The 72,089-nt window shown below is 34.1% G+C and overlaps 4 protein-coding genes across 5 annotated transcripts; all 4 read right to left on the bottom strand.

Moving 5' to 3' along the window:
• Positions 1-8,124: 8,124 nt before the first annotated feature.
• On the bottom strand, positions 8,125-10,297 carry LOC127810342 (cytochrome P450 CYP749A22-like). The gene is made up of 4 exons (XM_052349772.1): positions 9,950-10,297; positions 9,395-9,851; positions 8,910-9,297; positions 8,125-8,761 (listed from the first exon to the last, which is right to left on the bottom strand). Exons 1-4 carry the CDS (start codon positions 10,215-10,217, stop codon positions 8,333-8,335), a joined length of 1,542 nt encoding a protein of 513 aa, XP_052205732.1. The 5' UTR covers positions 10,218-10,297; the 3' UTR covers positions 8,125-8,332.
• Positions 10,298-32,594: 22,297 nt separating this feature from the next.
• On the bottom strand, positions 32,595-33,679 carry LOC127810075 (HMG-Y-related protein B-like). The gene is made up of 2 exons (XM_052349315.1): positions 33,499-33,679; positions 32,595-33,408 (listed from the first exon to the last, which is right to left on the bottom strand). The coding sequence occupies exons 1-2, from the start codon at positions 33,583-33,585 to the stop codon at positions 32,911-32,913; spliced, it is 585 nt and encodes a 194-aa protein (XP_052205275.1). The 5' UTR covers positions 33,586-33,679; the 3' UTR covers positions 32,595-32,910.
• Positions 33,680-47,292: 13,613 nt separating this feature from the next.
• Positions 47,293-48,730, bottom strand: LOC127809232 (secreted RxLR effector protein 161-like). Its single transcript, XM_052347997.1, has 2 exons — positions 48,594-48,730; positions 47,293-47,668 (listed from the first exon to the last, which is right to left on the bottom strand). The coding sequence occupies exons 1-2, from the start codon at positions 48,728-48,730 to the stop codon at positions 47,293-47,295; spliced, it is 513 nt and encodes a 170-aa protein (XP_052203957.1).
• Positions 48,731-53,354: 4,624 nt separating this feature from the next.
• On the bottom strand, positions 53,355-59,650 carry LOC127810641 (cysteine-rich receptor-like protein kinase 43). Of its 2 annotated transcripts, XM_052350212.1 has the most exons (7): positions 59,477-59,650; positions 59,218-59,357; positions 58,383-58,593; positions 54,892-55,126; positions 54,620-54,770; positions 53,679-54,057; positions 53,355-53,569 (listed from the first exon to the last, which is right to left on the bottom strand). In XM_052350212.1, the coding sequence occupies exons 1-7, from the start codon at positions 59,532-59,534 to the stop codon at positions 53,487-53,489; spliced, it is 1,257 nt and encodes a 418-aa protein (XP_052206172.1). In that variant the 5' UTR covers positions 59,535-59,650; the 3' UTR covers positions 53,355-53,486. The 2 variants fall into 2 exon arrangements, with proteins under 2 accessions (XP_052206172.1, XP_052206174.1); XM_052350214.1 differs by having other exon boundaries at positions 53,355-54,057; positions 59,477-59,648.
• Positions 59,651-72,089: the final 12,439 nt, after the last annotated feature.

The following is a 72,089-nucleotide window of genomic DNA, read 5'->3' on the forward strand; positions in this document are numbered from 1 at the left end:
CTCGGCCCGACCGTTCTCTTCCCAACTCCGACGAAGCTCGAAACACCATCAAACCTTCACCAAAATGCTTCTAACTTCCCAGAAACCATCCTTAGGCTATGGGCAACAAAAGCCCTTTATTCTCCTTACCCAATTTGTTCGTTAAAGCCCTCAATTTGAAGCTTCATTTCTTGAATTTTTTTGCTTTCATGTACTCCTATTTATAGGGATCTTCGATGCTTCAAATGCCCGATATCAGCAAATCCATGAGCCTTAGAGCATATACCTGCCCTAGATCGACCTTCAAGCGGCCTTAACTGACCAAAAATCCCACTTGTAGGTGCGTGACAAACCGACCAATTTTTTGGTCAGATTTTTCTTCAAATCCGACCACCCTGGTGGCCGTTGTCGGTCATGATTTGACCCAAATGAGTCTCTGGCCATTGCTCATGGGTTCCCCATGGCCAATTTGGCCAAGTGGAATGGCTGGTCAGCCATTGCTGCTTTGGAAGTTTTTTAAAATTACACTTTGGCCTCTCAAACTTTAATTTTCTCACTTTGGCCCTTTTCACTTAGCCCCTTAATTTTGCATTATTGCACTTAATACCCTCAAGTCCTAAAACATTCATTTGACCCCCAAAAATTCCAAAAAAACATCATTTCAACCTCCCTCCAGCAATTTCAAAAAACTGCACTTAGGCCCGATTCTTCGTTTTGGCCTCAAACCCTTTCATTTCTTCCTAAAACCACTGAAGGGTTGTTTCTTATGAAAAACAGAAGCCCCCTCAAGTTTCCATTGACTTCTCGGAAGTCCCCTATAACAATTCGGTTTTGCAGCCTAAATGGTAGCTGCATTTTAGCTATACCGAAAATTGTTCCGAATCCAATTTCTTTCAATACCATAAATCATGCCTCAAAATGCTCGACAAAATCGCATCATTTTCCTTACATATCTCGGCTCTAGGGCACTCCTTATAGTCGATTCGGTACTTATAACTGTTGTCAAATCAAATTTTCGGTATTCTAAACTTACTTAAATTACGTGGTAACCTCATGAAAATATGAGTTCTTACATTATTACCCAGAGGAACTCATACCATTTTAGGTCCATAGTATGATTTCCTTTTTATAGGACAATTATATGCCATGTGACCTAATTTATAACAATAATTACATTTCTTATGAAAAGAATTATGATTTCAAGAAATGTCTTTTTTGTCTTTTTTTTTTTTTTTAGAATTTTCTTTTAAAACAAAATGTTCATGAGCCAATTTTTTAAAGGAATTTAATTGAACATCATGAAACTCTTTTTGTAAAAATGCTTTGTTGGAAGCTGCTAAAGATTTATTTTCATTTTTAAGACTTCCAACTCTTTTGTTAGTGTGTGCAACTGATTTTGAAAGACTTTTTTTTTTTCAAAGAAATATTTTCAAATTTAGCATTTAGCTCATTGAAAGCATTTAGCAATTTTTCATATGACAATGAATCATGGGATTCAATATTATTATTCAATGTACTATCCTCATGATCACTGCTAATAATGAGAATAAGTGTAAAAGTAGAGTTTACCTCATATTCTTCACTTTCTTTAAGCACGTATTGGAGTCCGTGCTTTCACAAGAGTTGTCTTCCATTTCCTTCGTTTGTTGATGATTTGAATGATCTTTCACATTTCAAGCTTTCATCAACACTTTTTCAAATTTTGTTAGAAAGATATATTAAATCAAAAATATTCAATATATTCTTAGCATTTAAACATTTAGAAATTTGACATAAATGTTTTCATGTAAAGCATGTTAGTGGTAGTGCCTTAATTTTAGATTTAGATGACATCTAGTATGTACCGAAACTAAATCATAATCTTGCAAACTAATTAAATGGTCATATCTTCATTCATAACTCTTCAATTGTATATGAATGAGTTTTTAGATATCCTGCTGATCTTATTCTTAAACTGTTAAGAATATGTGACAAAGATCTATAACACAATATTTTTTAAAGTGATTCATAATTTTAAAATTTCTCAAAATTGGACTATGACTAATCGATTATGGATTAACACATGAACTATTACTTTTGATTGGTATGAAATACTAATGATAAAAGATGGTAAGTCACATGCCATATTGCATATGTGGTCTCTTAACACTACAAGAAAAATCAGTTTTAGTGACGGAAAAATTCGTCACTAAAAACATAAAAATCGTCACAAAATTTTTCTGTGATGGGTTTAGTGACGGGATAACGAACCGTCATAAAAAGGGGCGTGACAGAATTTTAGTGATGGAGTAAGGGTAACCCGTCGCAAATTTGTGACGGGAGAGCAATTTCGTCATAGATTTGTGACGGGACACCCATCACAAATCTGTGACGGGGTAGTACTGTCCGTCACAGATCTATGACGGCCAACACTTCCGTCACAAATTTTTTTAAATAAAAAAAATTAATATTAAAAAAATAATTTTATTTAAAATAATATTAAATAAATAATTTTATTTAAAAATAATAAAACTAAAACGAACAATCTGCGACGGGCTCTGTGATGGTAGTACCCCGTCACAGATCTGTGACGGGCACTACCTCGTCACAAATTTTCTTAAATAAAAAAAAATATTAAATAAATAATTTTTAATATTAAAAAAATATTAAATAAATAATTTTTAATATTAAAAAAATATTAAATAAATAATTTTCAATATTAAAAAAATATTAAATAAATAAAATTAATACGGCCAATCTGCCTGTCCCGACGTAGATATTTTTAAATAAAAAAATAATTTAAAAAAAAATATTAAAATTAATATTAATATTTTAAATCAATAATATATTTTTACGAAATTAATATATTTTTAATTTCAAAAAATATATTTTTAATTTTTAAATTTATAAAATTAATATTTATTAAAATTAAAATTAAAATTAATATTTTCTTTTATAAGAATAAAAAAATTTAAACTAACAAGAATTTTTTTTTAAAATTTAAATAAAATATTAAAAGAAAATTAATATTACCCACATTCACATTAAAAATAAAACAAATTTAACATTAAAAAGAAAATTAATATTAATATTACCCACGTTTACATAAAAAATATTACTCATTAGTGTACTTATGTGAAATTTTAAATAAAAATATTAAAATCCATTAGTGTACTTATTTTATTTTATAACAATAAATTATATTACTCATTAATAGTATTTTATTTTTAATATTGTATTTCTTATATATTTGAATTTAAATATTTATCTAATTTATTTCTCATGTAATTTTTAATTTTTAGTGTTTTATTTTAAATAAAAAAATTAAAATTTATACCTTTTTAAATTCTATTTTAATTTTTAAAATAATTATCTAATTTATTTCATACATTATTTTAAATATTCTAATTTTACAAATTTACTATTTTTAATGTTTTAAATAGGAATTTTTTAATTTTTAATGTCTATATTTAATCTTATGGCAATAAAATATATGTTTTCATAAATATTGTATTTACTTTTAGTATTTTATTTTTTACGTATTTTATTTAAAATTACAGTATTTTAAATTATAAATCTGTTTTAAATTAAAAATAAAAAATAAATGTTATTAATACCATTACAAAACAAAATAACTAAAGAAATAATTTATAAACAATTAATAAAGTTCACATTTTAATTTCTAAACATTACAAATAATATAAACAATTAAAATACACCTAAACTAATTAAAATAAAATAATCATTAAACTCAACATACATACTAAACACAAAAATAAATTAATTATTAAACTAAACTAACGCAATTTAAACTTTTATTTCCTTTACTACTTAAACAATTATTCAAATTTTGATTTGTTACATTTTTTATTTTATTTTCATCAAGTTATTAAAAATATTATGGTTAAATTTATTATTATAAAAACTAATATATTTTTCACGATAAATTATACTATTAAACTAACACAACTAAATTATACTATTAAACTAAACTAACACAAATAACTACAACTAAAATAACATAAAATAATTAAAATTAAAACAAACTAAAAACTACAAAATAATTACTTATCTTCACTGATGAGCACCGCAAAGAGAGAAAACTGAAAGAGTGAGAGAGATGAGGTGAAATGGGAGAGACGGCTCGTTCGGAGTGCGGAAGAAGGGGGGGCATTTTAAAGAAAAATCTGTGACGGGGTTGACATGTCCCGTCGTAGTTTTGCGACGGGACATGTCAGCCCCGTCACAGTTTTACAACGGGACTGACAGTCCAGTCACAAAACTGCAACGGGACTGTCAGCCCCGTCACAGTTTTGCGACAGGGTGTCAGTCCCGTCACAGAACTACGACGGGACTGACATGTCCCGTCGTAGTTCTGTGACAAGACAGCTTGGACCCGTCGCAGAAATGCGACGGGACAATGTATCCCGTTGCTGATTTGCAATGGGATACGCCATCCCGTCATTGATTTGAGACGGAAATAGCTATCTCGTCGCAATTTTGTGACGGTAATTTCAAACCGTCACTAAACCTCTTTAGTGATGGCTTTCCATCACTGAATCTGTCACAAATTAGTGACGGGAGCATCCCCGTCACAAAATCCGTCACTAAAACTGATTTTTCTTATAGTGTAAGGAGTTTAATGCAAGACAAGAAGAGGGTCGTAGCCTATTGACAAGCAAAAGAACAGCCATTGATCGTCAAAAACAAGAAGGGGAAAAGGTAACATCAAAACGGGGGAGTCTAAGGGGAAATTAAATAATGCTTTTGGGAGGTAATTAATCAATTATATTGTTGCAGTTGTTTAAATCCAATTGTAAGGCCCAACTTTTGGGCCTTATGTTAAGAAGGCCCAAGAAGAGCCAACCAGGCCCATATGGCTATATAAAAGCCTTAGGATTCCCATTTCTTCCCCCATCTTCTTCTTTGTTATTTCAATCACTTTCTCTCTCTCTCTCTCTCTCTCTCACACACACACACACACACATTTTCTCTTCTAAAAAGTTTTGTAAATCACCGATCTTGCAAATCGGACCGTTGGATCTTGAATTTGACCACATTATCACAGTGAAATCAACCCAAATCTACAACAAGGTAAGCTTTTTAGTTTTATTAGCTTTACTTTTAACATAGATTCATAAGAGGTGTATGTATATATGCGTGGGTTGGGTTGGTCGAGACTTTAAACTTAGATCTACAAAGATCTAATTATTAGATCTTGTTGGTTTTTGGGTGTGTTGGTCAATGGGGTTAAGGGTGTTGAGTGGTCACCTCGGATAGTTGGAAAATTCTTGTTGTAGTGGTTGGCGGCAACTGATAGTGTGTTTCTTAAATCTGGCCAAAAATTTAAAAGCTAGATCTACGAAAATTCAGCTGTTAGATTTAGCCCATTTTTGGATATATTAACCCTCTTGGCTAGGAGTTTCAAATGGTAGATTTTGATCTTCAGAATCATAGACCGGTGGTGGTCACCTGCGACCGCAACAACGAGACTGATTTAGGCTATTTTATTTTGGGATCTTGGGCCCGTTGTGGCAACCCATGGATTAGTCTAATCTTGGGTAACGTGATTTTCGTATTTATTTAATTCTCACGTAATTTGATGATTTTATTAGGCGACATTGATGTGCCCGAACCAAGAGGCGTTTGAGGGAATCCTGCATCTTCCATATTACTGTAAGTGGGTAAATCGTATTATGGTGGTATTTGTTGCATTCATATCGCTTAGTATTATAGTATTTTATACATACTATTCATGATTTCGTTCGTAAATTACATACGGGAAAATTGGAATCCATATTGTTCTATCTTGCGTATATTGACACCTGTGGTTGATTGCATGACTATTAATGTGGATTATCACTACAAAAAAATTGTTTTTTTGCGACGGTTTACAAAATTACTGTAAAACATGGTATTTTGCGGTCATTTTTTTTACATTTTGAAAATCGTCACAAAATTAAGAAAATAATTAAATAATTAAAAAATTAAATTAAATTTCGTGCTGCTAAATTTAAAAATAATTAAATAATTAAAATTAAAATAACATTTGCAACGATTTTTTAAAACCGTCGCAAAATTTATTAAAAATTTGAATTTAGCAGCAATTTTTGAGAAACCACCGCTAAATTCAAAGAATAATTAAATAATTCAAAATTAAAATTAAATCAATATTCTCGACAGTTTTGAAAAATCGTCGCTAAATTTATTAAAAAATTGAATTTAGCGGCGGTTTTTGAGAAATCGCAGCTAAATTTAAAAATAATTAAAATTAAAAGAATAAAATTAAAAAATTAAAATTAAATCGATATTTACGGCGATTTTGAAAAATCGCCGCTAAATTCAAAGAATAACTAAATAATTTAATATTAAAATTAAATTAACATTTGTTGCATAATTCATTAAAAAATTAAAAATTCCTTAAGAAAATAATTAAAAATTAAATTAATAAAAAATATAAAATCTTAAAAATAAATTTAAATTTAATCACAAAATTCATTAAAAAATTTAATTTAAAAAAAAAAGAAATTTAACATAATTTTAATAATTTTTAAAAAATATATAAAATCTTCTTTTTATTTTTTAATGAATTAATTTGTTTAATTTAACTCAATTAATTTATTTTAATTTATTCCTTTATTATTTTAAAAAATAATCAATCAATTAATGTTTTTTAATTTATATTAAAATATATAAAATATAATTATATAAAATAATGATTGTATTAGTATATAAATTATATGTGCGCATATAATACAAGGAGGCTTCGCAGATCAAGCGGTTTGTGCACGCGCGCGCATAGGGGAGGTCTGGGGATCGAAACTTGGGGTAGGGAAATGTTGGAATTAATTTCTAGCAACGCCACATGGCGCGCGCAAGCCAGCGCACGTGCGAGGAGGGCTCGGACGGCCAGGCGCGCGGCTGAGCCAGCTAAAATTAAAAAAGCGACAATTTTGAAATCGTCGCTAAAATTAAAAAAATATATTTTTTTATTTTTGTAGCGGTTTTGAAACCGCCACTAAATCACATATTTTGCGGCAGTTCTTAAACCGCCGCAAAAAATGTTACTTAGCAGTGGTTATTTCGGCAGTTGCTGAAAATCGCTGTTAAATGCTCCGCGACGGCTAGTTTAGCAGCGATTTTCAAAATCGTGCTAAATTACTTAGCGACTGTTAAAAATCGCTGCTAAAAGCCATTTTTTTTGTAGTATATGGATGGTAATACTCATATGTGAAATGTTGCATCCGACACTTGTTTATAAGCTAAAAGATGGTATAAGATGTGTATTTAAATGGAGTAACTATTAGAATCCTGTGTAGCTAACCATAGTAAGAGTTAGTTGTTGGTGCACCACGTCTATGTTAGGGTGTAAGATAGTCTATTCTAGATGGATATGAGATAGTCTGTCATCCATGTTTATGTACGTGTGAGATAGTCCACTTAAGTGGATCTTGGTGACGTAGAGATAGTCTCTATACTAAGGAAGTGAAATATGTAAATTTTGATTCTAAATTGTTTACTCCCAATGTGCATATTTATTCATCATCTCCTATTTGATATCATATATTACTTGGAATATCATGGCATGACGATCTATATTTGCTACATTGATTCTATATACAATGGAATCGTATACCATGACTCTTACTATTCAAAAATTTATGTCAACCTCATTCCACGAGGTTGTGCATAGAAAGGTTTAAAATTCTTTCTTATTGTGAATTGGCTATTGTAAGTAACGAGGAATTTTGGGCCGAAGGCACTTTGATTTTTGTGTATAAATGATGGTAGTATTTCTATAAATGATTTGAAATGTTTATATGTTATAGGAATATGGGTATTGCAAGTTTGCTATTCCCTATTGGGGCCTTCAGCTTCTTATAGATAGTGCCAATCACGATTGTCGGATTTGGATCGTGACACCAATGCAAGTAAAAGATGCACAACTTTGACCACTATTTTTCTATTCTAGAATCAGATTCCAGATCTGGATGTTAAGGGTTTGAAATTGGCTTTAGAATAATGATATTGCTGCTGAAATAGACTGGAATTAAAATATCAACTTTAATTGCTTAAGAGATCCATAATAATGGTATATATGCATGCGCGCCACCACAGTTTTGCAAATTTGCATTCCCATTTAACTTACTGAGGAGATCTTAACAGTACACTTAATACAGGATCATATTTCAAACAAGATCAAGCCCAATTTATATATACTAGAAATATAGAATTATATTATGCTGGAACGAATATAATGGTCAAAACACATTAAACATCCTTGCTGCCTTTCTCCCTTCCTCCAGCCAGCAGTGAGCCCTCTGATTGCTGATTATGAATTCGATTATTATACATAATAATAATAATGTTGTAGTCACAGTGCCTGGAGGATGACTGGAACTCCGTGTTGAGGCCGAACGGTGAGGACCTTAAGCGGCGAGTGAAGGTAGGACGGCGAGAGGGTGAACTTGTAACGCTGCAGAATCATAGAGAGGGCGATCTTCGCTTCCGTGGTGGCGAAGTTCATCCCCACGCAGAACCGAGGCCCGTAGCCGAATGGAAGAAACGTCATGGCATTGCCATTGGTGGCTTTGGCCACTCCCTCTGCGAATCTCTCCGGCTTGAATAGATGCACGTCCTCTCCCCATATCTTGGGATTGTGGTGCAGCGCTAGGGGTGGAATCAGCAAGTCAACGTTGGGTGGAAGAAGCAATTTCCCCAGTCTAACTTCCCTTTTCACTCTTCTTGCCACGTTCACAACAGGGGTATAAAGTCTCAAGGTCTCATTGATGATCATGCCCATCTATATGCATGCATAGAAGATCAAAGTTAAAGGTAGGTTGTGAAAAACACAAGCGATTAATTTGATTTGAATTTTGAAGCTGAGCTATATATATATATATATATATATATATGATGATGATGATGATGATGATGATGGATAGGCGTACTGTTTTCAATCTTGCAACGCCTTCCGGGGTCGGATTTTCCCGGCTGCCAAACGACTCGAGAACCTCCGTCCTGGCTTTGTCTTGCCAGTCGGTGTGGATTGCGAGGAGGAGAGCGGTCCAAGAAAGCAAGCTCGTGGTGGTGTCTTGTCCGCTGTTGTAGAATGTCTTACATTCGTCGATGATTTCCTGTTCGGTGACCCTCTTCTTCTGGTCCGGGTCGTGGCTGGCCCTTATAAGTGATCCTAGAAAATCACTTCCCGATTTGTTTTCATCATCTTCTCCAGGCTTCATCTGCTCTTCTCTTTTCTTTATGATATCTCTGATGGAGTCTTGAATTGCCTTGTCCAGTTTGTCCGCTTCAATGTCGTCCTCCGATTTCATGAATCTCCTGCGTTCCGAAATTAAAGTAAACAAAACAGAGTTATAGATCAACATAATGTATGCAATATCTTCTCTTGATTTCTTTGTGTGATTCGATTGTATACCCGATTAGCGGGAGGCCAACTTGAAACTGTTTGCGGGAAATAAGTTCCGCCAGCGTCTTCAACATGTCGAATATGTTCTCCCCTTCCTTGTAACTGCTTCCAAATGCCGTCCTCGAAATCACTTCGGACGTCAGAACTCTGAATTCTTCGTACATCTCTACCTGCTTCCCGTCCTGGTGTCGCCATCTCTGCAGCATAGCTTCGACGCTTGCAGTCATGGCGGGGATCATATGCTTCAAGCTCTCCGTGTAGAAGGCATGGTTGGCCAGCTTCCGCAGCTTCAGCCATTTTTCCCCTTTGCTCGACAGAATCCCCTCTCCGATCAGCTTCTTCACGTAGCTCGGAATATCGCCTCTCGGGTAGGCTCCCTCTTTGTCTGTCAGTATCTCCTTGATCAGCTCCGGCTCCGTCACAACCAGCTGCGGCTGAGGCCCAAACCAGTTGAGAAAATTGTTTCCTGCATCGCATGTTCCAATCCGATAATTAGCACATAATCATCATTAATTATGAATGCAGTTTAATTAATTAATCACATATATATGTAGTCTGACTGACCATAAAGCTTGATCCAAGTGTAGATGTGAGGCTGCATTCTGGGGAGTATGTCGTGAGACAGATCCATGGGCTTGTTCATGGCTTCCTTGGTCATGGCGATCATCTCTTTGGTGGTTCCGTAGAGGAGCTTATAGGAAGGCCCCTTCACTCCCTGCGATCTCAGCGCTTTCTCTACGCGCATTGGAGTCCACCATATCTTGTGCAGGAACCTGGCCACAGGGAAGAGAAGGCACAAGCAGCTCAGGCCAAGGACGACGATGAAGATCATGGCTGGCTGGCTTTATTTTATTTGCTCGTCCTTAATCCTTACAATTTCCTAGATATGGTGGAAAGAACCTGCAACTCTGCCTGCTGTATTTATAGTTGAGTTTAGACAACCGGAAAACAAAATCCTAATTTTATGCGATGTATTTAATTAGATGCTGGGATATGTCTGCTTGCGTTAATAAGCAAGTTTTGGAATATTGACTACGTACGATGACTAAGAAAGTTGCTCGGTAATTTAGATTCTGTGTAATTTAGATGCCCAGGCTTGGCTTATATATATATATATATATATATATGATAATGACAGGTTATATATGCTTATTCTGGTTGTTAATTATATGGACAAGGAAAGCAATTAAGAATTGAATATTTATTTATATTGAATTAATTAATTGCCAATCTGGTCATTTTGGTCGTATCGTCAACAACGAGAGAATAATCAAATGTTTTGATGTATTTCAAATTCTCGTAGGCATTGGTAGTTCAACTAATATCTTACTTTTCAAAAGTTGCGACCAGTTGAATTTAAACCCGAAACAACTATACCCCATGGGATCACTCATCAAATTATCACCCTACCCCTCACTGTGGGAGCTAAGCCTCAACAGAGGACTATCATGGAAGGTTTTATAATAGTTTGGGTCCCCAACAACTATAATGTTATGGAAAATTCTATTTGCAGCCAGAATTTTTGTTCTTCATAACTATATTTCAATATACTTAAAATATCCTCTTTTAAAAACTTATTTTTATCCATAGTCATTTTCTCTCTCAATCAACTACCCATCAATCATACGCGGCCACTCATCCATGCCGAAAATAATGTAGCAAAGAATGTCAGATACAATACAATCGAAAACAAAAAATGGATGAAAATATAGGAATAGAAGAACACACATATATATACAGACACACACATATATACACATCCTTGCACACACAAACATAAATATATATATACGCACACATACATACATATATATATATAGACAACAACCATAGTGGACATACCCGCCGACGGTGCCGACCTTCATGGCCCCTTGTACCCTGGGGTTCTAGGGCCATTAAGGATCCCTGAACCCCAAGGTTTGAGGACTTCCAAGGTGCTCCGAACCCTAGGGTTAGGGGGCTATGAAAGGCGGTTGCCACAATTGCCTTTCGTTCTCTACTCCGCCTCGTCGATGTCCTTCGAAAAAGCATTCTCTTCTTCGAAGCTAGAGATCTATATATATGTATCTGCCATGATGGTGGCGGTCATCGACGACCGCGATGTCGCCTCTAATTTTGTAGAGATGACCCATACCCACATAGTCGACTGGCAAACATAGGCCAACGATTTCATTTGTTGGGATTTGAGATGTGTTTCAGACTGTGGTAACTGTGTTTAGGAGATGTAATAAAAAAGAGTATTTTTGGAAAAATCTTTATATATATAAAACTATGATAGTTTTGAAAAAAGAAATTTGCCTCCAAAACTTGCTTTAATGATTTGCAATTAATACTTATTGCATTAATAATTTGTATTTTGTAATTTACATTAATAATTTAAATCTTTCAATTGCTTTGAAATAATAAGTAGTAATAAAATTTCTCTTCCAAAACTTGTATTAATGATTTGCAATTAATACTTATTGCATTAATAATTTGTATTTTGTTATTTGCATTAATAATTTAAATATTTCCATTGTTTTGAAATAATAAGTAATAATCAAATTTTTTCCCAAAACTTGCATTAATGATTTGTATTTAGTACTTATTGCATTAATAATTTATATTTTGTAATTTGCATTAATAATTTAAATATTTCAATTGTTTTGAAATAATATATACTAATTATTTTAAAATTAATAATGAATTTTAAATACACGAGTTTTTCAATACTAATAATGGGTTTTTCAATACAATATTATGTGAATATTAAATATTTAATTAATCCGTTAATCAATCAAAAATAGAATACAATATTATGTGAATATTAAATATTTAATTAATCCGTTAATCAATCAAAAATAGATACTATTTATGAGGAATATGAATAGACACTTAAACTATTAATTAAGTCACAGAAAATTATTTATTTATATAAAATTCTATCTTTATATAATATAATATTATATATAATATATAATATATAGTAGAATAGTATGCAAATATTTCTTCCCTCCAAAAATTTGCCAAACTATTTTTTACATCTAAAATTTGTATTAAACTTGGATGAATTTTTTAATGCTATTAGTTAATCAAAAATAAATATTTTCTGTTAAATTTTTTCATCAATTAATCCGTCAATCAATCAAAAATAAATACTATTTATGAGAAATATGAATAGACACTTAAAGTATTAACTAAGTCACGAAAAATTATCCATTAAATAAAATCTTATCTTTGTATAATATAATAATATATAATATATTATATTAAAGTATAATAGTTTGTAAATTTTTGTTCCTTCCAAAAATCTGTCAAACTGTTTTTTGTCTCTAAAATTTGTATTAAATTTACATGAATTTTATGAGAAATATTAATAGACAATTTAAACTATTAATTAAGTCATAGAAAATTATCCATTTATTTAAAATATTATATTTATTCTATATATATTTATATAATATTAAAATATGATAGTCAAACAAAGTATTTTTTCAAGTGTTAATCAATGGTGAATTTTTTCCCTCAAAAACTTGCATTAAATCAAATGTAGTGATTAATTAATTTAATAATTATATTATAGTATTGAAAATGTGATATCTTAACAAATTCATAAAAAATTATTTAAGGTTGTCAAATGCTAGGGTTTTTCAATGCTAATTAATATTTAAGGTATCACATTTTTAAGACTATGGAAGAAATCAAAATTCATATTTTTAAAATTTTGTTATTATTTAAAAAACTTATTCTTACTCATATTTAAGAGTTTTAATTTATACTTATAATTATAATATAATAAATAGTAAATAACAAAGCCTTTGGGTGGATATATTATAGATTTTAAAATCTTTATTTATAAATAAATATAATATAATAAATAAAAAAAATTATAAGCATTTTGTCAAGTGATTTACTTAATGTATTAATTATTCTTTAACACATTGAATTACAGTACATTGAATTTAAAAATGTTATTTATTAACATATTGAATAGCGAATAATTAATTAAACTTAAATTTTGATAAATGATTAAAGATTAAAAAATTATAATTATCAATTCTATTAAAATTATTTAAAATAATAAATTTATTTTTTTTACTTTTAAATTAAACTCTTTCGTATATCACACGGATTCACTACTAGTTTGGCTATAAAGAGCTATAACATGGCAACAAAAAAATAAAAAAAGAGAATATGAATTTTTAGTGGCTGTGAAGAGCAAAAATGATGGTTGTAAATAGAATTTCTCTAATGTTATTTTGGAAAGACTCACTTCACTCTAGAAGTTGTTGTGTCTATTTTTTCTCAAGTGCATTTGATTGCAAGCATGGAATTTGCATGGAAAGAAAATAAATTCTAAGAAATTCAATTGTCTAAAAATTATTTACATGAAAATTATCAATTGAAAGTGTTTGAATGATTTAATTTTCAACCTAAAAATTGGCATACTTTTTAATTTTTGATGTTTGATTACAATTTTATTTTCTATAGAATTATCTCCCCAAACCCACTTGTCTCTTCCCTGCCTCCCCCCATCACCAATGGCCGCTGCAACCATTGATTGTCGATCTTCACTACTCTCCGTTGATGGGCGGTGGTGGAAGAGGAAGCAACTGTATGGTAGGTAGGTTTTCCATTTCCATGGAAATGAAATCCAACCCCTTCCATGGGAAAATCAATTCTAACAAAAATGAGAATTGAGGGTCACGTGACTACAATATGAAAAATATTTTTTATAAAAATTTTGGCCAATCAAACACCCCAAAATCTGAAATTTTGATAGAAAATAGTCATTTTTCATAGAAAAGATGGCCAATCAAACATGTACTAAAGGTCAAATTCCTGACCCCAAAGGCATAGGGGTCATAATCAGAGATCATAACACGACAAGAGATTGCAACCACCATAAAACAATCAGAATTTAACACGTTTTTTTTTTGTCGTTTTGTAACAGTCACAAATATAGCCGTTGCGAAATATTTAGCGGCGATTTTCAGCAACTGCTGCAAAGTTATATTTTTTACAATAGTTCATAACATTTAACAATGATTCTGAAATTGCCACTGTTTCCGACACGCGCATGCGCATATGGCTTTCGACCATACCTTGTTGTGCGTGAGCCAGGCCGCCCTTACGCCATGTGGCAATGCTGAAATTTTGTTCTAATTGCTACCTTCCCCCAATTTCGATCTCAAGACTTTCCGTACGCGTGTGCGAGTGAAGCCAGCCGATCTACAAAGCCCTTATATATTAATCTAACCACTATTTTCTAGAATTACATTTTATATTTTTTAGTATAAATTTAAAAACTTAATTAATTGATTAAATTAAAAATATATTTTTTAAAAGAATAATGTAATAAATTAAAAATAAATTAATTGAATTAAATTAAATAAATTAATTGATTAAAAAATAAAATAAGAGTTAACATGTTTTTTAAAATTTATTTTATAAATTATCAAAATTTTATATTTTTTTAATATGAATATTAGATTATTTTCTAAAATTTTGCGACGGTTCTTCAAAATTGCTGCAAATGTTAATTTAATTTAATTTTTTAGTTATTAAATTATTTTTTAAATTTTGTGACGGTTCTTCGAAATCACCATAAATGTTAATTTAACTTTATTTTTTAATTATTAAATTATTTTCTAAATTTTGTGATAGTTTTTCAAAAATCATTGTAAAATTTGTTAAATTAATAGATTTTGCGACAGTTCTTAATCGTCGTAAATATTAATTTAATTTTTTTAATTATTAAATTATTTTTCTAAATTTTGTTATAATTTTTCAAAAATCGCCACAAAATTTAATTTTAAAATATAAAATTATTAAATTTTGTGATGGTTATTAAAACTACTGCAAAATGTTGAAGAAACCGTTGCAAAAAAACATATTTTACGATGATTTTTAAAATTGTCGCAAAATATCAATTTTGTAACATCCTGCATCGAGCGATGGTAAAGACCGGAACAACTTACTCTAATAGGCCTACGCGAACTTCCTAGGAGAGTTACCCATCCTTGGATTTCCCCAAGTCAAGCACGCTTAACCCTGGAGTTCTTTGCTTGCATTCAGCCTAAAAGGTATCCAGCTGGTGTTGTTTCCTTCCTTACTTATCCTCGATATATATTATTCTCCTCTAAGCTCCCGAGGTATTACATTCTCCCCCCCTTGAGCACATGACGTCCTCGTCATGCGACCTTACAACTGGTCCCAGACCTTCTCCCCTTTGGAGGCTGTCATCCTAGAAGCCTGTCAGGAGTCGCTCTTTGATCAGGCCTCGCACCCCGGTGCCACTCCCCACCCTCATTGGACCGCCTTCTCCAAGGGTCGGCTCTGATACCACCTGTAACATCCCGCATCGAGCAATAGGAAGGACCGGAATAACTTACTCTGATGGATCTACACGAACTTCCCATGGGGGTCACCCATCCTTGCATTTTCCCGTGTCAAGCACGCTTAACCCTAAAGTTCTTTGCTTACATTCAGTTCAAAAGATATCCAGCTGGTGTTGTTTTCTTTCTTACTTATCCTCAATATATACTATTCTCCTCTGGGCTCCTAGGGTATTACAGATTTTTTTATAGTGAACCTTCAATTTGAAAGGTTAATGGTATCTAAAGAGTACTAACATTTTCTCTTGCTCTAGTTGAGGACCTGATCCTAATGTCCATAGCTGAGACAAACCCTAAGAAATTTGTGAACCTCAAGTCTACTCTCTCCTCTAAAGTCACACATCACTCTTGTAGTTGCTTCGTGAATATTTGTATCTCTTCGCGTGGCAACCAGCCAACATGTCTAAAAGCCATTGAGAAGGAAGTCGATAAGCTTTTAGTAACAAGATTCATTAAAGAAGTTCATTGCTTAACTTGGGTGTCTAACATCATCCTAGTAAAGAAATGTAATAGCAATTAGAGGATGTGCATAGACTCTATTGATCTCAATAAAACTTCCCTAAAAGATCATTTTTTTATCCTAAAGATCAGCCAATTGGTAGATGTGACATCGAGTGACCAGCTTGTGAGCTTTAAGGATGTTTACTCTGGATATAACCAAGTTAGATGTTTTGAGATGACGAAGAACATACAACTTTTCTCATGGACCAAGGACTCTATTGTTATAAAGTCATGCCAATTAGTTTTAAAAACACGGAGCCACATACCAACGACTTGTAAACGCAATGTTAAGTCCCAAATAAGAAGAAATGGAAGTTTATGTCAATAACCTCATAGTGTAAAGGTTGAAGACCATGTTAATAACCTATGTGAAACCTTCGAAACACTCAAGTGATATGGAATGAAGCTAAACCCAAAGAAGTATGCTTTCGGGGTAACTTTGAGAAAATTGCTAGGACATATGGTGACTCATTTGGGAATAGAAGCAAATCCTGAAAAGATCAAGAGGATCCTCAACATGCCATAACCCAAAAATACCAAAGATATTTAATGCCTAACTAAGAGAATCACAACCCTCAAATGTTTCATATCACGATTAGTTAACATATATCTCTAATTTTTTTTTAGTTTTGAGGAAGATCGATTAATTGAATGAGCAATGCCAAAAACCGTTCAAAGACCTCAAGCAATACCTTACCTCTTCCCCCCTCCTTACTAAGCTGGAACTTGATGAGGAACTATTGTTGTATCTTTTAATAAGTGAATAAGTCATAAGTAGTGCATTAGTACGAGAATGTGGTAAGCACCAACGACCTATCTACTATATTAGTAAAGTATTTCATGGAGTCCCGACATTCCATCATAAAAAATCTTAGGCTTACCCTTTTGACATTAGCTCAATAAGGCATTATTTTCAAGCACACACTATGATCGTCTTAAAGAACATACCCCTCAAGAAAGTCCTCTAGAAATCAGATCTCATTAGAAGATTTCTAGAATAAATGGTTGAACTTGGTTAGTTTGGTATTCAATATGGGCCTCGACTATCAGTAAAATATCAAATCCTAACGAATTCCATGTCTGAACTAATTAGACCCAATTCAAGATACACAGGAAGAAAAGACAAACTCTAAAGTCTCGACCTAGTGGACTCTATACATTAGTAATGCATCAAGCAAGAAATGCAACGATACTGAGATATTGCTCAGGTAAATGACACCAAAGGTCACTAACTTTTTACCTATTTCTAAGTTGGTCACTAAACTTCAATTCATGGTCACTAATGTTTGATTTTTTTTCGCAATGTGGTCACATTTAGAATTTTTCGACGAAGTCCTCATCGGAGTTGATGATGTGGCACTAAGATGGCAATCAAGAATCTTAATCACAAGCTTGAAGCTGGCCCACATGCTGACCATGTAATGAGAATGAACAAAAGGTTGTTATGTGGCAGTGGGACCACTTTTTTCCACGTCAGCGCATATCTCTCTCTCCTTGCTCTTTCCCGCTCTCTTATTTTCCTCTTCTTCCAGCAACTCCCTTTTTTCTCTCCTTCTCTTTTATCCCTTTCTTCCACCAAGACTGTCATTGCCATTGCCACCATCGCTGTCAACATCAACACCTCCACCTTATTTGTTCTTTCATTGTTCCAGTCGTTTGCCTCTAATCGCCACCCTTGTTTCTTCGCTTGTTCACATTCGATCACCACTGCTTCACTAGCCGTCTTCGACTACTACTATTTCACACACTACCTCCAACCACTTCGCTCGTTTGCTTCCAATCATCGCTACTTCTCTCTATTTTTTCCTTATCTTTTATCCCTTTCTTCACTACGAATGTTGTTGTTGTCGCCGCCATCAAACCCTCCACCATCTCCTCTTCTTTGTCATTCTTCCTGTTCGCCTCTAGTCACTGTTGCTTCACTACCGACTTCGGCTACTAGTAAATTACACTAGTTACAAGGTTCTATTTATGTTTCAAAAATTATACTAATTTACTGTTTATCAAAATAAAACTATAAATTTGCACTCCTTTATATATGTTGCTAATAGGATTAATTTAATATATGTTATTAATAGGATAATTTATATATGTACACAATTATTTTTTCTTATAATCTGTACCATATTATTTTGAATTAAGCACTATTTTACGTAAGCAAAAGAATTAAGAATTCCATCTCCAAATTGAAATTGACAGTGTAAATAAATGAGAGTAAGAGAAATTAAATTTAACAAAATGTTGAAATTATATGATTTAACAAAAAGCACCATGGCTTCAAAAACAAAAATAAACAATCTTGCAGCTAAGGTAGATAAGTGGTAACACAACCTGCCACTTCCTAAAGGTGGAATTCAATAGTAATCATTGACATCTAGATGACACAAAAAAGTTTTTTATAGATTGAAACATGGTTTCCTAGTTCTTTGCATGTATAAGCTTTAAACATAGCAAAGATTCCCATCAACACATAAAAGAACAATAAATTTTTCAGTAGGTACAACTTCCCAATTTGTACATTTCATATAAGTCATTAACCCAGGGCATATCACATATGTTTCAAGAATGGATTAGTTGTCATTAACCCAGGGCATATCACATATGTTTCAAGAATGGATTAGTTGTTGCAGAGTTCATTTAGGTCCCAGCTATCTTCAACGCTTTCCATGTCAACCTTGTCTCTAAGAAGAAAGAAAACCTTGCATCTTTCAACTATCTCAAATCCACAAGCTATCTTCAACGCTTTCCATGTCAACCTTGTCTCTAAGAAGAAAGAAAACCTTGCATCTTTCAACTATCTCAAATCCACAAAGTTCAAGAAATTGGATGCCTTCCTTCATGTTTCCCACCATGTCCTGTCATTTATAGAGCACCACAAAAAACAAAAATAAACAATGTTGTAGGTTTGTCATCTTTGATTCATGAACTAAAGACGACAAACCTCAAGGCATATAGTGATTCCCAATTGGTGGTGAACCAAATATCTAGTAATTTTGAAGTAAAAGAGCCAAAGATGGTTAATTACTTATACTAGGTAACCGAACTAATCTCCATCTTAAAGCAGTTTGCTATTGTTCAAATAACACGATCTCAAAATGAGTGAGTAAACAAGTTATCTCATTTTCCCTTGCTATCAAAGGAAGAATCTACTCGAAGACGAACGATTAGAAACCTTGTCAAGACCAAGCTTCAAAGAAGAAATGCAATACATTGAAAAAGAACCTCACTAGATTGATCCTATCATGTTAATCTTCTTCTATCACGTAGTGTGCAACCTTGATACTATATTCACTTATCTTTGCAAAGAGAAACTTCCTAAAGACCCCACGAAGTCTAAACAGATACGCATCAAGGTTCCACATTACATGATAAAAGGAGATCAGTTTTATAGAAGATCCCATAGTCTACCACTTCTAATTTGATGCCTAAGATCAATCCAATTTTGCACTAAGGGACTTGCAAAGATCACCCAAGTGAGAGACTTCTAATATTCAATGTACTTCAACAAGGCTATACTCTATTCACTTATTGTAACGCCCGCTCTCACCTACGGGAGCTACTGGTGAATAATCGACCGGATTACTCACACACAACATCAAACTAATGAAGAGATGGACTATGTTTCATCAGGAAATGTCCTAGGTGGGGACTAGGTTTTGTCCTTCTCTTCGCTCCACTCGAGAAGTAGGTCCTAAAATATAAAAAGAAGCACAACGAACGGGACCCGAGTGAGCTTCACCTTTCTTCAGCTCGCCTCATAACAAGCCAAATGTGACCCAGGCACAAAACTAGCACATTAAATATCTACTAAGTACTGGGGATTTATGGGAAGTACCACTTTGATCCTTACCTGATCCTAAACTTGGCTCCACCAAATAAGTCACTATCAACCAGAAGTCTACACAATCAATACTACATTATACCGATTGCAACAAACGAGATACCATCCAGTGGCTAACAATATACACATTCACCCACAAGGACATATATATACATACCACCACATGAATACATACAGGAGATAATACAATTTATAATGCAGCAACAATGCTAGCCGCCACTTCAACCTCTCGATATAATTCATGCTTGCATCTGGACTCACAACATCTACAACACGAGGTAAAACCTCATGAATCACAATGACTCAAGGTGCAAATGAATGTAAACAAGATAATATATGAGATGCAATGACAAGTAAGTATGCATGAATGGCGAGGTATCATTGCCCTCCGAACCCACTTGTTCAAGGCATTAACCTCCCAAATTACCCCTAGTATGCATCTAGTCTCTCCCATGGCCATAGGACTCCACTAGACTATCTATAGAACATGCACAACACACAACTACACACAACATATATTTAACCATATTACCAAACATTCGTATGGCTGCCACCATTGGGGTCGTCCCTTACCTAGCTCGAAGCCTTATCTATGCCACGGGTGAGAACACTAGCCCGAACTTCGAACTCTTTTAGGATCACTGCCTCCTCGGTCGACCTTAGATGCAATGAAAAATCTAACAACAAAATTAAACTATGGTCTATATTTTTACTATTCACCGCAAAGACCCACTAATCAACCACTTCCAATAACCCCAACCGAGGGTCTAATCCAACCAACAACTCACATTATATTATCTCACATAATGCAAATAACAAGAAAGAAATAATTATTTTACCTCATCGAATCTGGAGAAGAGAATTAGTCAAACGCTCGCACCGGCCTCGCCTCATGGGAAGTCACCTTGCACTCAAAACCTCCTTTTTGAGCTTCTAACGCGCTCCTCGAGTCTCAAATTAATTTTCAGAACTTTCTCTGATTTTTTGAAATTTTTTGGCTATTTTTCCCTATTTTATCCAATTTCCAAAATTTTCCATTATTTTTCTTTATTTCTTTCTTTTTCTTTATTTTTTTTCTTCCTTCTCCACTTCTTCTCTCCTGCATGCGCCTATCCTTCTTCTTCCTCTGCGCGTCCGGACCACCTGCAATTGCGCATGGCCACGGCCAGCCATCGCCATCCAATCTTCCGCTAGTCGTCGCGCCTGCCTCCAACCATTGCCGGCCTCCACCGACAGTCGCGCGACCACCGTCAGCCACTGTTGTCCTCGGCTCGCCTCCCATGCGCTGCAATTGCCGGTTTCCATGGCCGACCCCCGAGCTCTTAGCCACTACAACCGCTTCTTCCTCCCACGACCACTCCAGCCCGCATGGAAAGCCTTCGTCGGCCGCCTCTCTCGCTGTTGCTGCGCTTCAATTGTCGGCCATGGCAGCTACTGCCATGGCCGATCTTCCCTTTCTCTCACATTGCTCTATCTCTCTCTCTCTCTCTCTCTCTAGATCTCACATTGCTCTCTCCCTTTCGCTCGATCTAACGCGATCTCTCCAGCTCCCTACCTCACGAGCTCTCCCTTTCTTTGCCTCAGATCTCATTCTTTTGAGAGAATTGGCACTGTTGGAAGCTTCAAGGATCCAATGTATATATATATATATATATCACATAATATACACATTTAATTATACTGTAAAACATATAATTATTTAATAATTACACCTTAATCCCACTACCACTTCATTAATTCCACTTAGGAATTTTTAATAATCACACTTAGACCTTTCAAGGTCTTAATTAATTACATCAAGCTGCACATAATCTTGATTTATTCAAAAATAATAAGCAGCCATTACTCATTAAGATCAATTCCGTCCCCGTGTCTTCACAGGACCTTCTCTCAACCTAAAAACGACTCAAGGTTGACTAAATCATAAAACTAAGCCACCCTCCGGCCCCTCTAACTTACCGGTGATTTCCCTATTGGCCCTCATGAACATTCGGTTCAGCCAATAATTTAAGCTTATACAACAACTGTACCGGAAACTATTCTCGATCTAACTTCTTTCAGCATCATTGGTCTCATCTCGAAACACTCGACAATCCCTTACCCCATTTCTTGGACATTCAAGTCTTAGGGCATTTCCTGCCATTGATTCGGTCATTTGTTACTTTACTTCTCGAAACTAACCTTAGGGCCCACCGGATCGCTCACTATCCAAATTACTAGAATGCCTTTCCTCAGGGCCCATCATTTCATTTCTCGCCTCTCTCTCAAAGAGCACTCTTGAAATTTTATTTTATTTTTTAACACCAGTAAGATAGGGTGTTACACTTTTGCCAAAGAACTAGTCTCAAAGTGTGATAGCTAATAGAGGCATTCAAACTATATTCATTAACCATTGCAACTAATGAAACATTTACTCTTGCCATGACAATTCTATCAAATGAGCAATGATACCTCACATTCAAGGTGTTATTCCACCACCAGTAGTGTTCTAAGTGAAAATCTCTAGTAACGAAGGAAGCTCGAAGACTAGAAATGCAAGAAACAAGGGGAGCATTAACACAACAAGTGGTTTACTCTTGAATAATGTCAAACTAAAACTTCTCTCAATATTTGAACTCAACAGTACATTTTTTTCTTTGGTATAAACTATTTCCTAAGTGAAATTGAGTTCATTAGGACCAAAGCCTAAGGTCAAAAAAGCAACCAATTGGTTCTATGAAACTAAAGCAACCAGGAAGCAAGTTAACCAAGAAAAACATTAGCTTGAGTATCATCAAGGTTGATGCTTAACCCTTCAAAATTAATGCACAATCATACCACCTCGATCACTTGGGACAACTTGCATATGTTCAACAGTTATGAAAGGGTAAGTGAAGACCAATAAAGAAATCAAAGCAGAAACCATGTGACTAGAGAAGAAAATGAAGAAAGAAGTATAATTCATTGATAAAAATTCTTCATTACAAAGAAGATTACAAAGTTACGACAATTGTTACAAAAGTATCTAAAGAATGGAGAAAAAAAATGTCTTCTAGAACAAACTCAAGGGAGTCCACATCCACCTTCTAGTTCTTTGCATTCACAAGCTGTCGCATATGCTCTGCCCTACCATAAGGCACTCCCTTGAGTTCTTTGGCATACTTGGAAGACTGTTAGTATCTCACTTGGGCAACGAAAGCATCATCCCAAGCTCATCGACCCATATCCTTGACATCTCGAACCTTAACCTTGAGGGCTTTGGGAGATAGCATTTTTCATCACTTTCACCTTCCGTCCACTATGTCAGACCATCGAGCATCCCTAGCTAGTTGGCCTCGATCATTCCCTTTTAAACCAAGGCTAATTCACTTTGAGTCTTCGCTTCTTTGTCATTTGCAATTTTGGGCCTTCTCTTAAGCCTACACCAAACACATCTCAAAAATAACCAACTTATGGGTTAAGTCCTAGATGGTCTAAGAAGTAGTGGTCAAGTCTTCAAAGAGTTTCACCTTGCATTCTTGAAGTTGGAATGATGGTGTCACTTAAGCCTTTAAACTCTAAAGGGGCTTGTCGCAACTCAGCAACCTCAGAACTTGCTAAGCCAACCTTAATCTCCAATTTAACCTCTTGGAGTGCCACCTTATTCCAATATCCAGCTATGTTCTTCTAATAAAACCAAGACTAATTTCAAGGAGAAATTTTTCAAAAGAATAAGAAATAATAGGTAAAAAGAGGGAAGTCTTACCTAAGACGATTTTTGGGATAGTTTTTTCTGGAACCTCTTTCAGAGCCATGGCTAAAGCTTGAGGAACCTCATTAGGTCCTAGGACTTTTTCTTCTTTGACCATCCTATATGAATGGGGAAATACATCCTTCTCAACCTCACCCCAAGCCCCATCCTTAACCTTAGGTAAGCAATCAAACCTAGTTCCCCAATTCTCGATTATCAAGATGAACTGCATTGTGAGGACCGACAAGGAATAGCCTTCTCTCCTTTTGTTGTTGCCAAAATACAATAATTAAAATTTGTGATGTGGGGTCCACTCGAGCTTGTTGTCAGTTGAGATTAGGTTGTCGTAAAATATGTCGCCTCAAGAGAGTTTGCCGCTAGGATGCTCACTGCAAGGATTCGCCACTAGCTCTTGCCATTAGCTCTTACCACTAGCTCTTGCCATTAGCTCTTGCCACAATCTCTTGCCACTAGCTCTTGCCACAGGCTCGCCGCAAGCTTTTGTCTTTGTCGCTAGGCTCGCCGCAAGCTCCTGCCTTCGCCGCTAGGTTAGCCGCAAGCTTTTGTCTTCGCCGCTAGGCTCGCCGCAAGCTTTTGTCTTCACCGCTAGGCTCGTCGCAAGCTCCTGCCTTCGCCGCTAGGTTCACCGCAAGCTTTTGTCTTCGCCGCTAGGCTCGCCGCAAGCTTTTGCCTTCGCCGCTAGGCTTGCCGCAAGTTTTTGCCTTCGCCGTTAGGCCCGCCACAAGGATTTGACCCTATTGATGCTCAAAAAATGAGTTAGAAGGCTCACGAGAATCTTTCCCGACGAAGACGCTAGCCTCGTGGCCAAGCTGGCCGTGATGGCTAGCTCGCGGCGGTTTTGGTGGCAACCTCCCTCTTCTTTTATTTTTGATCCATTTAGCAACCGCCATGTGTCGACACCAGACACCCTTGAGAATCGTGCCCTATAAATACCTAGCAACAGGACATTAATGAGAACTCCCAACCTCGGTAAATCTAATCACTTTGAATACACTTTTACTATTTTTTTGTGAATACTCATTGGGATCCGGGACTGACTTTGGCATCGGAGGGTCTTCGCGGGAGAAGATTCCCGTGAGCCTTCTAACTCGTTTTCTGAGCATCAATAGAGTCAAATCCTTGTGGCGAGCCTAGCAGAGAAGGCAAAAGCTTGCGGCGAGCCTAGCGACGAAGACAAAAGCTTGCGGCGAACCTAGCGGCGAAGGCAGGAGCTTGTGGCAAGCCTAGCGGTGAAGACAAAAGCTTGCGACGAGCCTAGCGGTGAAGGCAAAGAGCTTGTGGCAAGAGCTAGTGGCAAGAACTTGTGGCAAGAGCTAGTGGTAAGAGCTAATGGAAAGAGCTTGTGGCAAGAGCTAGTGGCGAATCCTTACGGCGAGCATCCTAGCAGCAAACTCCCTTGAGACGACTTCTTTTACGGCAACCTAATCTCACCCGACAACAAGCTTGAGTGGACACCACATCACAAATTTTAATTGTTATATTTTAGCAACAACACCTTTAAACTAGTAGAAGAACGTATGGCTTTATTTCTCCTCCTCCTTACATCTGGATTAACAAATCTTGGGGACATTGGACCAATTCCTAGGAAGTCCTTAGCTCCTCCAAAGTAGGGGTGATCTGCAAGAAATAAAGAGATGTCAAGGTAATGAAACACTCGAGAAACAAAAATAAAAGAAATTGTGGGGAGAAGACCTTACCTATTTTTTATTTTGGGGAAGGCTTCTTGACCCTATTAGCACCTAGGTCTTCAAGAACCCAAACAATATGCCATTTGGAGGCATGGGTCCCTTGGATCTCATGAACCTCCATCATTTCTTTCTTCGATGCCGAAGCCTTTAACTAAACCACTATTTGCTTTTTTAAAGAAGGCTTTATAGCCTCAAAGGTGCTAAAATTTCCCTTTACGAATCACTTTCCTTTGTGGAAGATCCAAACCCTATTTGAAATTTTGAAAACCCAGTCATCCCATAAAAAAATGTGTCATTTCCTTGTTTCCAAGAAGTTAGTTCACAACATTACCCAGTCGAAAGCAGCAGTCAATGGTCATTCCTATGTGATGTGGATGAATTTGGATCCATCGTGTTCAAAAACCATCATTAGCACTGAGCATCAGTGAAATCCAAAACTATCAACATGGGTGAATTAGATTATTGCTCTATAGATTTTGTGATGATATTGTACTACTTGAATATTATATGATTACTCTCTTTGATGTTGTGTAATATTGGATCTATGGTTGGAATAATTAATGCGTAATTCCATGATAGGTATGAAGTACTATTTTTAGTACTTAACGTTCCATCTATATTTTCAATACTCTTTGTTCATTATCTATCATATTGTGGATTATGGTTGATATATTTTTCTCATGGGTTGTATTGTTTATATATCTTTATTCTCTCAACTCACAATAACTTTTTGATTTATGATAAAAAAAAAAAAGGAGAAATGACCTCATGTTTTATTTTTTGTCTTGATTTTATGTACTCTCATATTTGTTGTCTTATTAGTCAACTATTTTATCATTTTTTTTTTTTTTTTGCATAAATTTAGGGAAAGCATATCCTTAGGGGGAGTTATGTTTATATATGGTAAAAAATAAAATTTTTGTCATCATCAAAAAGGGGGAGATTGTTAAACTCAAGGATAAGTAAATATGATTTTGATGATAACAAAAAAAAGGAGATTGTTAAGCTTAAGAGTAAGTAAATATGATTTTGATAATAACAAAAATATTTTTATGATATCAATATATTTTTTATTCATGCAAAATATAAATTTATTTTGAATTAAAGGTGGATTGTTTTTAAACATGTTTTCTTGTTTTGATCATTTATGTCTTAAAAGTTTATGTTTAAATTTTCATATCTTGACAAATGCATTTCTTACTCATACATAAAGTAAATTTATTTTGAATTAAAAGAGAATTATTTTGAGACATGTTTTCTCTTACTCATGCAAAAAGTAAATTTATTTTGAATTAAAAGATAATTGTTTTTAGACATGTTTTCTTGTTTTAATCATTTATGTTTCAAAACTTTATATTTGAATTTTCAAATTTTGAATTAAAGGAGAATTATTTTTAGACATGTTTTCTCCTACTCTTGCAAAAAGTAAATTTATTTTGAATTAAAGGATAATTGTTTTTAGACATATTTTCTTGTTTTAATCATTTATGTTTCAAAAGTTTATATTTGAATTTTCAAATTTTGAATTAAAGGAGAATTATTTTTAGACATGTTTTCTCCTACTCATGCAAAAAGTAAATTTATTTTGAATTAAAGGATAATTATTTTTAGACATGTTTTCTTGTTTTAATCATTTATGTTTCAAAAGTTTATATTTGAATTTTCAAATTTTGAATTAAAGGAGAATTATTTTTAGACATATTTTCTCTTACTCATGCAAAAAGTAAATTTATTTTGAATTAAATGAAATTAATTTTAGACATTAATTTTCTTATTTTAATTATTTATGTCTCAAAAGCTTATATTTGAATTTTCAAATCTTGATTTCTCAGGCAAAAAGTAAATTTATTTTGAATTAAAGATGAGACATATTTTTTTATTGTATGAGAAAGTCTAAACATTTTTTAAATTTCAAATTTCATATCAACCATTTCTTTAATGGTTAGTGTGTGTTAGAAGATGTTTATATATAGGGTAAGTATGGAGGCTCAAAGTAAAACAAACTTGATAGAGCATTCAAACAAGAGTGAGAAGGTTTGAAGTGCTGGAAATGTGCTGGCTGGTGGAATTTTCAACCGTTGGTAACTTGTTTGTAATTGTCTCTGATTGTAAGTTTGTTATTTTTACTCACTTGTTGTGTGAGAGGATTATTTTACTCATTTGTTGTGCGAAGGGATTGTATTTGCTAGTAGTATACTAGTGGTTCTTGTTTAAACAAGTGATTGTATGTTGGTTCTACCTCCAATTAAAAGTTAGTGTTGATTCTCTCTAGTGGAACCTCAAGCTAAATCTTAAGAGAGAAGATTAGGCTCTTTAGAGCCGAACCTCTATAAATTTCTCTTGTTCCTTATGGTTGTATGATTTTATTATTATTAATCCTACTGCAATCACAACATATTAAAATTATAAATTTAAGAATTTTTAAAAACCCAATTCACCCCCCTTTTGGGTATTTTTCTGGGCAACACCAATCATCGAAGTCTTACAAACCTATAAGTCCCATGAGAACAACATGAGCAACATTGGGCTCCATCAACTAGATGAGCTCATTTTCTCTCACAACCATTATTACTAAGGAGTAGGGATGTTCACCAAAACTGATGCACCGAATCGGACCGCATGGTTTGAGAAACCCCCGAACTGCACACCACACGGTTTGGGGGTTTCGCAATTCGATTTCAAACCAAATTGCCCGATATATATTATATTAATTAAAAATATAAAAAATAAAATGTAAAATATAAAAGGGGGTTGGGGTAACCCTAAACCATTTAAGCATTTCTCTCTTCTCCCCCTCTTCATCTCTCAAAGTTGTTGCATGCACCCATTCTCGCCGGCTGTTGCACCAGTCTTGTACCCACCCATTCTCTATCGGTCATCGCACCAGACCACCTACTCGTCCCTCGTTGGCCGCCGCACTAGACCACGAGGCATGAACGATGAAGACTTGCGACGACCCTCGTTGCTGGTCGCATAGTCCACGCACGAGCGGCGGAGACTTGCTGCAACGACCCATCCCTCGCCCTAGGTCGCACGAGCGACAGAGAGTTGCAACGACCCATCCCCTATCGTCGGCCGCACCAGTCCACGGACGACTCAGATCTGTTTTCCCCAGATCCAACAATACCAACTCCATTTCTAATAAGGTATCTCTTCCATTTACACTTCCATTCTAGAATGTTTTGTTAATAAGATGGTTCGGTGCGGAAGCTTGAGATCTTTGGTGGACATTGTCTGATTAAGATAATTGGATTTGGATTTATCTATATGTCGATTGGGGTTGTTGGGATTTATCTGCAAACTGTGAAAATCGCACCAAACCGCACCACGTTACGTAATGCGGTTTGGTGTGGTTTTTCCTCGCCAAATCAAACCGGTCGGTTTGACTACATGTGAAAACCGCATGTGCGGTTTGGCGCAATAAAATAGCCAAAAACTAGCCATACCGACACATGCACACCCCTACTAAGGAGATCCAACCTCTAGTGTCTCGGTGAATTGAAGGAAGAAATTAAACAACTTTGCGATCAACTCCACGGCAGTAGCAAAGCTTATCACAATGACCCATATCAAGTACCTCCATTCGAAAAGAGATAATTAAGAGGAGGTGATAGCATGGTGTCAAAGCAAGTCCATCAGGCTTCATCTTGACAAAAGGCATGCACCCTACTTGAATGCTATCTCACGGAAGCAAAGTTAATCTAAGACAATATGGTAGGCTTTGAGATGGGGGTTAAGCTCCACCACCCAATCCTTCGGGACATCGTATGTCGATAAAAAAACCTTTCTTTCATCCTTTGATAGGTTAACTAACGATAAGATAGAAGTGGGATGAACCTCATACTTCACTAGTTTGATTCCAATGGCATTAAACTTTTTGGATCCTAGAACCATTTCTCCAGAAAAGAAGTAAGAAAAGGATAAAGAGAGGTAGAAGGTAAGAAAATCCTAAGGGCGTGTTTGATAGCCAATTTTTTTCATGGAAAAGGCAAATTTTCCACCCAATTTCCAACTTGTGCATTATTTGACAGCCATTTTTTTTCTAGGGAAATCATTTTCCTTGCAATGATCACGTGAGGGCATTTTCTTTCAAATCATGGAAATCAAATTTCTTAGGAGGGAAGAGATGGAATTTTCCTAACAATTGAAAAGTGCAGGTGGGCGGCTACTGGGATGAGCGAGAAGGGCAAGCTGGGGGGGTTATTTAATAAATATAAATATATAAATATATGTATAAAAAGTGAATATGTCAAAAATTTAATAATTAATAAATATAAATATATAAAAAGTGAATATGCCAAAAATTATATATAAATTATTTCTTTGGGAAACAAAAAAAATTAATTTTGTAGTTTCATTTTTTGAGAAAATAATTTAATTAATTTAAAATACATTATTATTTTAATTTTTTTTACAAGATTTAATATTTTTTAATACATTTTCATCATTAAATTCCATAAAAAATGTGTCATTTTCCATGAAAAATAATGCTTATCAAACACGAAATGCCAAGAAAATAATCAAATTCTATGAAAAATATTACCAATCAAACACTAAAATATGGAAAATAACATCATTTTTCAAATAAAAAATTATACCAATCAAACAGCTTAAACTTTTAATTTTCAGGAATTCATTTTCCTTGTAATTCAATTTCTAAGAATTTATTTTCTTTCCACTCAAATTCTACCCTTGCAATTAAACGCACCTTAAGGGTGCGTTTAATAGAGGTGAAAAATGAGAGTATAATTCTAATTCCATGGAATTCAAATTCTTACCCCAATCCCTAGGAATTTCAATTCCTTAATTTCAAGGAAAATATTTATTTTTTGAACTAAGATGGAATTCGAATTCCATGGAATTGAAAAGCTATTTGATAGAATTTCTTAAAATTTAGATGGAATTCGAATTCTACCCTCATTTTTTACCCCTATCAAATACACCCTTAGTGTAATAGGAAAAGAGGTACATCGGAAAAAGAAAATGATATCACTTCTAAGGAAAGAGGTACATCGGAAAAAGAAAATGATATCACTTCTAAGGAGAAATCATTACCCAAAAAAGGTGAAACGCCAAAAAAAAAAAAACAATAGTGATGGTAAAGAACAACTTAGTTGCATGACATTTGTAAGGGAAATAGAGAATAGCAATTTCACATGCCAATAATGATAGATATGTCGAAAATATAATAAATGCAACCATGGAGTTAATGGGCACAATTAGCATGGCATTAACTTCTTAAATTAAAAGGAGGCGGGGAAGTCTAATGATGTCCAAAAAAAAAGAAATCCATGTAGAACAAGGTGCCAGGTTATTAGAGCCAGGTTGGAGCTCAACCACCTAGTCAACTCAGAGTTTGACTTCTAAACCCTTGTTATTACAAAAATTCCCCAATAAAATTAGATAATTTCGTCAATAAAGTTAGATATTACAAAAAATTTAAACTCGGGTGAATTATACTCCTTAAATCTAATTGTTTAGAGATAAAATAAAAAAATAAAAATAAAAGCCTAAAATGACCTAATCTATCTAAAAGACAATATTTTCATAGCCAAGATATATATAATCTTCACAAAACATGGTTTAAGAAAATAAGATCTCAAAGCACTTATCTATTAAGCCTTTCTCTAGAGGCAATCCCCATATAAGATAGGATTTCAACAGGGAATTTTTATGATTTAAGGAAATAATAAATCCAAGTCTAGTATAAAGAAACACGATCTAAAAACTCACCATATGTCTTAATCTCTATAAACTTGGAATAAGATATTCAACACTTATTTAACAATTTCAATCATGTCGACTTTTGGACTCACAAAATGAAAATGAATCAATTAATCTTTTGCGACCTAGGTAGAGTCAACTAACTTTCATTGTGATCCTTATCACAAAGATCAACTCAAAAGGTATATAATCTTTTACTACCTAAATTCTTTGATAACTTAATTATTAGGGTGGCATCTTGTCAACCTAACCTGAAGTAGTTACTCTTAAAGTACATTTGATAGGAGTGGAAAATAAGAGTACAATTTGAATTTCATCTAAATTTTAAAAAAATTTATCAAATAACTTTTCAATTTCATGAAATTCGAATTTCATCTTAATTCAAAAAGTAAAAAAAATTCTTGAAATCAAGAAATTTAAATTCTTAGGGATTAGGGTAAGAATTGAAATTTTATGAAATTTAAATTCCATTCTCATTTTTCACTTTTATCAAACGCACCCTATTTCATTTGTATATATATTTTAAAATTAGATTAGCTCAAAATGTAATTTGAATCTCATAAAAAGGCTTATAAATTTAATTAATGACCAATCCGTCCATACGCCATCAAATTGCTAATGTAAAAGACATGAAAATGTTGTTTCCTTGATCCTAAAGAAAAGTAATTACTTTTAAATTTTAGTTTGCATATCTTTCCAAACTTGTTCTAAATTTGAATTCCCACCAATACAAATTATGCAAAAATTCAAAATTTAGTTCCTAGTTTGGAAATTTCCCACCCTCCACAAATCAATGCCATTGCTAGCTAGCAACAAAAAAAGCATCACATTTATTGAGCACATTTAAAGTTTTGCTTTAAAAAACAAAGCACATCCAAAGTTGGGAGAAGCAAAAGGGTGGCTAAAATTCAAATCTGATTACCCTCCAACCCATTTGATCCAAAAACTCATTAAAAAAAAAAAAAATCAATATTTTATTATTATTTTATTCAAACTTGAAACGTTTTCAATCACATGACTCGTACTTTTAAAAATATTGTAATCATATTTTATCATTTTGTACTATGCTTTATATATGTATGTATGTATGTATGTATGCATTATGAAGAGATTCATCAAACAACGGCTAGGGCTGCCACCTAAGTTGAAGCAAGCAAATGTGCAGTGCGGGACTCATCAGACTCCAACATTACTCTCAAAATGCAAACAAAGCAAAAAAGCGTAGACAAAAAAGCAGCAAAGCGAAAGCAGAAACAGAATCAGCCTCAAGTTTTAAAATTTTTTTTTTTTTTTTTTTTTTTTTTTTTTGGGGGGGGGGGGGGGGAACTGCTTTTAATGGAGAAAGGGAGGAGAAATTGAAGAGGCCATAAAAGCCTCAACGGCTCTGCATAATTAAATTTACAGTGCAAATTACAGGAGATAACAGTCCCCTCCAAATCCACCCCAACCTAACACTAATCTTACAAGTTACAACACACTCATGAGATTAAGAAAAGAAAAAGAAAAAAGACGCAACAATTAGCGCTAACGCCCCTAATCCTACTCTTTATCACCCGATACCTAATGAAAAACACTAAAATTCAGGAGATTCGAACTCCAAACCTTAATTGACCAACATTGTCACCAGCCATTTGGTTACAAATTCGGTACTCTTCTGATCTCTATCAGCACTCTACCGGAGCAGTGACAGCAGGCTTGACCTTCGGAGGCCGGCCTCTGCCCCTCGGCGCGCCACCCGCCGGAGCTGCGCCACCGTCGGCGTCTGCGGTCTTTGCCTTCTTCGGCGGCCGGCCACGCTTGCGGCCGGTGCCGGAAGACGGTGGCTTTTTCTTGGGCGGAGAGGGTGGGCCCAGGGGATCTCGGGATTTCGGCGGCCGGCCGCGGGGCCGAGGCGGTGGAACCACCGTGCCGGGTGGGAGAGGAACCTTGGGCTTGGGCGGGCGGCCCCGGCCGCGGCGGGGCGGGGCACTCGGATCGGGCTTCATGTAATTGTTCTTCATCATCACAAGCTGACCACTCTGCTTCATCTTGTTCAAATGGTGGGACAGCAGTGTCGAGTGCGCCGCCGGCAGCTCGCCGTAGGTGGCCTCGATTTGCTTCGATATCGCCGACTTGTTCGACCCGTTCTTGTCTCCCAGAGCTTCAATCGCAGCTAGAATCAGCTGCAAAAAACAACCCAAATCAGCAAAATCGACTCAAATCCAGCACCCAAAAAAATAAAAAAAAATCGAGCAAATCACATTTCACTTCACCTCTGGGTACTGAGGAAGAGACGAAGGAGCGGCGCCTGGTTGAGGCTCGGGTTGGGTTGGCGGATTGTTGGACTCTTCGGCGGCCATGCCCGAACAAACAATTACCGAGAAAGAGAGAGAAAATCTAGAGAGAGAACTCAGAGACTGTAGAGAAGAGGGGACAGGAAGAGAGTAAAGAGAGCGGAGGGATTTAAAAGGTGGGGCGTGTCACAGGGGATCGGATCAAAGCAGAAAGAGTGAGGCTGAGTAGTTGGGGGCCGATCGACGGCCAGGAGATCTTCATTTTTCCGGACATCCACGGCTAAATTCACTCGCATGGTCCGCGCACGGATCGCTGACATGGCATGCTTTTTCAAATTTATCAGCTGATCAAATCACCAAAACACCCCTGCTGTTTAAACCAAGTTGTCCAAAGCACCGATTTTTCTAGCACGCGAGTGTACACCCGGCAGACCGACACGTGGCGGGATAAAATTCGTTGCTTTCAACGAAACATTTGAAGTCCGACCAACATAAAGCCAGGTGAGGAATAGGAGTGTGCCGTGAGCTGCGATGCAGCGGATACTTTTCAAGCACGGGATCAGGCATACAAGTGCGGAATGTGGGCCCCGCAGTTCGAATGATCTTGAGGGGGCGCCTAAAGTGGAGAGGGGGAGACATACTGTGCGGCGCAGGTGTAGGGCCTGCCTAGGTGGACCGAGGTGCAAATGATTGGGCAACGGAAATCAACGGCTCGATGGATATGCCATTGACTTGGGGGCGACAGGGATGCCTGGTTGTTGTAGTCCTGCGGTGTAGCGAATAGCAGCTCCCATCTCTAAATTCATAGACTACGAAATTTAGATAGATAAGCTAAGCTGAGCATGAGCCTGAGCCTGAGCTTTAGTTGGGTGGGGTCCGAAATGTCCAATCTGACCTTAGATTTCCGAAATCAAACATGGGCATTGGATCAAGTGGGTCTTGGTTGTTGTCCTTCTCCTTGCAACTCCGTCCTCTTACTTTTCTATAATTTCACTTGTCCCCTCCCTAATTAAAAATTGCATTGTGAATGACTTGGACCAGACCCTACTATCCCATTTTCACATTTCTTGAATAGTGAAGAGACAAAAAAAAGAGATAATGGCCTCACTAATCTTTTTATTAATTAAATCTCTATCTTAAAATTTATTCATTGTCTAATTACAGAACTACCCTTGGTTCACAACAATAACACATAACAAGCTTACTAATACATCAAACTAACTAACAACAATACAAATATAACAAGCTAACAAACAACAATACAAAATATCAATAGTCTTATACGCCCTTTCAAAATGAACTATATATGTCAAAAATGGCCATCTTGGATAATAGTGAAAAGAGTTGAGTTGCAGACAAAGGTTTAGTAAACAGATCTGCAAGCTGATGCTAAGTGCATATAGGCATCAACTTAATAGTACCAACAGTAATCTTCTTGCAAACAAAATGACAATCCAACTCAATATGTTTTGTGCACTCATGAAAGACGGGATTAGTGGCAATGTGAATTGATGCTTGATTATCACAGGAAAAAAAAAAAAAAAAAAGCAAGATCAGTAGAATTAAAATGAAATTCTAGCAACAACTGAGTAAGCCATACAAGCTTACTAGCAGTAGTAGCTAGAACCCGGTATTCAGCTTCAGCTGAGAAGTAAGAAACAGTGCTCTGCTTCTTAGCTCTCCAAGAAACCAAAAAATCTCCAAGGAAAATACAGAACCAGTAGTAGACTTTTATGAATCCAAACAGAAACCCCAGTTAACATCAGAAAAGACTCTAAGTTGAAAACAAGAATGAGTTGAAAACAATAAACCTTGACTTGGAGATGACTTAAGATATTGTAAAAGATGATGTGTCACATCTAAATGAGATTGCCTAGGCTAAGATACAAATTAACTCAACTTATGTATAGCAAAGCTAATATTAGGCTGAGATACACTAAGATACAATAGCCTATCAATTAATCTTCTATACATAGAATGATCAACTAATAACTCTCCATCAAATGCATACAACTTAGAATTAGAAAGCATATGTAAAGAAGCTGGCTTACAAGCAAGAAATATGGTATCTTCAAGAAGTTTTAGGGTGTAACGCCCCGCTTTTTCGAGCGTTAAATAACTTAGAAAATTTTGGAAATATTTTTTTTTTTAATATAAATCATTTCCTGACAATCCCGTTTTACCTTCCCAGCATACTAAACAATAATCAATAAGCCCAGACAGATAATCATCATAAATGTGGAAGCTTAAAATCGAAACCTGATATGGTACAAAATCGAAATTCATTTTAATCATAAAATAAGAATCCGTACCATTACATTTTCAAATACTTAAATACATGGAAATTTATCATCAAAAGATAACAACTGGGGAAATTCTATTTGTAACCATCATTTTTGCTCTCCGTAACCCACTTTTAATATCCCTAAAATATCCTCAGATGAAAACTCATATTTACCCTTCATTTAAATTGTTTACGATCAATCATTCACCATTATTCCTCAAGCGCGTGCACCCACCATCGCCACAGCCATTTTATTCTATTATTCAAATAGCAACAATTATAATAGATCGATATAAGACAGTAAAAAATTATTAATATTTTTAAAAATTAAAATAATTTCTCAATATTATCAAATAACATGTATCTATATAATTTATTTTTAAAAATAACATAATTTATAACATCAATCACTAGTTAAATCACATAATTTACCTACACTACGGATGAATTAAATCACATAATTTACATGCACGACAAAAGAATTAAAAAAATAAGATTAATTAAAAAATAAAAAATATCTTTCGGGGGTGCCTTCAAGCCCCGAATCCTAAGGTTCGGGACCTGGGAAATGCCCCGCACCTTGGGGTTCTGGCAATTTGGAGTTCCCCGAATCTCTGAGTTCGGGACATCCCCCAACCCCCGAACCCCGGGGTTCGAGGCATCCCTCAACCTCTGAACTCCAAAATTGTCTGAAACCCCGAACCCTAAAGTTCGGGAGCTGGGGGATGTCCCGAACCTTGGGATTCGGGCAATTTAGGGTTCCCCGAATCTCGAGATTCGAGGTATCTCCTAGCCCCCGAACCCCGTTGTTCGGGACATCCCTCAACTCCCGAACCTCAAAATTCGAGAGGTTCATACAACTCCAAATTTATAAATTCGGAGAATATGAATTCTCCCGAATATTGAGATTCGGGAGAATTCAATTCTCCTGAACCTCGGGAGAATATATATATATATATTTTATATATTATAATATATATATAATAGTTTATGTAATATAATTATGTATAATTATAACTATATATATTATATATGTAATATATATATATAATTATAATATTACAAATACTGTGAGAATGATTTCATATTACATAGCTATACATATATATTACATATATATATATATATTATGTTTTTTTTGAATTCATTAATTTAATTCATTTGTAGTATGTAAATTATGTTATTGAACTAGTAATTGATATTATAAATTATATTATTTTTAAATATAAATTATATAGATGTATGTTATTTGATAATATTAAAAAATTATTTTAATTTTTAAAAATATTAATAATTTTCTAATATCTTATATCTATTTAGCTATAGCTGCTATTATTTGAATAATAGAGTGGGTTTGCTACGCGTGGAGGTATCTTTTGAGGGATGGGTGTTTGGAGGGTATATTTGAAATATGGATGGATGCAAAAAGAAATCACTCTGGTTGTAAATAGTAAAAATTAAAATTTTACTTTACGCTGGTTACGAAGAGTAAAAATTATGGTTGCAAATAGAATTTCCCTAACAATTGAGCACCTTAGATAAAAACTAATGATGCCTCAAAAATACATCAAATCGTAATGGTTATACATGATCATCAATATAGTATAATTTTCTAAAAACATGTCCTGAATCCTCACGAATGAGCATATACCCAAATAACTCGTTGGACCCATTGGCCACTTCATCGATCATTCCACTACCATAACTGCAAATCTTAATTGGAACGTTGAATGTTCTAGAAGTATAACCCATTAAAAGATGAAACTTCTAATAAGGGTTAAAAAACGTGATACGTGAATGCGTGATGCAAATACATGAACAAACACTTGACCTATTGTAACTTTCTAGGCCAGCCCAGCACGAAACCCTAGGTAGAATCCCGAACTTCTGCAAGATAAGTCTAACGTTGTTCTATCAATTACCCTTAGGGAATTACGGCTACACTCTTAGGGTGACATTCCATTCCCATGCACAAATATCAATATGACAATAATATCATACCATGTAAATATCACGACTTTCCATGCAATATGACAAAATGAATCATATCTTTCATAAATATCATGCATATATAAGCAATCATATCTTTCATAAATATCATGCATAATAAACAATCATATCATATAGGATAGAACAACTCACTTTTAAAGATAAACTCAAAATTCTTGCAAAGCGTCACTACAAAAAAATTGAGTTTTAGCGACGGTTTTTTTGTCATTTAGCGGCGGTTTTTGACCGCCGCTAAGTGTTTTAGCGACGGTTTTGAAAACCGCCGCTATATGAGGAGTCGCGGCGGTTTTAGCGGCGATTTTTAGCAACCGCTGGAATAACCGCCGCAAAATGAAATTTTTTGCGACGGTTTTGTTAAACTTAGCGGCGGTTTTAAATTTTAATATTTTTTATTCTTTTATAAAATATTTTGATTTTAGCGGCGGTTTTAAAACTGCCGCTAAATCATATTTTAATTAAATAAAAAATAAAAATATTTTAGCGGCGGTTTTAAAACCGCCGCTATTTTAAAACTAGAAAAAAAACCGCCGCTATTTTATATATATATATATATATATATGTTTATATGTAATAAATAAATATATGATATATGATAAATAATAAATATTATATTTATATATTACATAAAAATAACATAAATATATCATAATATATAATTATTTTAATTAAAAAAAACGTATACGTTTTTTGTACTATTTTAATTAAAAAATTATTGTAATAAAATAAGAAATAGAATTAATAAAGTTAAAAAAATAATACAAATAAATAAATTCTTTTTGAATATAATATATTCAGATTTATTTTTTATTTTTTAATTAATGTATAATATATATTCAGATTATTTTAACTTTTTAATTATTAATTTTTTAATTATTATTAATTTAATTTTATGAATTCAGTTGGAGTCATTTTAATTTTTTATTTTTATTTTAATTATTTAATTTTTCATTTTTTTATATTTTAACGTGTTGGAGTCGTTTTTCGTTTTTTTTTGTATTTTTAATTATTTAATTTAATTTTTATTTAATTTATGCATAATATATGTTCAGATTTAATTTTTTAATTTATAATTTTTTTACTTTTTATTAATTTAATTTTTTTATTAATAATATAATTTTTTTGTATTTTTTATTTAATGAATTTAGCGGCGGTTTCAAACCGTCGCAAAAATTAATTTATTTTTTATTTTTTAATTATTAATTTTTTTTTGTATTTTAGCGACGGTTTTCGAAAAATCGCCGTTAAATTTAATTTTAATTTTTTTATTTAATAAATTTAGCGGCGGTTTTGAACCGTCGCAAAAATTATTTTTTTTATTTTTTAATTATTATTTTTTTTTGTATTTTAGTGGTGGTTTTTTGAAAACCGTCGCTAAATTTAATTTTAATTTTTTTATTTAATGAATTTAGTGGCGGTTTTGAACCGCCGCAAAAATTAATTTTTTTATTTTTTAATTATTAATTTTTTTTTGTATTTTAGCTGCGATTTTTTGAAAACCGCCGCTAAATGCTAAGAAACCGCCGCAAAAAAACCTATTTTTTGTAGTGCATGCATCGCCTCAATATGCGTGCCCAACCTCGATTTTCGTGCCAACTCTCAAAAGTTGCACTAATCACTTTTTCTCTAGCACATAAATCATAAAAAGCATATTTAATCACTAAATATCTCAAAATCCCAATTTCTAGATATTTTCCTTCATTTTCTTCAATTTTGTCCTCTAAAAATCCGAATAAATACCATCGAGACTATTTTCTCAAATCTAATTCCACAACAATTCATAATATCGAATGAAATTTAAAAGAAAATTACTGAACTTACCCGGATATTACGTTTTCACACAAAACGAGGCTATTTAGTGCAAAAATCGAGACATCGAAAATCCCAAACCCAGATCTTTTTGCACAAATCTCGACAAAACATTTTTCTAGGAATTTAGGAAATTTTTTACAATTTTCCAAGCAGGACGCGCCCTCACGCGCTAGCGCGTGGGCTGCGCGTGTGGCCCACGCTTCGATCATCTTCTCTAGCAATGGTTAGTCGGAGTTTCTAGTTTCTTCCACCTATTGAAATCCTTCATCCCGTCGATCACAATGGTCCATCTTGGGCCTCCAAATGAGCACCGAAAGGGGTCCAATTTGTCGGCTAAACTCTTGGATCGACCACCCACCTCCTTCTTCAATGAAGCATCGAAACACCTTCAAGCCATGACGAAAATGCATCAAAATGCATAAAAATGATCTACTACTCATGGGCAACAAAAGCCCCATAATTTCGACTCTCAATTTATTCGAAAAAACCCTCGATTTGAGCTTCAAAGCTCTGAAAATCTCAATCACCGTGGACGTCTATTTATAAGCAAATCTGATGCTTCAAAAGCCCTTTCTTGCCTAGCCCATGGCCCTTAGAGTATAACCCTACCCTGGATCGATCTTGAGGCACCCTTATCTGACAAAAAAAAAAGAAGCAATTACAGGCACTCAACAATCTGACCCAACTTTCGGTTGCTTTTCTTGTTTTTCTGGCCAACCCAATGGTTATTGTTGGCCAAGCCCTTTACAAAAGATGCTCCCCCGACCATCTCTTATGCAACCCCATGGTCAAAATCGGCCATCGCTGACCGGCCATGTGCTGGTCGGATTTCCTTTGGCCGAATTTTTGCTGATTTTGCACTTTAGCCCTTAATTTTTTAGCCTTTACCTTTTTGGACCTTTTTACTTAGCCTTGAACTTTCCAATATTACATTTAATACCCTCAAGTCCTAAAACATCCATTTGACCCCTGAAGATTCTGAAAAAACATTGTTTTGACCTCTCTCTGGCAATTTTGGACAACTACACTTAGGCCCGAATCTTCATTTTGGCCTTAAACCCTTTCGTTTCTTTTTGAAACCACTGAAGGGTTGTTACTTATGAAAAATTGAAGCCCTCTCAAGCTTCTGTTGACTTCTAAAAAGTCATCTGTAACAATTCGATTTTGTAGCCTAAATGACAGCTGCATTTTAGTTGTACCGAAAATCGTTCATGATCTCATTTCTTTCGATATCATAAATCATGCCTCGAAATACTCATCATAGCCATATCATTTTCCTTTAGCATCTCGGCTGCAGGGCACTCCCTGCAGTCGATTCAGTCAATTTTTTGAGCTATTTAAATATCAATCTTCCTCGAAATTTCGTTTTTATAATAAAACATTTATTTTCAAATAATTCTAATTTCTTGGGTATTACATAAGATATAATGTCTTTGAGATAGAAAAATACCTTTAGAAGAATATGCTATCTCCAATCCCAAAAAAATATTTTCACTGGCCAAGATTATTCAATTTAAAATGGTTATAAAGAAATACCTTTAGAGATTCTATGGGTACAACATTAGGACTAGTATGTATTATATCATCAACGTAAACAAAAAATGCCACAAAATGAACTGCCAGTGCCCTTAGTAAACAAGAAATAGTCCGATAAAGATTGATGAAAACCATTCTTGACAAGTATAGAATAAAATTTAGAAAATCATTGCCGAGAAGCCTATTTTAAGCCATATATTGACTTGTGGAGTTTGCATACTAACCTCTTCTCTTGAACTAAAACACGAGCTTGAGGCTTATAACCAGGAAAAAGATCCATATACACTTCCTCAAAAAGATTCCCGTTAAAAATACATTAATAACATCAAGCTGGATAAGATTATAAATGGCAACAAGTGCAAGTAAAACCCTAACAATAACCATTTTAGCAATCGGGGAAATGTGTCAAAAAAAATCCAATCCTTCTTGTTGAGTATATCTTTTTGCCACTAGATGAGCCTTATAACATTCGATAGTCCCATCTGATTTGTATTTAATTTTGTAAACCCACTTTCAACTAATAAAATGTTTAGTAGATGGAAGAGTAGTGACACACCAAGTTTTGTTCTGTTGCATAGCCTTAAGTTTAGCATCCATAGTAGCCTTCCAATGAGGATATTGGACAACCTGATGGTAATGTTGGGGTTCAAGTGTAGAGGACACGGTAAGAAGGAAAGAACAATGGGATGTAAAGAGTTTATCATAAGAGATGTAATGATACAATGGATAAGGTATTTTAGCAGGAGAAGAAAACTAGTTTGTCAAAAGGTTACAATGAAAATCGCGAAGATATGAAAGAGGTTTTTGTGTCTCTAATAGACCTGCAAATAGGATTAAAAGTCACAATTGGAGGATCAAAATGACCAACAAGAGATACAAATTCAGGATTGCTAGAGGAAGAATCAAGTATGATATCAGAAGAAGACCTTCATGAGATAACAAATCATGGTTAGGGTTGGGCAGAACAAGATTGGGGAAAGGATCAAACACTTCATCAACTGTAGTAATAGAATGAAAAGAGAAGATATGCTCATGAAAGACAACATCTCGGGAGATAAACATGGTCTTAGTAGTAAGATCATAAAGCTTATATCCTTTGATGCCTAGAGGATACCTAATAAAAACACAAGCTTTTGCTCTAGGATAAAATTTGTTTCTATGTGATGGTAAAGTAGAGGCAAAACATAAGCATCCAAAAACCCTAAAATAGGCATAATCCATAGGGGTATGATACAACATTTCATACGAAGATTAATGATGTAAAATAGGTGATGATGTCCTATTAATCAGAAAAGCGACAGTCAACACACATTCACCCCAAAATTTAATAAACACCCGAGATTGAAAATATAAAGCTCTGGCCATATTAAGAAGATGTTGATGCTTACGTTCAACTATCAAGTTCTGTTCTGATCTTTCAACACAAGAAAACTGGTGAATAACACCTTTGGAAATAAAATAATTAGTAAACATCAATTCAAGAGCATTATCGAATCTAAACTTCTTGATCATCTTATTAAACTAAGTTTCAATCACAAAGAAAAATTTGGGAATTATGGCCCTAGCATCAAATTTTTGCCTCATAAGAAACACCTATGTACAACGTGTACAATCATCAACAAGGGTTAGAAAGTATCTATGCCTAGAATAAGTTTAAACATGATATGGACCTCATGTATCATAGTGAATATGATCAAATGCATGTTGTGACAAATGATTATTCGACGTAAAAGATAATATCAACTATTTAGCCAAAAGACAAACTAGAGAAGGATTAGATTATGTGGTTTTAGTAGTAGCAGGAAAATTCAACAAATCACTTAAGTTGTCCAATTTTTCATATGAAATATGTCCCAGTCTATTATGCCAAGTAGTTCTATTTACTACTACATTAGCTATTGTAACAGCATCATTACATATCCCAATTTTATTCCCAAGTGAAAACAAACCAGCATCAATGACATATAATCCGTAGAGGAGATCACCCCTACAAATCATCTTCGAGTGATATACATCCTGTATAACATAGGTATTGGATAAGAAAGTGATGCATAAAGAAGGTCGTGATGTTAATGCACTCACAGATAACATATTAAACTTGAATTGAGGCACATAAATCACATCTTCAAGCACTATATGAGAAGTGATCTTCACTGTCCCAACAAATGGAACAGAAATCCTACTATGATCAGGTAAGGTCGCATATGCATTTTGAATAGACCTTAAGTGACTAAAACATGACTGATCATAGCATATGTGGCTGGTAACCCCTGAGTCCACTATCCAATATCTAGAACATCTATATCTAAGCTTTGGATAGATCGAAATTGAAAGACAAATACATGATACTTGATCAGGAAAAACATCATCCTAAGCACCAATCTTAACATTTAATAGGTGGGAGCTCAACACATTCAACAATTGCTGATATTGTGTGGAATTCAAGGATTGCATAAACTCTCCCATATCTTCTTTCGTGGATTAATTAGAGCCATTTTTAGTCACTTAATTGAAAACTACAGAATTTACCCAATTAGAATTTTGATTAGCATTAGTCCTTTGTCTAGGTTTGTATCTAGGAGGGTAACCATGCAACTTATGGCACTTTTCAATGGTATGTCCACTGTAACCACAGTGAGTACATACAGGTCTATTTTTCCTCTAAAACTTACTAAGAACAAACCTATTCACATCATGTTTGACAAAAAATAAAGTTAAATTACTTCCACCAACATAATTCACAATACTTCTTTGTTTTTCCTCTTGAGATATTAAGGCAAAGACCTTGTTAATTGGTGGGATAGGATCCATAAGAAGCAATTGACCTCTAACTTGAGAAAACGGATCGTTCAACCCCATTAGAAATGACATTACATATTCTAGTTGATATTAATCTACCAGTGCTTTATTTCCCCCACAAGAACATTTTTTGTATGTACACATAGGTCTAAAGTTGCCTAACTCATCCCAAATGGTCTTTAGTTTGGTCAAATAAGCACTCACAGTTAAGTTCCACTGATTTTAGTTCACTAATTCACGTCTTAATTGAAAAATCCTAGGTCCATTACTTTGTTGATATCTTTCTTTAAGATCAATCCACATATCATGTGTTGATTTATAGTATATAACACTTGTAGAAATCTTCTTTGAAACAGAATAAGAATCCAAGATATAACAATATTGTTATTTCTAATCCAAGCATTAATAAGAGAGATATCACATGTAGGTCCCAAAATATCACCGTTGATAAACCCTAGCTTATTCTTTACAGACAAAGTAATCATCATTGTGCAACTCCACAAGGCATAATTTTCTCCAATTAATGGTTGAGAAACCAGAACCAAACTAGGATTGTTAGAATGGTGATGAAGTACAAACTAGATCCGTCATCAATGACAGAATTTCTCATCAATGCAAAAGTTGAATTAGACAAAAATCATAAAGCAAGATAAGTTTAAACAAATCAACAGAAAACCAATAGAATACTAGATTTGTCCAAATAGAGAAATCAAACAAATCAACAAGTTAGGAATAGGTTTTGAACAAATCGTTAGAAAACCTGATTCGTTCAAAAGAATAAAGTTGCTTGAAAGAAAGCGAAAAGAATAGACAAAGATCGTTGGGAAAAGACAATTGAAATCGCCAAAAGAAATGATCGTCGAGATGAATAAAAAAATTGAACAAAAACGAGAGAAATCTCCGAGAAAGCTTCGTGAACTGAATCGATGAAAAATGAAATAGGAAAGACAAACCTAGGGCTCACGACATTGGAAGGAAACCAAAGTATCAACAAAGCAAGTGAAAGCAGATGGAAGAAACACGAGCAATTTGTGCTCTGAAACCATCTTGAACAATCAAGAGACAAGAAGGAGATAATGGCCTCACTGATCTTTTCATTATTCATATCTTAACCTTAAATACCCTAAAACTAATTCGTTGTCTAATTATAGAAATACCCTTGGTTCACAACAACACATAACAAGCTAACTAATACAACCAACTAACTAACAACAATACAAAATATCAATACAGTCTAATAACATTTTCATTAATATTTCTGTTTTTGTTGAATATTTTATTAGTAATAAATACCTAATAGAAAATCATGTTCCATAATAATGATAATAAAAATAACTAAATGGGAATCGATTATTGTAACTAGATGGGTAAAATTACACTTTTACTCCATTAACTATAATAATTAGCCCCTGTTTTGACAGATATTATCATCACCCATTTAGTAAATATATATATATATATATCATGTAAAAAATAATTAAAAGATTTATTTTTATGTAGTTTAAATAATTTGCAAACAATGTTTTGAGGTTACTTTTTGATTTCACTCATTTATTACAAGAAAATTGAAACCAATCAACGCAATATAAGTTACCATTCTTTCAGGCTGATTTTATTTTGAGGAGAAAGGTTAACAATTTAAATATAATCGATTTTTGATAGTTAGGGATCTTCTACTCATCTTCATTAGAGATTTTATATTTGTTCACAAATTTGCCTTAATTGAGATTTTTAATACCTAAATTCTCATAAAAATTGCCCGGCAGGTATCCACTATGGTGAGTTTTATTGCCATCCTTATTCAACATTTTCCTTTCTACCATTGTTTTTTGTTAATTTTGTTTCACTTAAAAATGAAAACTAAAGAGTCCAATATATTGTCACGAGTCTAACTAAAGTCTTGATTTTGAGTGTGGTGCTTTATATAAAATTTGAATGAGCATCCCTCTCTCTTGTTCAAATGAGGTTTGAAGATAAATAAATTAATCACGTGACTATTAATGACTTATTATCGTTATTCGTATTGACAAATGAACCTTAAATTAAAGAGAAGAAGGTTTAACTTAGCTTAGCAAAGGCTAAATACATAAAATAAATGTGATATATGAATATGAATAATATAAGGAACTGATTTATTTTATTAAAATGGTATAAAGGAAGTTAGGAAGTCAAATGACATCTTGTCATATCTCACTTTATAGTAACATAATCTTTAATATTATATTAAATAATAGACAAATATCATCTTTATTAATATCACATGCTTTATTGTTAAACTCAAATATCGATCGCTAGAACTTGAAAGAGACCATTTGACCGGCAACCCACGTGGATTTAGTTTATGAATCGTGTAATACTAGAGAATTTTCAATAATTTAAGTTGTGGATTAGATTATTGGAGAGCAGAAAATTTATGGTAGTCCTCCACAAATTTGTTCCTTGGCCTGCAAAGCATCCATTATCTCTTCAACGAAGATGTGCATCAGTGCATGTTGGCATATATAATAATTTATATATTGTGAACACTCAAGACTTAGTTGATACAATGCAGGAATCTAGTTGATACAATGCATCAAACACATAACAATATTCACTAATTCAATATTCAAGAAAAAGTACTAGCTAGGCATTCACGATTACAATCGAATTCAATCACAATCCTCACTTTCCAAATCCCATTACAAATTCACTCACAAACCATGAACTTCCTGGAAAAACCATACAAACGAAGCACTCATAATTCTTTTATGTAATCTCACAGCCTATCAACCCGTGTTTCTTTTTAGAATGATTCCCTCATTTTATTTGTCATAAATACCTTGTATACTGAACCAAGTAACAGATAAAATGTTACTGGCAATAACAGTTTTAATCATTTTATTAATTTTGAATAATAGGACCAATTCTCTACCTTGGGCCTTTATTAAACAATTAGTTAACCTTCTGCAAGATATAGCTCCACAGATCCTTACCTATTATCCAATGTCTATTTGAGTGACTCCAATCAAGTTCAAACACTTCTCAAACTTCGTTGAAGTCACTACTTTTGTCACCACATCAACTAGATTGTCATATGTTTGTAGCTTCTTCACTTTGATCAGTCCATCTACAATTTTATCCCTTACAAAATGAACTCGTACATCAATATACTTGGTCTTCTCATGATAAACATTATTCTTTTTCAAATGTATAGCCTTTTGACTATTTGAGTTGATTGCCACTGATTCCTGCTTAATCTCGAGCTCTTCAACTAAGCCTTTAAACCATAATGCCTTCTTAGTAGAATCTGATATGGCCATGTACTCAGCCTCAGTCATTGACAGCACCACCATTGACTATAATGAAGCTTTCCAGTTTATTGTATCCCCAAATAACTGAAAAATGTAATCAATGAGTAACCTTCTCTTATCAGGATCCCCACTATGATTTGCATCACAAAATCCCGCCATGCTTTCTTGTTCATCATCTCTCTTTAGGAATCTTAATCCAAAAGTTGGCATACCTTTAAAGTATCTCAGTACCCATTTAACAGCTTCCCAGTGTGCTTTTCCAGAATTTTCCATAAACCTGCTAGTCATGCTTAAGGCATATGACAAATCTGGTCCCATGCGTACCATGGAGTACATCACACTCCCCACTGCATTGGCATATGGAACCTTCTTCATTTCAACCAATTCTTCTTCTATAGTAGGTAACTGACTTGCTGAGAACCTAAAATGTTAAGCAAGTGGTGTAGCTATTGCTTTGGCATTTGACATTGAAAAATTTTGCAATACCTTTTCCATGTAACTTGTTTAAGAGATAAAGATCTCTCCCCTACTCTAGTCCCTTGAGATTTGCATTCCCAAAATCCTTCTTGCTCTCCCTAAGTCTTTTATCTCAAACTTTTCACTAAGCTACTACTTGAGTTTCTAAATTTCACCTTTATTTGTTGGTGTTATTAGCATATCATCAACATACAAAAATAGGTAAATGCCAATCTCTACACTTAACCACGTAACATATACACAACTATCTTGCACACTCCTTTTGAAGCCTGATTTGATAATGAACTCATTAAATCGCAAATACAATATGTCTGAGTGATTGCTTGAGTCTATACAAGGACTTTTTGAGCGATTAAACTTTCTCCTTACAGTCTTCTGTCACAAGACCATCAGGTTGTGTCATGTATATGTCCTCTTCCAAGTTTCCATGAAGAAAGACAGTTTTGATATTTAGCTACTCCAATTCGATGTTAAATTACACTATCAAAGCCAATAAAACACGTACAGAGGTATGTCTTACTATAAGTGAGTATATCTCATTATAATCTATACCCTCCCTTTGTGTGAAGCCCTTTGCAACTAATTTGACCTTGTATATTGGCTTCTCATCCTTGGAACACCTTCTTTCAGTTTGAAAATCCATTTACATCCTATTAGCCTTTGATTCACAGGTTTGTTTGCAAGAATCCAAGTCTTATTCTTCATAAGACTGTTAATTTCTTCTCGCATAACTTGCAGCCATTTTGATTTATCTATGTTAGCTAGTGCTTCTTCATAACTTAGGTTCAACATTATTGACCTCTTTGGCAATTGTTAGTGCATAATTGATTATGTCTGCGTGACCAAATATGTTTAATGGCTTTGTTTGCCTTCTTACTCTATCACGTGCCAACTGGTTGTTTCTTAGCTCTCTCTGCTCATTATCTAGTTCAACTGCATCTCCACCATCAGCTTCATCTTCATGGTCTTCCAGTTTGTCAGTATTCAATGTAGACAACTCCACCATCTGAGAGCTATTCTATTGGTCACTGTGATGATCAACACGATCAGTTTTAGCCGTGAACACCTTTCCCTCTCTAAAACATCACATCTATGCTTGTGATGCATCTAGAACCAGTTCCATCCAACATAGGCAACACAACCAATAACCCTAAGGTGGTTCATCTTTAGTGGTATATCACTCTGTATTTCCTCTGGAGTTTTGAATCCAATGGCGGCTGAAGGACTCCGGTTGATTAGGTAAGCTGTTGTAGTCATGGTTTCTGCCCAAAAATGCTTGGGAATGTTGGCAAATGACAACATGCACCTTACTCTCTCCATGAGAGTTTTGATCATTTTTCAACAAGGCTGTTTTGCTGAGGTGTGCAAGCAACTATAAAGTGTCTTTCTATGCCCTCATTCTTGTAAAAATTGTTGAACTCTTTATTTGCAAATTCTAGGCCATTGTCAGTCTAGAGCTTCTTTATTCTTCTACCTGTTTGTGCCTCGGCCAACTTCTTCCATTTCTTGAATTTTGAAAGGCTTGATCATTTGATTTTAGTATGTACACCCATACTTTTTTGGAGAAGTCATCTATAAATGACACACAGTATTTTCCACCACCAAGTGACTCATTCTTAGCTGGTCCCCACACGTCAAAGTGAACATAGTTTAGAGTGCCCGAGGAAGTATGGACTGATTTTCTTAATTTCAATCTCAAGGTCTTTCCATATATGCAGTGTTCACAGAACTTTATTCCTCCAAGCTTACTTATTCCAAGTAGGCCTTGTTTATCCAATTCCATCAATCCCCTTTCACTAACATGAGCCAATCTATTATGCCACAGCTCAGTCTCATCCAAATCATTCTTTATTGCCAGTGTAGCAGCACCAATCACCATGCTGCCTTGCAAGATGTATAGACCATTTTCTTTGGTGTCTTTCATCACAGTTAAGCATCCCCTTGTCACTTTCAAGACACCTTTCTCGGTCTTGTAACAAAAATCATTTGTGTCTAGCATGCCAAGTGATATCAGGTTTCTCTTGCGCTCGGGTATGTACCTCACATTCTAAAGTAATCTTTCTACCATGCCATACATCTTTATTCTCACTAAGTCAATGCCTTAGACTTTGCAGTTCCTACTGTTTCCAAGTATCACCCGTCCACCATCTATTGGTCTGAAATTTTCAAACCAATCTTTGTTAGGTGTCACATGGAAAAAACAGCCAAAGTCGAGTATCCACTACTTCCCCGTGTCTTTTGTGGCCACAACTAACATGCTAGCACTTTCATACCCATCCTCTGCCACAGCTGCATTTCCATTTGAATTCTCTTGGTTTTGATGACCTTTATTCTTCTTTGGACAAAGCCTCTGAATGTGCCCAATTTCCTTGCATTTATAACACTTGACCGTTTGTTGCCACCTTCTTGATTGTAGTGATTTCCATTTTTGGACTTTGATCTTGATTTGACCTTAAACTTTGGATTGCCTTAATTTTTTGTCTGCCACGGATGTTGAGACTTTCACCATTGCCATTTCAATTAATTGTACTTCTTGGTTTCATTTCAAGTTCCCAGGAATAAAGTGTTGTCACCTCATTAAGGGATATCTCTTGTCTACCAAACTTGATTGTGGCTTAACTTCTCTGTATGAGTTAGGCAATGAATTCAAAAAGATGATGGCTTGGCTCTCATCACCTATCTTCTCGTTGTGCGCCAATGCCAAAGAAATTGCAATTTTCTTGAACTCATCAAGATTCTGTTCAAGATTCTTCAAGGTGTCCATCTTAAAGTCAAAGAACCGCTCCTTTAAGATGATTATGTTGGTGAGTGACTTGGTTTGATATAATTCCTTGAGTTTCTTCCGAGCTTCATAAGTTGTTTCTAACCCATCGATTTGTCTCAGTACATTATCAGTCGAGTATAATATATATTGAATAGGCATTCTCTTGAAGCTCCTTCTCGGTAGAATTTTCCATGGTCGATGGCAATCTACCTGGTCCTAGAATGGTCGATTGCAACTTGTGTTAAACTAAGAGGGCTTTCATCTTCTTCGTCTAAGAATTGAAGTCTCTAATGCCATCAAACAGGTTTAACTCAAAACTTAAAACTCCCTATCTCATTGGCAAGGTATCAAGATCAATCGTTCTTGTTTTCTTGAGTCGATAAATCAATCTCCATAGATTTGATACCACTTTGTTAATGTAAACCAATAACTCAAATGCAAGAATCTAGTTGACACAATTCATCAAACACATAACAATCAAAACAACAAGAACACCCAAGGCTTATATTGGTTTGATTCCAATGCAAAATCTACATCCAATTCTGGTGCTATACCAGAAAATTCACTAATTCAATATTCAAGAAACAGTACAGGGCATTCATGATTACAACTGAATTCAATCAAAATCCACTTTCCCAATCCCATTACAAGTTCACTGGCAAACCATGAACTTCTTGGAAAAATCGTGCAAGCGAAGCGCTCAAAATTATTTATGTAATCTTGTTATAATTGTGACATGGAATTTAAATTTGACTGTAATTGGGGTAATCTATAATTAAATATTTATCTTTTATGACTCCGATATTATTACAGTTATATCACTATTATTGTACTAATATAATCTTAGTGATATTTTATTCTTTCTATCAGTGATTTTTCTAGATTTAGATTTTTCATGTTAAATTTTTTATGTTCATTTGTGTGATTGATGATTTAATTGTGGTTTATTTTCGATCCAAAATCATAACAAACTGGTATCAAAGCCGCTGAATTACACCATCAATTTTTGGTAAATCTCAGCCATTGGATTTGTACCTCTTCATCATCTTCTTGTGCCAGGGTTTCAAGTTGCCCAACCATTGCTATCGCTGCCATCGACCACCACCGCCTCCGTCGCCATCAGCTATTTCCTGGCCTATTGTTGTCGTCGCTATGAACCCTATCATTTTTCATGTTAAATTTTTATGTTCATTTGTGTGATTGATGATTTGATTATGGTTTATTTTCGATCCAAAATCATAACAAACTGGTATCAAAGCCGCTGAATCAAACCATCAACTTTTGGTAAATCTCAGCCATTGAATTTGTACCTCTTCATCATCTTCTTGTGCTAGGGTTTCAAGTTGCCCAACCATTGCTATCGCTGCCATCGACCACCACCGCCTCCGTCGCCATCAGCTATTTCCTGGCCTATTGTTGTCGTCGCTATGAACCCTATTCCCAGTCGTCGTTTTTTACTGCATTGCAGTTCTTTTAATGTCTCATTCAGCCATCGCATCAACCAACCGACCACCATCATCAGTCTCTGCCACAGACACTGTCAACGACGACTCATGACCGTTCATCTTCATCGGCCATTGACTGATCTTTCAGCTTCCTCTTCAGACAATGCCATCTCCATTATCGTCTTCGTTGAGCTCCTCCATTGCCATCGACTTCGTTCTTCTTCTTTAGTTGACCATTGACCCATAGTTGACCTCTCCTTTTTGTCGACCTCCTTTGCCACTGCTATTTTCATCGGCCAATTCAACTTTTTTTTATTTTTTGGATTACGCCTTATTACTGGCGTCCTCAACCACCCCACCCCTAAAGTTACACTGAGAATGTAAATTGAGGGATGTGCCCAAGTGATCAGGGTGGTAGGCCTAAGCACCACTAATATTACTCCTAAGGTCCTCCCTAAAAGGAAGTATTTTGCTTTCCTCAAGAATCGAACCCACACTAGGAATCTCCAGGCAAGTTTTTCAACTTACCCCTTTACCATTTGGCTATGTCTCTGGGGGCCAGCCAATTCAACTTTGCCTATATTTGTTTAGGGGTGTATCGGATCCAGCCTAACCTTAAATTTGTATGATATTCTATTAGTGAACCCAAATATTAGATTATCATTGTGGCAGGTTAAGATGAGTATAATTTTACCATAGATGAATTTAGACGAAGATAAAATCATTAAAGTAGATTTTTATTGATGAATGCGAAATGATTAAGCTTAATAAAAATATGTTAAGTCTAATTTTATTGTTTATACTTTAAGTATTACTGAAAATATTCACTACAATAAGCGTTGAGTGAATTTTAATTGGTATTTTCCGTGGTGTAGATTTAGTTAGTATTCATTAGAGATTAATTTTTCATAATTTCGTTAGAAGAAAGAATTATAAATAATTCAATATTTGAATTTCGTGTTAATGTGAAACTTATTATATTTGTAACTTGAAATTTAAATTTGATTGTGAATGAGACTTCAAATTTGACTGTAATTGAGGTACATTTATAATTGAATATTTATCTTCTTCGTGACTCATCTTTTAATTAAAATATAAATTTGTTTAAATCCTTTTTTGTATACATTTATAGATGAATAATAAATCTATAAATATGTATCCAATACTATGAAATTATTATAATTATATCACTATTATTGTTCTAATATCATCTTAATAATATTTTATTCTTTCTTTTGGTAACTTTTCCTAATTTGAGTTTTACATATTAAATTTCTACGTTCGTTTGTTAATTAATAATTTATTTTCAATCCAAAATCATAACAAATCTCAAGAGTCTATCAATCCGTGTTTCTTTGCAGAATGATTCCCCTATTCTATTTGCCATAAATGCCTTATATACTGAATCAACAGGCGAAATGTTACTAGCAATAACGGTTTTAACCATTTTTATTAATTCTAAATAATGGGACAAATTCTCAACATATATATCTTACATACTGCCCTCCTAACTAGTGAATGCACCTTTGTCTTCATCGAAGATACTGCCAGCATCAAAATGCACATACTGCCCTCCTACCTAGTGAATGCACCTTTGTGTTCATCGAAGATACTGCCAGCATCAAAATGCACATATCTACATGGAAAGGAAAAAGAAGAAAATGAAATGCAAGCCTATTCTACACAAAGAATATGCAAAAATCTCCCAGGAGGAGCGGCAGCCTAATCCTCACTTGGACGTTTACCATGAGGGTCTAATATGGGGCTCAAAAGATACCCCGGCGTGCTGACGGTTGCCGTGGCACTCTGGCTGCAGCTATTGGAGGTTGATCCAAACGTCTGGGAGTCACCGGAAGTTCCAGCTGTGGAGGACGATAGATTGGGGCGCCGACCTCTCCTGTATCTAGAACCTGGGTATCCTGGCCTCGATGGTTCTTTTAGGGTGCCATGCTTCTTCGACAGCATCACCACCACTTGATTCATATCAGGTCGTTCTTGGGGATCGGATTGCGTGCACAGCAACCCGATCTGTACGCAAAGCGCTACCTGATCAGGGTCTGCTGACGATGCCAGTGTCTTATCCATGATCTCCAAGCTCTTGCCTCTCTTGAATTGCTTGTATGCCTGCATTAACATGAACATATAACCTCGATATCTAAGCAACATGGTCAAGGGATGGCTCCATACGATTCAGATTAGCGGGTAAATATCAATGTTAGATTTTTTTCTCAAATTGGCATGTTATATGTATTTTTCCTGCTCTTCCTTCTGATTAGAACACAATTTGGCATCAAATTCGGCAGCAGAAACTAAATTTATTCATCATTAATTTCACCAAAGTGACATGGAACAGTTACGAGGTTTCATCAACAAAAAAGTAGCAGAGATTTTCTTGATTCAAAGATGTCATTGTCATAGTCATGACGTTTTCATGAAAGATCTAGTTTTGAAGTTTCGACCCAGACCTTAAATTTTCCTGCAAAAAGTCCCGGCAGGGTGAAAAGTCAGCTTGAAACAGCTGTTCTGCCATCCATTTCTTGTTTCAAGTACAGATACATATGAATCCAAAATTGGTCATTGTAGGCAGCTAAGGTCCGGTAGTCAACAATGAGCTCCGGACAAATGAAAGTAAAAGAAAAAGTAATCACACAAAAATTATGTTGAAGAAGATGGATCAAGTGTTTACCCATTCCAGTAGATTTGGAGAACCCCCGCTGTGGTTGAAAGTAGAGTTCTTCTGACCACTAATCAATTCCAAAACCACAACTCCAAAGCTGAATACATCTGCCTTTCGGGTGAGGTGTCCATGCATGACGTACTCAGGAGCCATATACCCACTAATTAAAAGTACAATCATCCATCAGTATCCACAACAATTGAGTTCAATGGAATTCTAAAATTAAATGCATTTTCTTTTCACAGTAACTGAATAAGAGAAGTTAGATGCTTCGAACATACTTGGTACCAGCTACACGGGTATTTACATGCGTTTCGCCTTCAGGGAAGAGACGAGCCATGCCGAAATCAGCAATTTTTGGGACCCACTTCTTGTCTAGTAGAATATTGCTGGCCTTGATATCACGGTGGATGATCACACTGTGTGAGTCTTCATGAAGATAAAGTAAGCCTCGGGCAACACCCGCAATTATGTCATACCTCCGTGTCCAATCAAGCACCTTCTGCTTACCAGTCTCTGCATTTCAAGGTAATTGCAAGTAGCATCAGTATCCCCATTAATCACATCAAACTTACTATTGCAGTACATTAGAATATCCACATCCATTGTAATGGCATTTTGCAAACAAAAAATTTTGAAAATGAACTGGAAATCTCAGTGGAAGGTAATAGCGGAAAAGCGCTAGCCAAGGATGAAAATGGTGATATTTACTAAACCCGCTCTAAGAATTTGATAGAGATAGAATTTAGGGGGAGGAAACCTGCTGAATTGCAGTGAAGAAGAGAGGAGAAAAACTGTAAAGGAAGATTCACGAGAGAGATTTAGTTTTCTTAATTCTTCATAATGGTTAGTACAAATCAAAGGCCTATTAAATAGACTAAAACAAATCCACTAAGCTAAAAAATAGGAAAGCACTAACAACAAATCAACTAACTAATATTATCTAACAGAATAAGCAAACTGAATTCAAATAAATGGATTAACCCACGTAGCCACCATGCCTATAATTTATTTTGACAAGTCAATTAACCAACAACCAACGGAAGTAAATCCCAGCCTTCTTCTGCGTGCAGCCATAATGATTGTATCATTCTCCCCCACTCAGATTATCCTTGTCCGTAAGAATGAAGTCCGGTATGTCTTCAAGCATGAGTAGTTGAGGTCTTGACATCGATGTCTGGAAAGGAATTTCTCACCATAGAAATAGTATTGGCATTTTTCTCTGTGCTCTCGGGCTTCTTGGCTCATAATTCCTTTGAAAGAACTAGCATTGTTAATGGCGTCCGTGCTAGTCTTAAGCACAGGTGGGGAACCCAAAATTCCTGCTGTGTTGTTGTTCCCTGACTTAGGTGGAGTGCTGAAGGAACTATCCCCTTTTATTTGCAAGCTATTGCGTTCTTTAACCAGTCAGGTCACCCCAATAGCATCAATTAGCGAGCGGGGTTGTTTGATTTTGACGTCTAACCTAATTTCATCTTTGAGGCCTGCGACAAAACAACCGATTAAAAATGTTTCCGGTAGGCCATCGACTCAGTGGGAGAGCTTCTCGAACTCTTCTTGATACGCAGAAATGGTGGTGAGTTGCTTGAGTCTAGTGAGGGCTTCGGAGGGGTCCTCATAATCAGTTGGACCGAAACGAAGCAGTAAAGCTTTGGTGAATTCCTCCCAGGTGAGTGGTCCATGAAATTTTGTCACCCACCGGTGCCATTGTAGGGCGATGTCCTCTAAATGGAAGGAGGCTAACTGAACTCGTTTGCCAGGCTCAATGCTTTGAAACTCAAAGTATTGTTCTGCCAGACCCAACCCAATGGATCTTCACCACTGAATTTTGGAAAGAACAGTTTAAGGTGTTGATGGGGGCGGTCATTGGTGTTGTTTGTTTGAGAAGAACCTTCAACTGCGAAGGGATTGGTTTCGGTTTGGCGAGTGGTTGGGCTGGATGAGTGCCAGAGAGCTTGAAGCTCGGTTAACACCGTTTGCAGGGTGGCATGAATTTGATCGATGTTTGACTCATGTCGGGCTAACATTTCGTGAACTTCATTACGAAATTCAGCATTAGTTTTGCTACGAGTGTCCATGGTCAGAACTATGCTCTAATACCAAATGATAGAGATAGAATTTAGGGGGGGAGGAAACCTGCTGAATTGCAGTGAAGAAGAGAGGAGAAAAACTGTAAAGGAAGATCCACGAGAGAGATTTAGTTTTCATAATTCTTCAATATGGTTAGTACAAATCAAAGGCCTATTAAATAGACTAAAACAAATCCACTAAGCTAAAAAATAGGAAAGCACTAACAACAAATCAACCAACTAATATTATCAAACAGAATAAACAAACTGAATTCAAATAAATGGATTAACCCACGTAGCCACCATGCCTATAATTTATTTTGACATAGTCAATTAACCAACAACCAACAGAAGAAAATCCTGGCCTTCTTCTGCGAGCAGCCATAATGATTGTATCAGAATTTTCATCACATCAATCTAAACTATTTCAAGGGGGTGAATAAGACATACCCACTACAGACAAATCGTCATTTATATTTGACAAGACCAACTAATCTCTGCTATATTCCCATGTTAGAATTGGTTCACTTTCTTCTTCTCATTAGCTCAGAAAATTGTTTTTCCTTCAAGTTATGAATTCCTCAAGGGAAGAAGTCAAGTAGCGTTTCTTAAGGATGGTGATTAGGTGACCAAAGAATAAACACCGTCACTAATGATGCTTTCCCTCAAAAAATTTGTTAGCTTGGTTACACCTAATAATGTTTGAATTTGGTTCTCTCCTATTCTTGCCTGATATGAAAATTGCCAAATGTAAATGTTGGAGAAGATAAAAGACAAAGGAAGATTGGTTTAAAGCTATGGACGAGTAGATAAGGAGATACAACTGGTGTGAGAAAAGATCAGAACAAATTCAAACTGAGAGGATAAATGGAAGAAAGGATGAGGCAGATCTCAAAAACAGATAAGGGAATCCAAGTTTAAATTCATTCAGATTTGTAAAGTAGCATGTTCAAATTTGTCGTAATCTATTCCTGTAATTTAGGAGAGTTTTTATGATATTTTTGTATATATAATTCATCATTAAGATCAATGGAATGACGGAGGAACATTCATAGTTCTCCTATTCATTTTTCAGTAAATGACAAGCAAAATGTAATAGTCCTTGCTGATAGCATGATGTAAAATGTGCATGCCATGTTTTGACAAGCAACTTACAGTCTACAAATTTGGACACCTAATGAAATTCAGTTCATTGTATCAGACAAGTGACCAGAGAAAATTCATTTTAGACCTTGTGATATTATCATTCTTAAGTTGGATAACTGCTTAGCTCTTGCATACAAACCACCCGTTATTCAATTCTCCTTTTTCCTCGGAAGAGAGGGAAGGCCAGATGGAACGGGGTCGAACTATTAAAGCTGTGAGCGGAACTCAAATCCAAGTTTCTGGTAAAATGGTAAATCAGCCAACATGTTTCACCAGATAATATCTTCAATCCCTAAATATCTATGTGATCAAATGGATTGGGCCCAATTCAGGTACCTTAAATCTCACTGCATCCACCTATTTATTCAATTGATGAGCAAACACATTGATCGAAACCCAGCACCAATCCAAGGCTACAAAAATTAAATGCGAAATCATTGATTGCATGATTAAGAACATTGAATTCAATCATGGGTACCGAAATTTGAGTTCCATTCAGCCAAAGGAGTGAATGTTCATCAAAATAAATAAATAAATATGAGCAGCATAGGACTTACTGAAGAGAAGCTTGTCGAGGCTCTCATTAGCCACGTACTCATACACCAGCAACTTCTCTGGACCATGTGCACAATAACCCAACAAATTCACTACATTCCGGTGCTGCACACGCGCCAGCAACTTCGCCTCATTCGTGAACTCTTTCCTCCCCTGTCTCGAGCTCTGTGAAAGCTTCTTCACTGCAATCTCTCTTCCATCCTCCAATTTACCCTACGTAGCCCAAAAACCCAACAATTATATACACAACCCAAGTACAAATAGGGTTATCCTGTATTCGGCTCTCCAAGCCTTGCCTCAGACCCAAAAACGGAAGACCAATTAACAGTATGCCGATGTTGATAAAAGATCTATTATATGGAGATTGAAAAGCAAATTGGAAATACATCTTTCATGCTGTTATACAGTGCACATCCGTTGCAAGGCGTGGTTTTTGCAGCCATATGGACAGTTTACACCATAAACTACGAACACCATATCGTATGAGCTATGACCTGATACAAACCTAAACATACTCAATATAAGCTTGCATGCCACCAGTTTGTCCTTGCCACACTGACAAATATCACAATTTTCCGATCATGCTAGCCTATGCTGAATAGTTATGGTATTTTAGTTGGTTTCTTTTTTGATCTAAAATTAGATTTATAACATGTTAAGTAAAAATAAATTTGGCTTGTTTTAAATCATAAAAAGTGTTCTATATTTCTACTTCTCTTTACATATATGCATATTTATTTCTGGTACAAAATAAAATTAACTCAAGTGACACGATCGCGGAAGCATGGATGAAATTGTAAACATGAATGGAATGGAACTGGGTGGTTATTGCATTACCTTGTAAACAGGGCCAAAGCCGCCTTCGCCGAGCTTGTGATTAGGGTGGAAATTCTTGGTGGCAGAAACCAGGGTTTCGAAAGGGATTTGCTTCTGTTCTTGGGCGGCAATCTTCTGCAAGTCTTCTTCCTTGTTTCCGTCTGATCAATCGCCAAATCAAAAACCCATCAAAAACAGAGACTGAAATTCCGAAACCCACATCACAAAATTCAAGAACGGGAAGGGGAGGGGGGATTGAAGAAAAAAAGAGCAAACAAACCTCTCCTGGGCTTGAAGAGCCTGAGGAGGTGCTGAATGAAGCTCCCTGAGTTGGACATGACTTGCTATGAGAACTCCATGAAATGGAAATTGCGATCGATTTGATCTTTGTACGCTTCTATATCTCCGCGTGTGAACGCTGAAGATGGGCCCTCTCTCTCTCTCTCTCTCTCTCGTTGCGTGCGTAAGCGTATTCGACTTGACCTGCTGTCCAGGGCAGACAGGAACAGAAGGGCCGTGTTGACTCTAAGGGCAGACTTCTCAAGTTGCTTCCAGCCATCAAATGTTTCTGTTTCCCTTCGCTCGCAAAGGTAATTTTGCTTGCGCGCGTGTTTGGAAATTATAAATTAAATTCCCGTGCATTACCATTTGCGTGTTTTTCTTCTTCAACAATTCCACACCTGAACCTGAAAAACCCAAAACAGTTTCCCTACTAATCATATTTCAACAAGTATTTTTTTTCAACCATTTTTAACACTTGAAAATTTATAATTTATTTTTTAAAAAAAAATTAACAACACTTTTTTTTTTATAAACTTATTAATTATTTTTTAAAATTTATAAACATTTTCAAAATTATACTTTGTAAATAAATATTATTAATTTTTTTAAACATAATTATCAATTTTATAAGCATCCAAACAAAATATAAAAATACTATGTTGAAATGTGTATTCGCAACAAAGAAACAGAGTTCGGAGCCTCAGAAGAAGTTGGACCAAGTCAAAGGCATCCCATGTTGTCAGCAATACGTAGTTGTCTGTTTCATCTTCACCCACGTCACGTCACCAGCGTCTGTATAAAATTAAGAAGGAAATGATTGTCAACATAAAAATAATATTTTATGTGATGTATGATTTAGTGAAAAGTTAAAAAGAAATATTCTATCCCAACTCTCTTTTTTTTTTTTTCTCCCAGTCAGCCCTCATGTGATTTTAAAAAAATATTATCCAGTCAATATAATATTTATCTAATACAAACAAATACGTGAAAGAATAGACTTGATCCGGTCTTCAACCCCCTATTAATCTACATCGAGCAAATTCGACATGAACAATTAAATAAAATTATGTTATTTTTTATTATTTATGTAATCTTCGATGATGATCATAAATATTTAGATTTTATTTTTAATGTAATTTTTAAATTAAAATTTAACTTTTGAGTCAAAATATAATTATATATATATGTTGTAATGATTATATAAAGTGGAGACAGATATACTATTTTAATCATAATTATGACTAAAAGAAAAATAATAATATTTAAACATTAATTTTAATTATATAATTTAAAAAATGAAAAAAAAATAAGATAAATATTTTATTTTAAATATAAAATAAGATTATTATAATTAAAATAATCTTTGTCACTGAAAAGTGCAAGGACAAGAGTAGCTAACCTTTTTTGAGGGGAGTAGCTTGCAAAAGGCTAGTAGGTTAATTGATTTTTTTTAATTTTTTTCTTGGGTAAATTGACTTTTCAAACTGATGGGCGGGCAAGGTACAGATAGGGACAGGGATGGTGGAACGCCTAGTCAGCATGGGACTGCGCTCTCTCTCTCTCTCAATTGGTTGGCCTGGCCGGGGGGTTAAAAGTCTTTAATAGAAGATTAGGGGTAAACTATTTTTTTTACGGGAAAGCAGAGATAGATAGAGATTATGTCCTATCACAATTTGGCGTGACTCGTCCCTGCACTACCCCAATTTTTTATTTTTAATTTGCCTGGGTGTCCGAACTTGGTCCGGCAAATTTTTAAAGAGAGATGGCCTTCTCCCTTTATACAAAATTTAAATCTTTTAACAAATTTCTATACTAATTTAAATCTTGATATTTTATATAAAATTTTAAGTATTTTATTACTGTACTATACCCATGGAACTACTCCATCTTTTTTTAGATATATGTGTAGCAAACAAATTACTTACTTTTAAATTAATTTTATTTTATAATTTGTAAATATTAAAAAGTTACTTATTCATCGACAATTAAGAATTTTTGACTCTCGCTCCATCCTTAAAGCATCTCCAATGTTGGATACCAAATTGGACAATGGATTACACCAAAAATTTTAACACCATTTTAGTGTTGTCTCTAATGTTGGACATCAAATTGGTAAAAAAGAAAATCTTTAAAAAATATTTTATAGATAAATATTTAATAAATATTAATAGTATAATATAATTAAAAATAATTAGTCATATTTTATAAAAAAAATTAAAAATTATAGTCATAATGTTTTAAATTTTTTTCAAAATATGTTATTTTAATTAATTTTTTTACTAAATTTTTAATTAATTATTTTTGTCTAACTTTTATCAAATTAATTGTTTATCCACCTAATTATTTATCCGTCTCATTTTTTAACTAATATTTTAAATCAAAGAAACTATTTTTCCTAGTATTTTGGAGGAAGCGGATCATCAAATTCATTTGACCAGTATTTTGGTGGTTATGGATGAAATGGAGATTATCTTCTGAATTTTTAAATGGTACTTTAGAATTAAGAATAGAAAGTATTTTATTTTTAAGCCATGTTGTTGTTTTATTTTAAGCTTTTCTTTCTATTTTCATCATGTATTTTTAATTTAAGTTAATAGAAAAATTATTGCTTTTCATTATATTATTGAATTTTTGCATTAAGAATATTTTCTTTCTATTAAGTAATTATTAAAATACAAAAATTCATATACATAAACAAAAATATTTCATTTTATATTAACATGGTATTTATAAAATATATTAAATATTTTAAAATATATTCAATATTATGCTCATTTTATAGATCTTAATAAAATATTTTCGCCGGTATATATTTTTTATAATAATCTAATTTATATTTTTAATTATTAATCAAAATATACAAATATAATAAAAGTGATAAAGTATATAAAGGGAATAAGTTATTTTGAAGTTATACAAAGGGGTAAAATTGAAAATAAAATGAAAAAAAAAATTGGTATCGGTGAATAGTATAACACCAAATTTGATGATTAAAAATTATGCCCAACACTATTTTAGTGTATTCATTGAAACAATTTCAACACCAAATTTGATAATTAAAAGTTATGCCCTAACACCATTTTAGTGTATTCATTGGAGACAATTTATATGCCAAATTACAATTAGCGTTGCAATTTGCACTCCGTTGGAACTGCTCTTATGGAGGTTGGGTTGGGATTCAACTTTAATATTTTCAGTGTACGAGGCGAGATGCAAAATGCTTAAGTCATAAATAAAGTAAGTGGTCCTATGTTATGTCCTTGTCCCATTACTACCCCAGGCAGTGGTGGTATTATATTAATTTAAGGCAACACTAGTTGGTAGAATTTGAATCATAAATTAAATAAAATTTACATTTTATCATATTGTTTTTGTCTAAAATGGTACATATGAATCAATATGATACAATATTGATAAATATAGTGTACTGTAATTGACAACATTATTAGTTTAGGTAACTATATTTGTATTAAAAGAAGAACTTTAGAATTCATGTTAGATATTATTTTACATGTTATAATAAGGACTAATTAGAATCCATTTCTAAGTAATCTAAGTGAATCTTTTTTTTTTTAATGTAGATAAAAAATTTATTAAACAAAAATCAACATAAAAGCGTCTAAATCGTGAGCAAGGGCATCCCCACACAAAATGAAGAAAAAGACAATACAACAACAACAACAACAAATGTTGCTCGAACACAAGGCAGTAACCTAAAACAAAATAGGCCTCAAACGAACGAGGCAAAAACAACAAGAAACAGAGAAAATACATTGGATGAAACAAAAGCATCAATGCATACTCTCGCAAAAGACAGGAGTGAGAGAAAATTGCATCAGCACCCTGAAAGAAGTAGAACCTTCAAAACTCAAAGCCACCCACCGCCAAGAACACCCCCATTCCATTATAAAGGTTGAAACATAAGCAAACTGTAAGATACTAGGCTGGTGACCTAGGGAAGGAAGGAACTGGCTAGACGAGAACTACCAACAGAGCCACATAACACCCCCAAAGGGGAGGGGGAAAATCGTTAATTCCTCAAGCCTTTTCTCGCTAAAGACAACCCCTATTCCACTATGAAATTTGAAGTAGGAGCAAATTGTCAAACTCTAAGATACTAGGCTAGGTGACTCAGCAGAGGGAGGGAAACTTGTCAAGTGGAACCACCAGTAAACCATAAATACGGCAAAGAAAGAAAAAGGAAAATGAGATAAAAAAAAAAAAATAGAGGGGGGGAGGGAGGGCAAGAAAATGCATGTGATGTAGAGACCATTGAGATAATGGATCTCAAAGACAGGCGCCAATAGGAAATCAGGGGACAAACGAGCCCTGACCAGCCAGGAGCCTCAAAAAATGCAGCAGAGCACAACTGTGAAGGAAAGGGGAATAAGGGATAGTAACCAACTGCAACCACATGACACACTAAACTTGATGTGGCAACTGGGATGCAAACTACTCCTTATCCCTAAAACATCATTTATTTCGCTCTCGCCATATGAAATAAATCAAAGCCTGCAAAACTAACCAGGTAGGTGTCAATTAAATGAAATAATCTTTTGACAGCGTGCATTTCGACTAAAATTTATAAGTGATGTTGGGGCACATCTCTGTTAATTAAATTTCTTTTATTCTTTAAGTATAATCAACAACAATCATGTTGTTGTCGACTAATGTGCTAAGTTAGTTGACAAAAAGCCGACCCTAGTCGACTATATGCTCTTTTTAAAATTAAATCTGTTAACAACACCTTAGTGTCTGTCGACTGTACCCTAATTTTTTCAACGTAATAGTCGATAAAGCTATTCATCCCTGTCGACTATCTAAGTCAGAATACGCTAAAGCCCGGGCGTCCGTTGATTTGCTTAAAAGCCCTATATATATGTCCTTTTGCATTTGGTCATTTGCGATTTCATCCAAGCCCTAAAATATTTTTGTGTTTTCTAAGTGCTGATTTATCCAAATCGTCCTTCTACTCTCACTCGACTCTATCCATTGCTCATTTTCTCGGCCATATCCCATGGCTTCTCTTGCTTTCTCTCTCTCGATTGCATCTTTTTCCATCACTCTCAATGGCACGAATAAAGAATTCGGGCAAGGACAAAGGGAAAGGAAAGCAACCGACCTCTTCAAGTCGTCCTCCATCTCAACCTAGGCGATGTAGTAGAAAGAAAGAATAGATCCTTACAAGAAATGGCTAGAACAATGCTTTGTGATAAAAATCTTCCTAAATATTTTTGTGCAAAGGCTGTTCATACTGTTTGTCACATTCTAAATAGAATTTCAATAAGACCAATATCGAAAAAGATTCCCTATGAACTATTCAAAGGAAGAAAGCCTAATATAAGTCATTTTCATGTTTTTGGTAGCACTTGCTATATTCTCAATAATGGAAAAGAATTTCTAGGTAAATTTGATGCTAAAAGTGATGAAGGTATATTTTTAGGATACTTATCTCAAAGTAAAGGTTATAGGGTATTCAACAAACGAACCCTAGTGGTAGAGGAAACAATTCAAGTAATAGTTGATGATATAAGCATTGAAGTTCCAAAACTTAGAGAAGATGGTGAAATTGAAGTAACCCAAAATTTTGAAAGACTTTCAATAAAGCAAAATGAATCAAATACTCAAGATAGTGACCCTTTTAAAGGAGAACAAGAGCATCAAGTAGAAAAAGAACCAACATTTCCAAGCAAAAGGAAATATGTCAAAAAGAATGAAATCATAGGAGATCCATCCAAAGGCATTAGAACGAGATCATCCATTAGAAATGAATGCCAATATGCTGTCTTCCTATCTCAAGTTGAACCCAAAAATATCAAAGAAGCTTTAGAAGATGAAAATTGGATTATAGCCATGCAAGAAGAATTAAATCAATTTGAAAGAAGTGGGGTTTGGAAATTAATGCCAAAACCAAAAGATTATCCAGTTATAGGCACAAAATGGGTATTTAAAAAAAATGGATGAAAATGGTGTAGTAACTAGAAACAAAGCAAGGCTAGTGGCTCAAGGTTATAGCCAAGAAGAGGGTATTGACTATGATGAAACTTATGCCCCTATTGCTAGGTTAGAAGCCATAAAGATGTTGTTAGCTTTTGCCTGTAACAAAAACTTCAAGATATATCAAATGAATGTTAAGAGTGCTTTCTTAAATGGGTATATCAATGAAGAAGTTTATGTAGAACAACCTCTCAGTTTTGAAAATCACAAGTATGAAGACCATGTGTTCAAATTGTCTAAAGCCTTATATGGTATAAAACAAGCCCCTAGATCATGGAATAAGAGGCTTAGTAAATTTCTCTTAGATAAATGATTTAAAAGAGGACAAATAGATATAACCTTATTTATAAGAAGTCATGACAAGGATATTCTACTAGTTCAAATCTATGTGGATGATATCATATTTGGATCTACAAAATAAGTCTCTATGTGATCAATTTCAAATCTTATGCAAGGAGAATTTGAGATGAGCATGATGGATGAGTTAAAGTTTTTTCTAAGATTACAAATAAAACAAGAGAATGAGGGAATTTTCATTTCTCAGCAAAAATACATAAGAGACCTTCTCAAGAGGTTTGATGTTCAAGATTGTAAACCTATGGCTACACCTATGAGTAGTTCTCAAAGCCTAGATAAAGATGAGTTAGGGAAGACTGTAGATAACAAGTTGAAATAGAAGTATGATTGGCTCTTTACTTTATTTAACAACTAGTAAACCTGACATTATGTTTAGTGTGTGCTTGTGTGCTAGGTTCCAATCTAATCCCAAAGAATCACACTTGAAAGCAGTTAAAAGAATCTTAAGATACTTAAAAGGAACTGCAAATCTAGAGTTATTTTATGCAAAATCAAACAGCTTTGATCTAATAGCCTATACTGATGCTGATTATGATGGATGTAAAATAGATAGAGAAAGTACAAGTGGTTTATGTCAATTCCTAGGAAATTGCTTAGTATCTTGGTCAAGTAGGAAGCAAAATACAGTAGCTTTATCATCTACTAAGACTAAATATGTAGCAGCTGGTAATTGTTGTGCTCAAATATTGTGGATGAAATATCAGGTAGAAGATTATGGCATAAGACTTCAAAACATCCCCATAAAATGTGACAATACCAGTGCTATACCTTTAACAAGAAATCTAGTGTTTCATGCAAGAACTAGACACCTTGAAGTAAAACATCACTTCATTAGAGATCATGTTCAAAAATGAGACATAAATCTTGAATTCATAGATACTAGTCATCAAATAGCAGATATATTTATAAAGCCTCTTGGTAGAGAAAAGTTTGAATATTAGGGGAGTGAGATGAGGTTAATTATATCATAACTAACTATGTGTTATTTGAATTGTTGATTTGTTATTTTTTGTGATAAGGCCAGGCATTTAAGTCTAACCTATGAACTTCAAGAGAAAAATGCTGGACTTACCCCGATGGTGCGTTTTCACGCAAAACGAGGCTCTTTGATGCTAAAACTAAGACAACGAAAACTCCAAATCCAAAACTGATTGCACAGGGACCTAGATCTCGAATTTATAGGAATTTACAAAATTCTTCCCAATTTTTTTGATGTTACACGAGCCTCCATGCGTCGCCCAAAGCTCCGAACACGCGCCTCCTTCCACACGTGTTGTTTCTTCTTCCTTCGGCAGTTCGCCGGACTGGTGCGACTCGCCTGGTTTTTTCATGATTTCTCCCTCCTCGAACTCTGTTTTGCCCCCCGTTTGAACCTACACCTTCCTATTTTTTCCCTCTACCGGATAATAGCTTAAAATCGGTCGATTGGATCCATTTATTGAATGCTCAAAATGATTTTCCAGCGAAGCTCATTTTTCTGACAAGGCTTCGGATCTCCCTCATCTCTCAACCAAAATGGCTCAAATTGCACAGAAACGAAGCTTGAGACATGGGCAACAAAAGCCCCTTATCCAATGCTCTCAATTCGTTCACAAACTCACCGATTTACAAAATTAATTTTCTTCCTCTTCTCGGCCACTTCTATTTATAGGCCTTCCGAGCTTCCAAACACTCAAGGCTTGCACAAGCGACCCCTCTGAGGCTTCTACTGCCCTTGGATTGACCTAATCTCTCCAAAATCTGACCACAAAATAACCTTTTGGTGCTTCCAAAATCCGACAGAAAGCTTGGTCGGAAATCATCAAATTCCGACCACCTCGTGCCCTATTGTCGACCCAAACCCGACCCAAAGGCATCCCCAACCCAGTTGGCTCCATTCCCCATGGTCGATAGGCGCTGGTCGGCGACTTGCAGCTGCTGGTCATCCATGGCGGATTGGTTCCCTCCACAAGTTTGAAATATTGCACTTTCACCCCACTTAATTTTGTGTCTTATGCCTTGGCCCATTTTCAAAAAGCCCTTGAACTTTCTAATATTTCCATTGAGTCCCTCAAGTCCTAAAAACTTTCATTCCTTCTCGGAAGATTTCAAAAACTCACCATCTCGACCTCCCTCTGGCTAATTCGGTAAACTGCACTTTGGCCCGAATCTTTGTTTTGGCCTCAAACCCTTTCGTTTCTTCCAAAAACCATTGAAGGGTTGCTCTACATACCAAATATGAATACCCTCAGAGTTCCATTGACTTTTCGGAAGCCCCCTACAATAACTTGGTTTTACAGTCTATCTCGTAGCTGCATTTTTAACTGTACTGAAAACTATTCCCGACCCAAATTCTTTCGATGCCATAAATCATATCTCAATTTACTCGACACTGCCATATCATTTTCTTTAGGCATCTCAGCTCCAGGGTACTCCCGATAGTCGATTCGGTCAATTCCTCAGGCTATTCTAATACCTATTTTCCTCAAAATTCGATTTTTTTAATAAAATACTATTTCTTATATAACCTAACGTTCTCGGGTATTACAGCTTCAAGAACACTAGGTTTACATGTTATAACAAGGACTAATTAGAATCCATTTCTACGTAAACAGTAAATCTTATAGACCTGTAATTTAATTTTCTTATTTAAAATCTTTATAACTTAAATTTCATAGTTGGTGAACTTTTTATTCGACCTCTAATTTAATTTTCTAATTTAAAATCTCTACAACTTATTTTTTACAATGAGTGAATCCTTCCAAATAATATACAAGCTAAATCATGATATCTTATTTATCTAAAACAGCTATTTCTTTGTTTTTTTGTTTTTGGAGAAAACATTGTTGTTTTAGAAATTCTCATTGAAACACGAAAACAATTTGGAATGCTATTTTAACATTTATAAATTTTTTCCCATTTCAAAAACACTAAAAACAGCTTGAAATCTGTTTTGGGTTGTTTCTATAATTTGAAAAACGTTTGGGGCCGTTTCGCAAATGACATAATATGGCTAGAAATGCATTTTCGGCAACCCAATATCACGAATCCTAAAATTCCCTATCTTTTTTTAGTGTTCTTCTTCTTCTTCCTTCAGTGCTTTGTTTTTGAATCTCGAAGTTCCCTCTCTCGATCGTTAGAGCTTGCAGCTTCAGGTGCTTCCCTTAACGTCGTTGTTCCCTCACTTCTGATAGCCATTTCTTCTTACTGCTTCTCTTCGAAGATCGCCGATCGCCATTATTTTATCATCTGAACTCTCTCTTTCTCTAATGTTTTCTACAACACTCTCTCAAGAACATTTCTGGATTCACGAATTTTTTTAAAATCCTACCATTCGATTGATTCGACTATATTTTCACTGTGAAAATGGCTCAAATCTACAAGGAGGTAATTTTTTTAGTTTTATTAGTAACTTTTGTAACAAAATCCATTGATATATATATATATATACACACACACACATGTATTTGGGTCTTTGGCTGAAAAGTTTAACCTAGATCTACAAAGATTTGACCGTTAGATCTTACTGGTATTTGGATATGTTGGTCGTTAGGAGTGAGAGTGTCAGGTGGTTGCCTCTGATCACTGGAAACCACCAATCACCTTAGCCCATGGCGATTTGCAGTGTGCTTTCTATTTTGGCCAAAAACTTAAAACCAAATCTACAGAAATCTAACTATTAAATATGACCCATTTTTGTGTATGTTGACCCCCTTGACATGACATTTTTAATGGTTGGCTCTAATTGTAAATATTATTGATGGTTATTTAAATGTATTGTGAATTTTATATTTATATTTATTTGAATGTATTTTGGAACTTATGTTTATTATTTATATTTGTTTGTATTATGTTTGAATTATTTTTTATAATTTTTTATATTAAAAATTATATTTATAAAAAAATTCTATATTTTTTTTAATTTATACTTCACTCTGCATTTCTGTTTTTTACTTTTTAAAAAAAATACTATTTTCTCGTTTTCATTTTGTATCAAAAACGTTTCTTGTTTTTATTTTTGTGTAATGTAGGAAACTCTAATCATTATTGAGTTTGAATTTAATTTAAAATATTTAGCATCATCATTTAATATAAGATAGGGGGAGAGGAAGGGAGGGGAGCAAATGATATTTTTCAGCAATCTTTATATATATAAAAGTAAGATTGTTTTGAAAAAAAAAAAATTCTCCCCAAAACTTGTATTAATGATTTGTAATTAATATTTATTGCATTAATAATTTAAATCTTTCAATTGCTTTGAAATAATAAATAGTAATAAAATTTTCCCCAAAAACTTGCATTAATGATTTGCATTTAGTACTTATTGCATTAATAATTTACATTTTGTAATTTGCATTAATAATTTAAATATTTTAATTGTTTTGAAATAATATGTATTAATTATTGTAAAATTAATAATAAATTTTAAATACACGAGTTTTTCAATACTAATAGGTTTTTCAATACATTATTATGTAAATATTAAATATTTAATTAATCTGTCTATCAATAAAAAATAAATACTATTTATGAGAAATATAAATAGACACTTAAACTATTAATTAAGTTACAGAAAATTGTTCATTTATATAAAATTCTATTTTTATATAATATAATATAAATATTATATATTATATATAATCTTTATATATATAAAAGTAGAATAGTCTTGAAAAAAGAAATTTCCTCCCAAAATTTGTATTAATGATTTACAATTAATACTTATTGCATTAATAATTTATATTTTGTAATTTACATTAATAATTTAAATCTTTCAATTGCTTTGAAATAATAAGTAGTAATAAAATTTTCCCCCAAAAGTTGTATCAATGATTTGCATTTAGTATTTATTGCATTAATAATTTACATTTTGTAATTTTCATTAATAATTTAAATCTTTCAATTGTTTTGAAATAATATGTACTAATTATTGTAAAATTAATAATAGATTTTAAATACACGAGTTTTTCAATGCTAATCATAGATTTTCCAATACATTATTATGTGAATATTAAATATTTAATTAATCCGTCAATCAATCAAAAATAAATACTATTTATAAGTAATATGAATAAACACTTAAACTATTAATTAAGTCACAGAAAATTGTTCATTTATATAAAATTCTATCTTTATATAATATAATATAAATATTATATATTATATATAATATATAGTAGAATAGTATGCAAATATTTATTCTCTCCAAAAATTTGCCAAACTATTTTTTACATCTAAAATTTGTATTAAACTTGCATGAATTTTTCAATGCTATTAATTAATCAAAAATAAATATGTTTTGTTAGATCTTTTCATCAATTAATCCATCAATCAATCAAAAATAAATACTATTTATGAGAAATATGAATAGACACTTAAAGTATTAACTAAGTCACAGAAAATTATCTATTAAATAAAATCTTATCTTTGTATAATATAATAATATATAATATATTATATTAAAGTAGAATAGTTTGCAAATTTTTGTTCTCTCTAAAAATCTGCCAAACTATTTTTTGCCTTATAAAATTTCTATTAAATTTACATGGGTTTTATGAGAAATATTAATAGATAACTTAAACTATTAATTAAGTCATAGAAAATTGTCTATTTATTTAAAATATTATCTTTATATCTTTATTCTATTTATATTTATATAATATTAAAATATGATAGTCAAACAAAGTATTTTGCCAAATATCAATCAATGGTGAATTTTTTTCCCACAAAAACTTGCATTAAATTAAATGTAGTGATTAATTAATTATTAATTACTTTAATAATTATATTATAGTCTTGAAAATGTGATATCTTAACAAATTCATAAAAAAATATTTAAGCTTGTCAAATGCTAGGGTTTTTCAATACTAATTAATATTTAAGGTATCACATTTTTAAGACTATAGAAGAAATCAAAATTCATATTTTTAAAATTTTATTATTATTGAAAAAACTAATTCTTACTCATATTTAAGAGTTTTAATTTATAATTATAATTATAATATAATAAATAGGAAATAATGAACGTCTTTGAGTGGATATATTATAAATTTTATAATATTTATTTATAAATAAAAAAATAGAATAAATAAAAAAATTTATAAGTATTTTGTCAAATGACCTACTTAATGTGTTAATTATTCTTTAACACATTGAATGACAGTATATTGAATTAAAAGTGTTTTTCATTAGCATATTGAATAACGAATAATTAATTAAACTTAAATTTTAATAAATGATTAAAGATTAAACAAAAATTATAATTATTAATTTTGTTA

The sequence above is a fragment of the Diospyros lotus genome, chromosome 9 (assembly GCF_014633365.1).
Source record: "Diospyros lotus cultivar Yz01 chromosome 9, ASM1463336v1, whole genome shotgun sequence".
Classification (NCBI taxonomy): Eukaryota; Viridiplantae; Streptophyta; class Magnoliopsida; order Ericales; family Ebenaceae; genus Diospyros; species Diospyros lotus.

Coding starts and splice junctions, on each gene's coding strand:
- LOC127810342 (XM_052349772.1), bottom strand. CDS start 10,217: ATGATCTTCATCGTCGTCCTTGGCCTGAGCTGCTTGTGCCTTCTCTTC. Junction 9,852..9,949: donor CACTTGGATCAAGCTTTATG/GTCAGTCAGACT, acceptor CATGCGATGCAG/GAAACAATTTTCTCAACTGG. Junction 8,762..8,909: donor GCGTTGCAAGATTGAAAACA/GTACGCCTATCC, acceptor GCATGCATATAG/ATGGGCATGATCATCAATGA.
- LOC127810075 (XM_052349315.1), bottom strand. CDS start 33,585: ATGGCCGCCGAAGAGTCCAACAATCCGCCAACCCAACCCGAGCCTCAA. Junction 33,409..33,498: donor CTCTTCCTCAGTACCCAGAG/GTGAAGTGAAAT, acceptor TGTTTTTTGCAG/CTGATTCTAGCTGCGATTGA.
- LOC127809232 (XM_052347997.1), bottom strand. CDS start 48,730: ATGGTGGAGTTGTCTACATTGAATACTGACAAACTGGAAGACCATGAA. Junction 47,669..48,593: donor GCACGTGATAGAGTAAGAAG/GCAAACAAAGCC, acceptor TTAACATTTTAG/GTTCTCAGCAAGTCAGTTAC.
- LOC127810641 (XM_052350212.1), bottom strand. CDS start 59,534: ATGTCCAACTCAGGGAGCTTCATTCAGCACCTCCTCAGGCTCTTCAAG. Junction 58,594..59,217: donor GCTTTGGCCCTGTTTACAAG/GTAATGCAATAA, acceptor TGGGCTACGTAG/GGTAAATTGGAGGATGGAAG. Junction 54,771..54,891: donor ACCCGTGTAGCTGGTACCAA/GTATGTTCGAAG, acceptor ACTTTTAATTAG/TGGGTATATGGCTCCTGAGT.